Raw genomic sequence first — 72,089 nt, 5'->3', positions numbered from 1 at the left:
ATTCAAATTTGGTGAAACCGGTAGATTCTACGAGTTGCTACTGGCGCCTCTTCTTCATAGCAGTGAGCGAGTAACTGCATCGTTTGAAGTCAGCAATAAAGGAATCTTTCAACAAGGACCAGCAGTATATTCTGAAACAGAGATCGGTGTAAGTTTCAAGCCCTTAACTGGCAGCATCAACAACTGTTTATTTACTGGCGACTGGCGTAGAAGGAAAGAGGCAGGTTAAAGGCGTTTACCAGAAAACACATTTACCAGCCCTATATTTTTTGGCAGCGATTCTCTCTTTAACTTGCAATAATTCACCCTTACAATTATGCAACAACAAAATTTCAAATTGATTGCGATAAACAGTTCTTATACTGACTAGCACACCTTATGAATAATTTATTGCTAGTCAGCTATAGGCTTCCATCACTGGCGTTTCTAATAGTATCTTAACTTAGGCATGTAGTAACCTTCCTAGTCTTACGTGGAAAAACTGCATTACGTTATCGATTAATTATTAATCATGGGCTAGCCCTGTTCGCCTTTCAGCTCTTAACTAGCAGTTGCCCTTAGTCTAGAACTACGACGTGACAGAACCGACACAAACAAGAAAGGAGGGAAGTTGCGATCACCAGCAGCAGGAAACCAAAAATGATCTGTACATTAAACCTTCAGCTTATTACAATGCTTTATTTCTAAAAAGAAAAGAAATATGATTTAACTTGAGGTGCTGCTTGTGCCTCCTACACGCAATTACTGTTCACTATTGCTACTTGCGGCAACTGGAGCAGCGCGCGGTAATGCCAGCCATGTAGATGCTCCGCCGCCAACGGACCATCGCGGGGCTGGGAGCCGTACGTTGCGAGGAAGAGCAGCCGCGTTTGCTCCTGTATGTGGGAGGCACGGATTTTCTTCACCTGTGGCTTGAGCGTATGCACAGATCGTTAAGCTTCTCCATTCGACTGAGGATGAAACGGAACACTGGTAACGTGAGAAATATATTGGCCGCATAAAACTATTGTAAGACCCGAACCGTAATCTGGGTTCGTAACCATCACTTCAAGCAAACCTTCCAGGAAAAAAGTAGATGACAAAGCCAGTATGGTACCAAGTGACGTAGTCAAGTTCATGGGCACTGAAAATTGATATTTGCTAAAAAAAATCCAGAGCAATAAACCAACGAGAGTTTCAAAAGGAACCAGCAAATTAATATGCACGCGTTGCCATGGCGATTAAGACTTTGGCTAAGCGCCAAAAGTGTGCAGTGGGGCCGGTAGATTCTCAGCGCAAGCGGGACACTGACGTCATCTACGCAACGTGGGCGTCCATGCCTGGCCAAGTACAGTGCCGATGTGCCAACTATTTTGTGTGCACCGTTCTCCGATGTCCTTGGTGGAGCAATCGCAACACATTTTTTGCAACACTTTAGGAATAAGCACACGCGATTGTCCAGAGTCATTGCCATGAATCACACTATACTGGACGGTAAGGCTATGCTGACAAGCAAAATAACGGCGCACAAATGTGGCCAAGCAGTACAGACACAGTGCAACGAGAGTTTCAAATCAGGGTCTGCCTCTGTGACCTGACCAATTTTCCTATAGTTCAGTGGAAAAATTTGTAGAAGTATAGTGTCCAGCACATCGATCTGACAACAAGGTACAGCAGTGACACTGAATCGAGAATCAGGACCAATAGCAAGACGACAAATGGAGTCAACGTTTGCATGCTTCGTGTGGGCCGGTACAGTATTTTGGACTGACACTGTGACAATAACAAAGCCCAACGTTGCAGCTTCTGAGCCGTACGTGGCGGAACAGGTTCGGACAGATGAAACAAAAAAAATGTGTGTGAAATCTTATGGGACTTAAGATCATCAGTCCCTAAGATTACACACTACTTAGCCTAAATTATCCTAAGGACAAACACACACACCCATGCCCGAGGGAGAACTCGAACATCCGCCGGGGTCAGCCGCACAGTCCATGATTGCAGCGCATGAGGCCGCTCGGCTAATCCCGCGCGGCACTGATGAAACAAAGTCTGAAGTGGCTTATGATCCGTCACTAGGTAAAACTTCCGACCAGGCAGATAATGATGAAACTTCGTCAAGCCATAGAGAATAGTGAGCGCTTTCTTCTCGGTTTGGGAATACTTACATAGGGTCTTGGTCAATAACATGGAAGTGAAAGCAATCGACCTATACTGTGAACCAGATCTGTGCGAGAGCATAGCTCCGATTCAACACGAAGAAGCGTCCACTGCCAAAACCACAGGCTTAGCGGGGTTGAAATGAACAAGGCATCTGTCACTCAAAAGGACATTTTTTAGTTTCTGGAATGCATATTGACTGTCTTTGGTTCAAACAAAAGGCACATCCTTCCGGTGCAAACGATTCAACGGAGCCGCGATCTGGGCTGCGTTGGATATAAACTGGATACAATATGCTAACTTCCCAACAACTGACTGCAATTCAGTCGCGTTCCACGGGGCGGTGAGGTCCCGGATGACCAGCGAATGTGAGTGAAGGGGATGAACACCACCTTGGCTATTAAGAACATTGCCTAAGTACTGAATTTCAGTCTGAAGAAAAGGCACATTTGTCCAGGCGACACTTCAAACCTGCAGCTGAAAGCACTTGAAAAAGCATACGACGGTTATTGATATGTTCCTCCGGTGTCCATCCTGAAGGCACAGTATCATCCAAGTAATTTGAACAGGATGGAAGTTTTGCAGGAAGCTGTTCTAAGTAGAAGGCGCTGCCAAAGAGGCGCAAAAATTTGGAGAACCGTAAATGTGTGATGACCACAAACACTTTCTGAGATTCGTGTGACATCACCGTGGAAATCTTTGAGACTTTTGAGGTAACTTCCATTTGCAGTGTAATGCAAAGTAACAAAGAGGCACAGGCCAGGAGTTGACTATTGTGTGCAAACAGGGCACCGCACTGCGGCCAGAGTAAACAAGAGTCACCATATTTGTCTGCTGTGAAACCATGTCCCCGCTGCTTTTCCACGCATAAGAGCCACCATTACCCTAGGTAGAACGCGACTTGCTTGTGGGAAGCCAGGTCATGTACAGTCTGTCTGCTTTCAACACAAAATGAATCGCATCTCATAGCCAGATGTGGTGTCGGCTACTGTGGGAGTCAGAACCGACACAAACAAGGAAGGAGAGAAGTTGCGATGACTTGCGGCAGAAATCCAGAAATGATCTGTACTTTCAAATTATTGTAATACTTTATTTTTAAAAGGCAAACTGCCTTGCCGCAGTGGATACATCGGTTCCCATGAGATCACCGAAGCACTGTCGTGCGTGACCATCCAACCGCCATGCGCTGTTGCCATTTTTCGGGGTGCACTCAGCCTCGTGATGCCAATTGAAGAGCTACTAGACCGAATAGTGGCGGCTCCGGTCAAAGAAACCCATTGCAACGACCGGGAGAGTGCTGTGCTGACCACACGCTCCTCCTATCCGCATCCTCAACCGAGGATGACACGGCGGTCGGATGGTCCCGATTACCCACTTGTGGCGTGAAGACGGAGTGCTTATTTTTAAAAGGAAAACAAATACAATTTGAGATGCCTCCTACAAGTAATTACTACTCACCATTACTACTCACAGAACGTAGGTTAAGTAACGCTTCCTATACTGATGCTCTAAAAGACTTTAAGACCGAACTGGGCTCACCAGCGATGGGCAGCTGGTTAAATCAGCGTTGACGGGGGGCGCTGAACTTTATCTTCCAGGAGGTGTGGCACTGCCCGCTCTTTCCATTGATATGTGAGTCAGCACCTTCTTGATGCCATTTTGTGGCACTGCGCTGGTCGGTGGGCAGTCGATGCTTTGGGACTGTGCATAATCAATTCAACATCCGTAAGTGCGACTACTAACTCGTTTGCAATAGCCAGCACTGAAAACACAAACCAAAATAAATGTTCGAATGTGTGTGAAATCTTATGGGACTTAACTGCTAAGGTCATCAGTCCCTAAGCTTACACACTACTTAACCTAAATTATCCTAAAGACAAACACACACACACCCAAGCCCGAGGGAGGACTCGAACCTCCGCCGGGACCAGCCGCACAGTCCATGACTGCAGCGCCTGAGACCGCTCGGCTAATCCCGCGCGGAAAACACGAACCAACGTTCGGGTATAGCCACGGGGTTGCCTCTCCACAATAACAGCCAGCACAATGTTCAGCCCCCAGATATCTTAAAAGATTTCAACCATGTGTTCAGTATTCCAATTCACCTTCCCCATTTAGATTAGAAGCACAAATTATGGTTTATGACAATGTGGAGAAAGATAATGCTGATTCTCCATATTAGTTTGAACTTAATTTGTGTCCTGAAAAGGGTTGAGTATAATTTCAAAGTATTTCCTCTTGACATTAATATATATTTCACAAAGCTTATCCCCACTGTAATTCTTCAGGCTTCTTCGACGATATGTTGACTGTTGAGTAATCGAATCTTCTGCAGGTTGTTCGTGTCGTTCTCGTACCATATTCCTACGGCATGACTCGGTGTCTTCTTCAGGTGCTGCCTGAGACTGGTCGTTAGGTGGATAGGTTCCAGTATTCCAGGCATAAATAACGAATTTGTTACCATTTCTTTACTGCTTAGTCAAACTCCCGCTAGACGATGTGGCGTCCTACCTTGCGTTTGTTATATAACACCACGAGAGTAACGAACGCAGTTTGGTCTGTGCTCTTCTGGTCATTTTCTGCTGAGGTCAATCGCGGTCGCACACCAGAGCGTCAAGGTTGCTGTCTTCCTGAAAATTTGGAAATTTGTGGTAAGGTCTTATGGGACCAAACTGCTGAGGTCATCGGCCCCTAAGCTTACGCACTACTTAAGCTAACTTAAACTAACTTACGCTAAGGACAACCACACACCCATGCCCGAGGGTGCCGCGTGGACCATGACAAGACAACAGATCGCGCGGTTACCCCGCGCGGCTGTCTTGGCTTAAAATGGCTCTGAACACTATGGGACTCAACATCTTAGGTCATCAGTCCCCTAGAACTTAGAACTACTTAATCCTAACTAACCTAAGGACATCATACACACCGATGCTCGAGGCAGGATTCGAACCTGCGAACGTAGCAGTCCCGCGGTTCCGGACTGCAGCGCCAGGACCGCGGCTGTCTTCCTGACCGAGTAAGTGTTGAAATGTTTACACTTCCCGGTTGGCGCCACGATACTTCCATGTGATTCAGTAACGCCAGCTGTCCGAACTTAGAAAATTTTTGTCGTCCCATTTCGTTACTAATTTGTTGTGTAACTCTTTATACACTAACTTCGGCAATCACGGTACGACTTACACGGAATATAATTGTTTTATCGACAAACACGTTCATTTGAATCACACTGGGCCGCGCTACAAAGTCTACATCTCGCACCAGACTCACGTGTATGTCTGTGGTACTCCGATGTGAGGCTCTTTTTGGTTTACTTGGGCAGTGCAGGCTGCGGTATCGCATGGGGATAGGTTTCTGGTTGTTGCCGTTGAACGAGGTCGCTGGTGGTCTGTTTTGGGTACGAGGCGCTCAATACCAACGGATTGTGGAGCTCGCTGAGGGAGTATGGAGAAACAGTGTAAACGCGCCAAGGACGTTCCAGCACTGGGGAGAGGGCGCGGCCTTTGGCAAATTGTATTTTCCAGATCTCGCAGTTAGTGCTGTTTTGTCTGGAGTCCGAAACCTTGCTGCTCCTGGACTTTTAAAGATTTGGTGAGCGCCGTGATTGGTGGTTTTTCTCAGATCTGGGCAGTGGAGTGTTTAGCACAGTTCTTGAAATATTATTCGGCAGCTTGCTCGTTTGTGCTGTTGTGGTACATCACTTCCTTCTTTACTTCGCCACCAGTCCCTATTGCTTATGTAGTGCGCTGTTGGTGCTTTCATGTCGATCTAGCAACGCCATGCTCAGCGTCCCTCTTTGATGCGATTGTTTTCGATTTTGGCCTCTTTTGCGAAGCGTTTCTGTTTTATTGCGTTCACTTATTGCTCGTGGTCTAGTGTCGCCGGCGCGGCAGCTCAGCGTGTTCGGTCAGAGAGCTGACTGGTCTCTGTAATAAAAAAATTGAGTGAAGGTTGGCTCTGAACACTATGGGACTTAACATCTATGGTCATCAGTCCCCTAGAACTTAGAACTACTTAAACCTAACTAATCTAAGGACATCACACAACACCCAGTCATCACGAAGCATTGAGTGAAGGGATCAACAACGAACTTCACCTGCTGTCTTCTGACGCCTGCGACGACCAAATACAACGAACAATAACGAACAAAATGAAAAATATGTGGCTAGCGTTGCTGCGTCTGAATCATGTGGTCCCAGGTTCAATATGTATACTGCTCGCCGTTATTTCCCTCAAAATTTCGAACATCTTGCACCATTTTATACTGTCAAACGCTTTTTTCCATGTCGACAAATTCTATGAATGTGTTTTGATTCTTCCTTAGTCTTTCTGCCATTATCATAACGTCAGAACTGCCTCTCTACTGCTTTAGCTTTTTCTAAAGACAAATTAATCGTCAGGTAACGGATCCTCAATTTTCTTTTCCATTCTTCTTTATATTATTCTTGTCAGAAACAGGATGCAAGATATTTTAGCTGATTGTGCTATAGTTCTCACACTTGTCGGTCCTTGTAATCTTCGTAATTGTGAGAATGATGTTTTACCAAAAGTCTGATGATTTATCTCCAGTCTCACACATTCTACACACCACTTCCCCCAATGATTTTGGAAATTCCGATGGAATTTTGTCTATCCCTTTTGCCTTATTTGATGTAGTTAACTCCTCCAAAGGTCTTTCAAAACCTACCCCTGTGCCCGAGCGGTTCTAGGCGCTTCAGTCCGAAACCGCGCTGCTGCGACGGTCGCAGGTTCGAATCCTGCCTGGGGCATGGATGTGTGTGATGTCCTTAGGTTAGCTAGATTTAAGTAGTTCTAAGTCTAGGGGCCTGATGACCTCAGATGTTAAGTCCCATAGTGTTTGGAGCCATTTGTACCATTTGAAGCTCCTTCAAATTCTGACTCCAATACTGGCTTCCCTATCTCATCCCTGTCGGCTCCTTTTTCTTCTATTACGTCCTCAGACAAGCCCTCCCCCTCACTGAAGAGTTCAGCGTACTCTTTCCACCAATCCGCTCTCTCCTATGCACTTAATAGAGAATTCCCTTTGCCCTTTTTATAACGCCGTCCTTGCATTTAATTTCATTAAAGGTTGTTTCGACTTATTGTCAGAAGGACTGATTCCTTTAAGATTTCTTGACGTTTTTTATGTAGGTATTTCGTCTTAGCTTTCCTGCACTTCCTTTTTATTTCTTTCCTAAGTGACATGTTTTCTGTAATCCTCATTTTCCCTGAACACTTTTTTCCTTCTTGTCGATTAACCGAAGTATTTCTTCCATTAGCCATGGTTTCTTCGCAGTTACCTCCCATACCCCATGTGTTATTTTTTTTTTTTTGCAACTTCTATGATTGCCCTTTTTAGAGATGTTCATTCCTCTTCATCTGAACTGAGTACCAAGCTATTAGTTATTACGGTATACTTAGCTTCAGAGAGCTTCAAGTGCATCTCTTCATTTCATAGTAATGCTCAGTTATTCTTCCTGACGAGTCTCTTAAACTTCAGCCTACTCTTCATGATTACTAAATAGTGATCTACTCTATATCTGCTCCAGGGTACGCCTTACTATCCAATATTTGATTCCGGAATCTCTGCCTGACCATTATACAATCGAACTTAAATCTTCCCATAGCCCCCGGCCTTTTCCAAGAATACGTCTTCCTCTTGTGATTCTTGAACAGGGTGTTCGCTATTACTAGCTGAAAATTATTGCAGAACTCTTCTTTCTCTTCTCTCATTCCTTCTACCAAGCCCATATTCTTCCGGAACTCTTTCTTTTAGTCCTTCCTCTACAACCGATTCCAATCCCCCATAACTGTCAGGTTTTCATCTCCCTTTACCTACTGTCGGCTTAGTGTAGCGGTTTAGCCAGACCTCGGAGCCCTAACACGTTAACTTGTATAACGGGGAGAACACACTCATCGCAGTATGTGAATTTGCCTACCACTGAGAAAATTCCAACTAAAGCGAAACTCAAGCAAGGGAATGGGTGGGCAGGGGCGGGGTCGCCAGTTGGTGTATTCAAAGTTTTGCAGATAAGGCCACCAACACCTACTGTAGAAGATTGTTAACATATCCGACACAGCTAATCGTGTGATTTTACGGAAAGGAGTGGAAAGCAGGTGATTGTTCAAGGAGAGGGGCAGGGGGTAAGCATCGGGAGAAGAGAGCGGCGGTTTTACGGGTGACGGAGAGCTGCAGCTGCCGTGTGTGTACGCAGATGGTGAGAGAATGGGTGGATAAATGGTAAAAGAGTGCAGGTTAGGGTAGCCAACAGGCTAAAGCATCCGTCCGACATGAAACATTTCATTTATATCATGCGAGTCTAAATGAGAAAAATGTAGAGTCTTTTAAGAGTATGGAAGAATTTGTTAATAATGAACTGAATAACAAAGTTTTCGATCACAGGCTGTAGAGGAAATCACTACAACGAACGAGTGCGTGCTGAGATGTAATGCCTCCGAACGTTTTGTGTAAAACCTCTTAAAGCTTTTAAACTAAAATAAATGTTATTAACATTTTAAATTTTTATTCTTCGTCTCTACCTATTTTCAGCCCTCTGCAGCTAGAGAGCTCCGAATTGTAGAGTGTAAAGTAACTACTCGTACATCGGTGCGGCGGAAACAACGTGATGTAATCGAGTTTGTAACAGAGTGAAACTTCGTCCACACTTGGAGCACGCTCTCCTTCAGCATGACGATGCCGCACCTGGCACTGTCATCGATCGTCCCCCACACAATCTCGACTTGGCGCCATCCAATTTTCATTTGTTTACAAAACTTAAAAATCATCTTTGAGGATTTCACTTTGACAGTGATGAAATGACGCAAGTCGAGGGATGATTGTGGCTCCATCAGTAAAGTCATACATTCTACAGCGATGGTATTAACAAACTGTTCTCTCACTTGGAGAAATGTGTTCGTCACCATGGTGACTGCGTTGAGAAGCAAATGAAGAATAAAGATGTAGAATTTTAAATAGTCTGGTATATTTGAAAATCTTCAACAGTTTTCACATAGATTCGTAAGCTCAGTTTTCATCGTGCACTCGTAATTGGTTCACGAAGAAGTGATATGAAATATTCGTTTGACCGATCTTTAATTATTGTTCATCAGTCTGGGAGACCAAACAGGAGTAATAAAAAGAGAAAAAGAAGGTCCAGGATGCGCGGCGCGTTTCATCATGGGACCGTTTTCTCGGTTCGAGAGTGTTACCGAGATTCCCAACAAACTCATGTGGCAGACACTACAAGAGAGGCTTCGCTCATCGCGGAGACGAGTACGTTTGAAATTTGCGAGCGTACGTTCCAAAAAGAGTCGAGCAATATATTATTTCCTGCCACATACGTCTCGTGAAATGATCACGGCGTGAAATATCAGGGGAACTGGTGCTCATACGAAGCTTTATCTAGTCTTCCCGAGCGCCATGTGCTGTTGGAAAGGGAAGGGAGCAAATGACAGTGACACACAATGTACCCTCCACCACAAACCATAAGGTGGCTTGCGGAGTATACTTTAAGTAAACAAATGTTATTTTGTAGCTCTGTTTCTATTTATACGTTTCCATCGCTATAGTCACTCTATCCTTTTGGTTGGGTTGTTTGGACGAGGTCATCGGTCTCATCGGCTTAGGGAAGGACGGGGAAGGAAGTCGGTCGTGCCCTTTCATAGGAACCATCCCAGCATTTGCTTGGAGCGATTTAGGGAAATCACGGAAAACCTAAATCAGACTGGCCGGACGCGGGATTGAACCGTTGCCCTCCCGAATGTATCCTTTTGGTTCCCCTAAGTGTTTTATACGTTTTATCGTGGCCCAAGTTGTCCAATTGATGTTGTCCCTGCAGTTCATCTGTCCAACAAATGAACTGCTGCACTTCGAGATTGAACTAGTCAGAGTGCCTAAAAATGTCTAGTAAATTGATAGGTCTTGTCTCACAGGCTTTTGAAGATAAAGTGAGTGTGACGACTGAATCGTAAGTGACTCAACAGAACACCATCTCATTCGGAGTTTGATATTTCAGTGTGCTGATAAGTATATGTATAATATACCACAAGTACATCTTAACATATTATTGTCTCTGTATTTTGTTACGCAGTAGCTACACCCCTAAGAAGGCTCTTGACGTTAGTTAACGATTTTAAATTTGGCAGTTAGTTGTCAGATGCATATTATTATAAAATGCATATGAGGACCTTGGCCAGCATACATATTTGATTCGGGCCGCATGAGGTCACCGGGCCGCAATTTGACGAGAACTGCTCTCCGTCTTCGCGTCAAGTAGTGCTTCTTTTTGGATTTCCAAGTTTCATGTTTCAAGGTCTCCTCCATTTGGCCGCTGAATAGTTTGAATGGTAAGTAGAGTGTATCTCAGCTTCTTTTGTGCCCATAAAACGTTTTTCTGTAAAATGAAAGGTAATTAAGGCCTTTATTCTGCAAGATCTGCACAAGATTGGAGGGTCAGCTAAAGCTAAAAGCCCATTCCACGCAATTCCGCTGCATATAATTGACATTTTGAATTTAAAGATTCTGCTGAAAGACTGTTGACAGAGCAGGCAACTCCATATTCATTATGATCGAAGTGACCTATACTTATTTACCTCAAGAAGCTATTAAAGTTCTTACTCTGAAACAGAAAAGCGTATTCAGAAGAGAAAAACCACGCCTGAGGACCTGTTCTACAGTAAACTTTGCAACATCTGATCCTAAGAATGAAGTTATGTAAGAAACAGAAGTCAATACTGGGAGATTTTTCTTTCCTTGAATTTAATTTTGTTATTCTCTAGAAAAATTTTAAATTTACGAGAAATGATTTTTGCTGAGTACAGTTCTACTAGTCAAAATGCTACTGCTGTATTTCTGTACTTGTAGTGACACAAACAAAAGGTACAGCTCAATATTAACGACACTCGAAAACTATCTTTCTTATTGGCACACGCAACTAGCTACTTCCCTATTATGATACATAGAACATTCGTAAGCCTATTTATTTTCTAATTTATCTCACTATTTTTTGCAGTGATAAACGGAGCAGCATAATTCTGTGGCATCAAGATACCGTCTCAGTTCTGACTAAGAATAAGTTAGTCCCAACGTACGAAAAGATACTGCTGTGGCACTCTAGACATCAGACACCGACGGCACCATGCACAACTTATTCGTCATGTGGGTTTCAATGAAATCAGCCCCTACAGTGTAGAAGATATGGAACTGCGTAAACCGGGAACTCTGCAGCCAGACCAGCGGGGGCCGTCATCCAGGCAGTGTACACGGCGATGGTAGAGGTCACTGGTAAGCCACAAGTCTTCATGCATCTGCCAAAAATAGGCTATCACACATCTGTCCACAAGGCGGCTGTTTATACTGGCACACAAGCTTCAGACAGCAGTTCCGTCGCACCCAGCAGCCTGATGTTCTTCATTATGCTGTACCAGGGACAGGGTCACTGACTTCTGGACTGCACGCTGCCTCCTCAACTGGGACTCTAATTGATCAGCGATATGCTCTTCGAGACTTGATACATTTACTGTTGTTCTTGTAGCCCAGAAGATTCAGACAGGAATTTTTTATGCATTTTTTTCATTACTGTTGGCTCTCAATACTTTTTCAGCGGAGAACCTGAAGTGGAAAACTCTTTTCTCTGTTTTATTCTGAACACTCTGCTCATTAAAGGGCGTGTGACCACAGAAAACTTAATTCGCCGTTTTTACGAGGATGAGTCAAATGAAAACCTTAAATTTGTAATAACAAATCGAAATTTCGCGCCGTTGTCCTGTAAGTTGGTAAGCGTGCTACAAACAGCGTGCAGAATGGCCTGTAGGTGGCAGCATAGTGCAGAAGCACACATACCGTCGCAGTATCAGTAAAAAGATGGCCGCCCCACTTGCTACTTGCACCAGGGAAGAACAGCGTTCTGTTATTCGGTTTTTGCGTAGTAAAGGTGTGAACCCTATTGAAATTCATCGACGAATGAAGGTTCAGTACGGTGATGCATGTCTGTCACAACAGCAAGTCTACAAATGGAGTAGGAAGTTCGCAAATGGTGTGACATTAGTGGAAGATGCTCCTCGTCCAGGTCAGGCACAACGAGTTGTGACTCCACAGAACATTGCAGCAGTTGAAGCCATAGTGAAGGAAACCCGCCGAGTGGCGCTGAATGACATTGCAACATGTTTACAGATTAGTCATGGGTCAGCACACCACATTGTGCATGATGTGCTCCAGTTACACAAAGTGTCTGCAAGATGGGTGCCACGGCAGCTGACTCCTGAAATGAGAGAACGACGTGTTGACGCTTGTGAAGAACTTCTTCGGCGCTTTGAGCGGGAAGGTGATGGCATCCTTGCAAGAATCGTTACTGGGGACGAAACTTGATTACACTTCCACCAACCGGAAACGGAGAGAGCGAGCAAGGAATGGTGCCATTCATCATCACCAGAACCAAAGAACCGTACAACAGTTGGAACAATCACATACCTGCATTTTGAGTGTCTTCCTCATCAACCATACTCACCAGACCTTGGCTCAAGTGATTTCCATATGTTTGGACCACTCAAAGACGCAATGGGAGGAAGGAAGTTCCGTTATGATGAAGAGGTACGCCGCGCGGTGCGTGAGTGGTTGCGCGGACTAACAAAGGAATTTTTTCTAAAGGAATTTATGCATTTTGTAAGCGCTGGAGGACTTGCATTGAGCGTGGGGGAGATTATATTGAAAATTGATACATCTTTGTACCACTTCTTCACAATAAATAACATTTTAAAAAATTTAAGGTTTTCATTTGACTCACCCTCGTAATATAAAGCTCTTAAGACTTTAAGATTGTGTTCACTGAGTCGGGTGTAACTTTTTCAAGTGTCACTGAACTTATTTATTTACATTGAGATTCTAGAAGTCCAAGTGGTTCTGTTATTTACGAACCATCATTTATATTGTTTGACTTACTGAAGGACTAGCATCCATTTTGTTTCACTTATTGGAGATCCAACATTTCTTTTGTTTTCTTGTGGAGAATATTTTTTGCTAAAATTGTGTTCAATGTTCGCCGTACGTGGGCTGCTTTCTTGTTCCCGCCAGTTCTGAACACATCAGATACGGTATTGTTTTAATCTCGTGACGAATGTGAGATTTGGTACTTAGAACATTAGACAACTCTACTAAAAAATGGTTCAAATGGCTCTGAGCACTATGGGACTTAACATCTGTGGTCATCAGTCCCCTAGAACTTAGAACTACTTAAACCTAACTAACCTAAGGACATCACACACATCCATGCCCGATGCAGGATTCGAACCTGCGACCGTAGCGGTCACGCGGTTCCAGACTGAAGCGCCTAGAACCGCACGGCCACACGGGCCGGCTAACAACTCTACTCTTCAGTTGTTCAATTTAATGCAATGTAGACCCAGAAATCCAAGAGGTGCAGGTTTCGATTCACAATTACAGCGAAAACTATCATCTTGGCATATGTACTAGATGTGAAGCTTCTGGTGGATTCAAATGTTCCAATGTGTGTGAAATCATATGGGACTTAACTACTAAGGTAATCAGTCCCTAAGCTTACACCCTACTTAACCTAAATTATCCTAAGGACAGACACACACACCCATGCCTGAGGGAGGACTCGAACTTCCGCCGGGACCAGCCTTACAGTCCATGACTGCAGCGGCTGAGACTGCTCAGCTAATCCCGGGCGGCTCTGGTGGATTATTAGTTAACATTCAGTAATGGGAGATACATCATACCACCCTGTCTACGAGATATGAAATAGCTAAAATCAGTAGAATGATTTGTTAGTTTAAGGGGGTAATGAATTGTGTCTCAAGGGATGATGGAATTGCTCCGAAAGAATACGACGATTAAAAGGAAAGGACACATTAAAAATGTGCCTCATTCTTGTCATCAAACGTGTTAAAAACGATATAGTCCCCACCAAAAAATAATCTTCCGTGTGGAACCTATCGCCCCTCTGAGTGTTACAGTAATTTCCTGAAACACCTCGTAGAATTAAACGTAAAATCCGCATGAACCCTAACGCCTCTGCCGGGTACGTGCACAGAAATTGCATAGATCCACGTCACTGCATATAGGAAACATAGTCACAGTAGATGTGTGTTCAGCGAGCTGAAAGTCAAACACGCCTCGGATGAAATGTTCTTCTGCGCTAAAGAAGTGCAGTCTGCGTTATAATTGTAACAGAGAGGAAACGTATTAGAAACTCATATAGCTGTCGGGTTGTTTGCTCACTAAGTGGAACAGGGCGTTGTTGACTGTGGAATATGCACACTGCTCTAGTGGATTCGTAATTCAGTCTTCACAGACTATAGTGGGTTTTTCTCCTGGCTTGTAGCAACAACGTCATGAGCAGAGTAAACAGACATTTATGACGATCTTCGTCTGGTGACTCTGTAACAAACAAGAAATCCAAAGCGTTTCAGCCATTATGCTGCAGAGCCACGGCTAAATCACTGAGGAGATATCTGAGAACACTAGCAAACGCTATACTAGCTATGAACAGTAATGGGAATTTCTTTTTCTTGTGGGGTTCTTTTAAAGTTTAAGGAGATCCTAAAAAGAAGCATTCAGTGAAGTGTAAACAGTCATCTAGCAGATATATTTACAGACTAATTTTATGCCGTGGTACGTCCGTAAAACTGCACAAGGAAATCTGGACCGATGGCAGCTGGACAGACACAATATTCACAGAAGTTCTCTGCTGGCTTCAAGCCTTTGGATGAGAGTACACGTATGTGGTGTGCAAATGGGTAACTGTGGACTGTTATAATAATTACTTGCCCAGTTTAAGGCTAAGCCTGCGCTTTTACGGATGATGTGAGAATCCCGAAATTTAAAAAAAAAATTATATACAAGCTTTATGTTTTGCAGTCAATTAAACTTGTTGATACCAAAAAATAATTCTTAGTCATCAAAAACATAAATTTAACAGTTGTTTTCCAGTCTCAAGTTAACAACGTTTACAAAAAGCGGTCGATATTGTGAAACTGCGATGACTGGTAGAACATTATTCGCAAACAAAGTGATATCTGTTCTGAAGCGAAAACCGAATAACAAACTAAAGTATACAGTAACAACGGTAGTCCAACTCCAATCCATGGTAATATCACAATACTGGTGTGGTCTGCTGTTAAAATTCCATGAGCCTACGTAGAAGAGTAAGTCAATATATTGCTTCTTTTTCTTTTGCCTTTATCCCGTGGCTACACCGGATCGATGTGGCTGCTATTGGGTTTAGTATTGTTAATGTTTGAGGCTTGTCGGACGCCCTTCCTGTCGCCACTCTGTTAGTCCCCACGACGGAATTTGTGTAGTCAGCAGTCCGCATGTAGAGTTAGTTACCCACGTGAAAGTACGTGAACGCTTCGTAATGTTTGCGGCTCGGGTAACTGAAGTCGGACGTGAGTACCAGCCCAGTATTCACATAGTAGTATGTGGAAAACCGCCTAAAATACACAGCCAGGTTGGCTGGCACACTGGCCCTCACCGGTAACCCACAGGGCGGATTCGATCTGGGGTCGGCGCACCTGCCAGAATAAGGAAACTGGTATGCTAACACAGGCAAATACCCAGACAGGTTGGGTCTAAGCACTATGGGACTTAACATCTGTCATTAGTCCCCTAGACTTAGAACTACTTATACCTAACTAACCTAAGGACATCACACACATTCATGCGGCATTCAAAACTGAAACTGTTGGCTCTTCTCTGACCAAAATAAACGGTTTTACCAGACCTCTAACTAGGAAACGAACGAAGAAGAAATAAAGGTATCCTGCAACAATTTTGAATTAAAAAATATTTGCCTTCTCCAAACCAAAAGAAGCTCCAGTACGAACTGTTGTCTTGACAAAAAAAATAAAGCCTTAGAACGATAAAGTCCCATGCAAATCAAGGAAAACTACTTTGCGAAACAGGAAACACTGATCTTCAGAGCACTAGAAATGGGTCGCTCTTAGCGTAACTCCAGGGCAACAAAACAAAATCTACTGGATTTCATTCTTGAAAGCAGATTCTAGGATCAGGTGCGAAGAGCCTTCTCGTAACAAAGATAAAGGGAAAGCGACCAAAATGCTGGCAAAGACTTTTCGATGTTTGTCATTTTTCTTTAATTTTCAGGTACTGTTCCCAAATAAGAAGCCGCATCACCTACTTGAACGTCTATGACGGAACAGACCGTTTGGCCGAGGAGTCGAACCTCGCCTTTGGAAAGGGTGTAAAATCCGGCAGGATAACACTGCTAACGGTCACATTTGCAGGAGCGGTCCTCTTGACAAATGTCACCACTGTTTGGGGTAGTTCCCACACTGTTTTGACAGAGCGACGCTGGAACTGATGTTCCCTTGTGTCAGGGTCGCTACACGTTCCACAAGCAGCTAATGCGCGTCCACTGATGTCCATGAGTCGCTGGGTCGTTGATAATGTACTATTCACTGCTTTGTACCACAGTACGCGAGCATCTGATGGCAGCACTGCGTGGATCATATTCTTTAAAACCTGTTCCCAGTCAATTGAATGCAACCGAACTTTCAGCTAGCAGACTTGTGGTTGTCCGAACATGTCAGATTAAAGGATACCAGTGCGTGACCGTCCGTAAATTGTAACTCTTGGCGAGGAAGTAGTCACGTACAAAAGGCATATGGTTTACGATGCACGCCACCACCACCAGAGTCCGTTAGGACTGCGTCCCGTAAATCGTCAATCCGTCTGGGCTGCTGGCCTACCAGGTGGCTGTGCGGTGGACCAGCACCGCCACGCTCCTATATTTCATCTCTGTTGGTCCATCATGGCCAGGGGACATCGGCTGGTCAAGTAATTGGCAATGTCAATAAAGTTTACCAGCAGCCATGGACTTCAAGATATTGTTTTATTTTATTCTCGACATTTCATCATTCCATACTCAGACCCCTGCAAAATAGAAGAGTGTGCATGTAGTACATAAAGGTGAAACTTCCTGGCAGATTAAAACTGTATGCCGGACCGAGACTCGAACTCGGGACCTTTGCCTTTCGCAGGCAAGTGCCCTACCATTGTTTTTATTATTATTTTTACAACTGCGCGGTTATAGCGCCCGTATAAATTCCCAATCGTTACACAGTGCTATCTTGTCACTTTCAAGAATTATGATAAAATGATGAAGACAACACAAATACCCAGTCCCATGGAGAAGAAAATTACGACGCTGGTTATTTGTTGTTAGGTGGCATCGCGTCAGTGATATGAAGGTCAACTTCGGTGTTTTTTTTAATGGGATGCTACAGTTTGGTATTTTCTGATAGCAGTTATCAAGACGAATCCAATTATGTGTAACAGTAAGACCTTTGAAGGTCAACTCAGGTCACAAAAGTGGCATGAACGTCCATTTACAGAAAGTGTATCAATGCAGTGCTGTAATCTTCTTATCGTGGTGTTCCTTATCACTTCGACACTTATTGAAGCACACGCTCTGACAATTCTCTCTCGTATATCGTGCAAATCGTAAATATTCACCGAATACGTGCCATTGACATGTAAACAAAAAAAATGGTTCAAATGGCTCTAAGCACTATGGGACAACATCTGCGGTCATCAGTCCCCTAGACTTAGAACTACTTAAACCTAACTAGCCTAAGGACATCACACACATCCATGCCCCAGGCAGGATTCGAAAAATGGCTCTGAGCACTATGGGATTTAAATTCTGAGGTCATCAGTCCCCTAGAACTTAGAACTACTTAAACCGAACTAACCTAAAGACATCACACACATCCATGCTCGAGGCAGGATTCGAACCTGCGACCGTATCAGTCGCGCGGTTCCGGACTGAAGTGCTTAGAACTCGGCCACCTCGGCCGGCTGACATGTAAACACAATGCAAACACAATTCGATAGTTTCGCTATGCTAGTAAGAAAGGTAAGACTAGTATCGTCGATCAAGCTAATGTGAATAATGTATTCCTTCTTATACATGGAGAATGGCAACGAAATTCAGTGAGAGCTAGAGTATTACACGCTGAAAGATATCCTCAACGTACTCACCCTACACGTCGTACATTTAAATATGTGTATGATAAACTGGATCTTTAATGCATCGGAAAGATATCCGGCAAATGAAAATTGCTAACGAGGCAACGGAAACTGGTACTCTTACCACTGTGGTTCGAAATTCTTGTTTTGGTTCGAGTCAAATGGGGAATCTGGCATGAGCCAAAGTAGTGTTGTTCGTGTTCTACATCGCCATAAATATCATTCTTACCAAAAGTCTCCACCAAGAATTAACAGGTACGGAATCTATGTGTCGCACTGAATTCTGCCGATGGGCTCAGCTTCAGATTCAGAGGGATGACACATTTATTAATTTGATTTTATTTACTGAGGAGGCTACATTCACGAATCATAGAAATGTTAATTTGCATAATATGCATTATTGAGCAACTGAAAAGCCATATTGGCTGCGGCAAGGGGCACACCAAAAAACGTGGTTGGTGAATGTATGGTGTGGCATTCTGGAGGACAGAATTATAGGCCCCTATTTCATCGAAGGAAATCTTAATGGTAGGTCTGTTATTGGAAGAAATACCTTTAGTAACAAGGAACAGAATGTGGTATCAACACGATGGGTGTCCGACACATTTTTTGCTGATGGCTAGAAATGAGTTGCAGAGACAATTCCCAAATCGTTGGATTGGACGCGGAGGAGATGTGTCGTGGCCGGCTCGTTCGCTAGACTTGACGCCTCTGGATTTTTTCTTGTAAGGATTCGTAAAAGACATTGTTTATAAAGATGTTCCAACTACACCCGAAGGTATGCAAGAGAGAATTGTCATAGCATGTGCTCCGATAAGTGCCTAAGTGATAAGGAATACCACTCAATCCCCGATAATAAGATTGCAGCACTGCGTTGATACCAATGGTCATCACTTCCAACACTTTCTGCAAATGGGTGATCTTGTGGCCTTCGTTGATCTTCAAAGACCTTACAGTTACACATCATTGGATTCGTCTCGATAGCCGCTATCAGAAAAAAAATACCAAACTATAGCATCCCATTTAAAAAAACCAAGTTGACCTTCATATCTCTGAAGTGACCTCACCTAGCAACAAGAAACTAACGTCATTTTATGGGCACCGTTGTCCCATACAACATTTGTCCCGCAAACTCTTCAGCTCCTATCGTACTTTCGGAATTATTCTTGATGGCAATAGTTAGTGACTCACCCTGCATATGAGAACCAATCAAAGTAAAATGTCCCACAGTAAGTTATGAAGTACAATAGTACACATATTTACACTATCACGGAAGGCGATACAATACTTGTCTCAGCATCAGAAAACAATAAAATACAACTTGACGCAAAACTCAACAGCAGTCGAAATATTAAGAGAAAATAGCATGTAAAGCGAAGTCGACCAGCCCCAGGTCACCTAGTGACATGTCCAGGGCGCTTTACAAATCCCGTGTCTTCAAAGCAGCCAATGTTCGACTTGAGAGACTGACCTTCCGAGAAGCTCTGATAAGCTTAAAACTTGAGCAACGTACCAGGCCTTGGAGACAATTAGTGTCCCTTTTTAATGCAGGTTAACCCTCCTACTTGTATCGATTTTGCAAAGATCCTTTATAGCAACAAGTATTCGTCGCCAGGTTCGTGCCTCCATTTTTTGCACGCTGTAAAATGGCTATTTTTTGATGATGTTATTGGATGTATTAATATTTGTAAAGGAAAATGATATATTTGAAGAATTGTGGCCAGAGAAACAGTTGTTAGGCAACAGTATCTGTGGAGAGGTAAAATCTTTGATAGTCAGTAGTGGATAGCAGCGGTGTGCAGCAGGGGGAGGAGGAGGTGGGGTGGGGGGGGGGCGTTTCGTTGAGTGTTCAGCGTAATGGATGGACGCGCTTTTGGAACTATGCGAGTTGCAGATTTATTACGAGGAGGTATGATGACTCAGAACAATGGTTCGATAGCATACGGACATAAAACTTTTGAAATGAAGAACAAGATGTTATTGGATGAGGTAAAAGGTTTATCTTTATTTTTGTAGACTTGTATTGTTGGTCCACTTCACTCTTGTCACAGTCAAGTTTTTGATAATTATTCAATCGATTGATCTTTTGAGTTAATTTACTGTACCATTGAAGTTATTAGATTAATTGAATTTTCATATTTAAGTGTATAATTGTTTTTTTTGGTAAGTTCCTTTCTAACTGAAATTTCGGTACTTAAAGATTTAGTCATGTGTTCCATTGGCGTTGCGGAGTCTTGCTGTGTTGCTGTTTCTGCCAGTACTTCATTTTGCAGGTGAGATTGATAATACGTGATTGTTTCGTTTCCTTTGCGCAATATAGGTTTTGTCAGTTTCTTTATTTTACCAGGTCCATATGTCAGTGCAGAAATTTCAGTGTGTTTCAGGTTACGTTCTTATACAAGTCGACATCACATTTTGGTTTGTTTTTTTATACAGTTACGTTTTTACAAACAGTTCGCACTGACCAAGTCTAATGAGGGTGAAATTAATCGTTTGCTTATTTATTTTCGTATGAATGAGATCGGTTTTCACACACACAACATTCTTTTTAATTTCGTGTAAGTGATATGGATTTGAGCTCAGTAGCACATTTCGGCTGTCAGTTCACATTCCCAGGTTTGTATTTACGATAACACACACGCAAGTAAAGACTACTCACTTACAACCCATGATGTAACATTAAGCCCCAATTTCGAGAGCTCTTCCACGACAGGGTACCAAGGTCGCAGGTCGTCAATTCTGTGCTGGCCAATTGTGAGGACGGCTGTTTTACGCCGTTCCCCATCCGAGGCGCGTTTATACTGACTGAGTAACTGACGAATCAGATCAGTGGCATTAGTTTGTTCTACGGAGATGCCGACATCAGCAGAGGCTGCGCCCTCAAGGGAAGACGCCAGCCGTGCATCTTATGGCTTGTAGCAGAGAGTTAATCGTAATCACAAAGAAAAATATAGAAAACAGGTAGCCCTGCCGAACAGACTGTGAGTGGCAACTCGCTTCGTTCTCCGACCATTAATGACCACCACAGACCTCGCTCCTGTGGAGAAGTTCTTGGTGATCTACAGGAGATGTTGACCAAAGCCTAGTTTAACCATGACACACTATAAATAGCTGTTACTGATGCGGTAGAAGACACTGGCGAAGTCAATTAATAGAATTCCTCTCGGAAAGCCCAATGAGTGCTGTGTACGAGACCGCATTACAACGACTGGCTCCACATTACTGGTATGAGCAGATGACAGGCTTCATTTTCGCCACGTTGAATCTTGCTGCAAGTTTATAATCAGCGTTCAGGAGTGTTTGGGGCCGTAGATTTACAATACGACAACTGTTCCTTTGGTATCAGCTCGGTTCGGTCTTGTAAAAATTTTCTAATGAACGCTGTACCTCAAAAAATGCCATTCACCACGTCCATGAATGTTTCTTCAATGATATCCCAGAAGACGTGATAAAATTCTGTAGGAAGACCATCCGGGCCTTCTTTCAAGACCACTTCTATGTCGTGCTTTATCACTTCCTCGCCAGAGTCAGAGCCAACACTGTGTATTCCTTCCAACAGCTCTGTCTTCGTTGGCGGCGTGAAAGAGGTTGGTAAAGTAGACCGTGGCATGAGTTACAATAGCGGTCTTCTCAGCGAGGCAGACACAAGCATCCGTTACTGCGGTGTTTCAGGCGCCAGGTGATGGATTGACAGTACCTCATGGTCGAAGTCACACCGGGAGGATGATGGGGGGGGGGGGGGGGGCTGCGGACCAGTATCCTTTCCGGCTGTTGACGATGGATTCGAAGGACACAGTTTTTGATTTTACTGAAATGCGCTTACATCATGACCTACAGGGGCGTCGAGTGAATCTTGGAAACCTTGTTGATAAAATGAAAATGAGTACACTTTCCAGCAGGATACTTCACGACTGTAGCCCTGTGCAGCAATCCTCAACCGTGGCTCTGCAAGGTCAGTCCACCGCTGGAGAGTGGAGTTGTAGCTGGCCCATTTTCGTATGAAGTGCTGCCCACAAGATGTACTTCCGTGCGGAGACAAGCTTCAGCAAGACGTATTAAATTTCCAAAAACGCAAAGAGATCGCGTAACTACTATCTTCCAATTTTATTTCACAAGCAAAACCACAGTGGTCACTGAAAGCCACAGGACGCACTGCACAACTTGTTTGAGGCACTTTGAGACACTGATCCTGATTATCATAAGCACAATACCACTCAACCCCTTTCCTCTAACGCTTACTTTATGCCTTCCAAGCAACCTCGAAACCTACAATCCAGTCAATCGAACTCTCAGAACTCGTTATTATTCTCTGGTAGCTATGAGATTCACGTTCAACTTTCTACAACTCCATACCAGATCAGCCAAGATCCCACCGTCACAAATGTCTTAACATAATGTTAACATCCATGAAGTTAAAAAAGGAAATCGTGCAGAGAAAGAGAAAACAGAAATGAACAGTTATTACTTTTGAAAGAAATAGTCGTCCTGTGCCCGCTTAGGCAACGCAAACCAGTCGTAGTTTCAAACAAAGTGAAAAGTGCTACTGATGTGGACCATTCCTCAAAATTATTACCACAGTTGCGAAATCGTCACTAGGATGTTTCGTATACTGTGCAAGATAATCATTAGTTTGGCAACAGTTATTTTGTTAGTTTGTAAACATATAAGAAAAGAGACACCAAGGGAACATATATCTCCACCAGAAATCACATATGTTTCTCGTGATAAAAAAATTGAAGTTGGTACTAGATCGGCTATGGGTTTCTACAGCAGTTACCTTACGAAAAATAAAATCAAGAAGACAAAAAGAACGTGAAACGCTCTGCTAAACCCGCAGGACGTGACAATTAGTTGGAATTGTGGAAAGGGGCCAAAATGAGTGGCTGTCAGTTACACTCGAACACATATAACTTTATTTATTTGACCAAACATTACAGTACAAATTCTTGAACTTAGTTATCGGCTGAATACGCCACACTATCTTACGCCTTAAGGGCACACCACTGTAATCTAAAAAAAAAAAAAAAAAAAAAAAAAAAAAAAAAAAAAAAAAAAAAAAAAAAAAAAAAAAAAAAAAAAAACGCTGAAAGCCATTAACTCAGAATTCAGACGCCAAATAGAATATTTAAAAGAAAGATGGTCCAACGTTTAGTAAGTTTTATAATTTGGCTGAAGGCCCAAAATTATAATACTTGAAAAGCAACAACCTTAATTTAAAGGCGGCTGAAGGGCCATGATTTAAGACTCAAGGTAGAACCAAATAAAAGAAACACAAGGCAGAAGGGCTTATCTTTAATTAGGCTCAAGGCCCCAAACAATCTGATGCTCGAAATACAAAGATCCTTAATTTAAAAACGGCTGAAGGCCCCATGACTTAAAACTCAAGGTAAAATAAATTTAAACAACAAAGCCTTTTCTTAAATCAGGCTGAAGGTCCAAACAATCTAACACGTGAAAAGCAAGGAACTTTAATTTTAAAGCGGCTGAAGGCCCATGACTTAAAACACCACTAAAAACAATGCAACTTTAATTCAGAACCACTGGCTATGATCCATACAAATACACCCAACAGAAAATAAGAAAAGGCAGTGCAGCTAACAGCGCTCAGAAGTTTCGGGGGTCGGCGAGCACTTGAAATACTAACGTTCACTTAGGTGAGACAGGCAGTCAGCCCAACCATTCTCGACCCGACGACAACCCAGCCAAAGTCAATGGACCCACCTACAAGGTAACTTGCGCTCCACTCGACAAGCACACAACCAGCAGTTCAACCCAAGCTTAAAAGGCATGGACGCCCACAACCAAGCATACATTAAGCTGCCGAACTACACACCGTGCTGGACAGCGACAACACGGTGAGGAAAGGACACTGCCTAAATTTACGTCAATGGCCAGGGCAGGTAACCGGAACGTTAACGGCCACAAGGCAGAAAATTCCGCTGGTGCACTTCAATTGCAAATAACCAAATACACTTAGGCTCCACCGGACGGTGGCTAAGCCTTCGCCAACTCGAACACACACTTTGTTGCTCGCAGGAATGTCTCTACAGCCAACAACGAGAACCAAACGGCACAATGTGAACAGTCTTGACTTGCTCGTAAATTAAATCCAAACTCAACTTTCGTGTCGAGGGTCGGTGAGCCACTGACCTCGTAGCAATGGGAACAGCAGCACACACAATCGGTCATTGCGTACAGACCGCCAGCGGGCTCGGCCAAACTACGCCCCGTGATTTCCTCGCTGCTCCACGCCAACCGACCGACTGCTCGCACACCAACACGCAGACAGCACTAAAATAACTGAGCAGTCGACATCACAAGCTACACACCATTTCACAAACACTAGGACGAAGAACGCAACCAATGCTAAAAGCAGTAACCGACCAATGACACGACCGAACCACGAGTTGAGACACACACCGCCAACCCATAAGCGACCGGCGAGCAAATACACGTCGTCCGGTAAGACGACCAACCGACGATCAACCAAGTCCGTCCCCAGTTCAAGTCATGTGTGCCGGTGACGGTCGGGCGACTCTTGGCTATCCAAGCCTCACTACTGCTCCAACCCGACCGACTTCCGCCGCGTCCCAACACCACGACTGCCAGGTCCGAACTGCACTGCAGGCGCGTTCCAACTCGCTGCAGATACGAATTGACTCCCAACACACGAGAACTGGGAAGCAATAGCAGTCAGCAAAGAAAATACGCCAAGGCTTATGTAGATAAGCGCCGCTGCTGCCGCTCACGGGCAGACAAGCCGGCAACTCAGTGACACTAGTAATTGAAATTAACATAACGAGGTGGTAGTACAGTGAAACACACGATGTCAAATGAGGTATGGCATGAACACGAGCCACGCATGGCTCAGAACGTAATGTGAAATGTACCGTTGTTTTACAAGTGATAGTGCGACCTCAAACTTAACACCAGATGAGAGGAAATGCTTTTTTCGCCACAGAACATGAGTAAGTTTAAGCAGTAGATTATTAACGTAACTATTTTCTAATAAATATAATGAGAGACGAGGGCTAGTAGAAACGCTTGGGTAACAGAAGAAATATTGAATTTAATTGACGAAAGGAGAAAATATAAAAATGCAGTAAATGAAGCAGACAAAAAGAAATACAAACGTCTCAAAAATGATATAGACCGGAAGTGCAAATGGCTAAGCAGGGATGGCTAGAGGACAAATGTAAGGATGTAGAGGCTTATCTCACTAGGGGTAAGATAGATACTGCCTACAGTAAAACTAAAGAGACCTTTGGAGAAAGGAGAACCACTTGCATGAATATCAAGAGCTTTGATGGAAACCCAGTTCTAAGCAAACAAGGGAAAGCAGAAAGGTGGAAGGAGTATATAGAGGGTCTATAAAAGGGCGATGTACTTGAGGACAATATTATGGAAATGGAAGAGGATGTAGATGAAGATGAAATGGGAGATATGATACTGCGTGAAGAGTTTGACATAGCACTGAAAGACCTGAGTCGAAACAAGGCCCCCGGAGTAGACAACATTCCGTTAGAACTACTGACAACCTTGGGAGAGCCACTCCTGACAAAACTCTAACATCTGGTGGGCAAGATGTATGAGACACGCGAAATACCCTCAGACTTCAAGAAGAAAATAATAATTCCAATCCCAAGGAAAGCAGGTGTTGACAGATGTGAAAATTACCGAACTATCAGTTTAATAAGTCACAGCTGCAAAATACTAACGCGAATTCTTTACAGACGAATGGAAAAACTGACTGAAGCCGACCTCGGGGATGATCAGTTTGGGTTCCGTTTGGAACACGTGAGGCAATACTGACCCCACGACTTATCTTAGAAGAAAGATTAAGGAAAGGCAAACCTACGTTTCTAGCATTTGCAGACTTAGAGAAAGCTTTTGACAATGTCGATTGGAGTACTCTCTTTCAAATTCTGAAGGTGGCAGGGGTGAAATACAGGGAGCGAAAGGCTATTTACAATTTGTACAGAAAGCAGATGGCAGTTATAAGAGACGAGGGACATGAAAGGGAAGCAGTGGTTGGGAAGGGAGTGAGACAGGGTTGTTGCCTCTCCCCGATGTTATTCAATCTCTATATTGAGCAAGCAGTGAAGGAAACAAAAGAAAAATTCGGAGTACGTATTAAATTCCATGGAGAAGAAATGGAAGAGTAATTGAACGGAATGGATAGTATCTTGAAAGGAGGGTATACGATGAACATCAACAAAATCAAAACGAGGATAATGGAATGTAGTCGAATTAAGTCGGGTGATGCTGAGGGAATTAGATTAGCAAATGAGACACTTAAAGTAGTAAAGGGGTTTTGCTATTTGGGGAGAAAAATAACTGATGATGGTCGAAGTAGAGAGGATAGAAAATGTAGACTGGCAATGGGAAGGAAAGCGTTTCTGAAGAAGAAAAATTTGTTAACATCGAGTATAGATTTAAATGTCAGGAAGTCGTTTCTGAAAGTATTTGTATGGAGTGTAGCCATGTATGGAAGTGAAACGTGGACGATAAATAGTTTAGACAAGAAGAGAATAGAAGCTTTCGAAATGTGGGGCTACAGAAGAATGCTGAAGAGAGATGGGTAGATCACATAACTAATGAGGAGGTATTGAATGGAATTGGGGAGAAGAGGAGCTTGTAGCACAACTTGACTAGAAGAAGGGATAGGTTGGTAGGACATATTCTGAGACATCTAGGGATCACCAATTTAGTATTGTAGGGCAGTGTGGAGGGTAAAAATCGTAGAGGGAGACCAAGAGATGAATACACTAAGCAGATTTAGAAGGATGTAGGCTGCAGTAGGTACTTGGAGATGAAGAAGCTTGCACAGGATAGAGTGGCATGGAGGGCTGCATCAAACCAGTCTCAGGGCTGAAGACCACAACAACAACATTTTCTAATCTATAGGTACTGCATTACAAACAAGACTGCATTATTCCAAGTTAAATCCACTGAAGATCCCTTACTCTTAAAGTCTAAACGCTACTGGAAATTAAAAAAGGTCTTTGAATTTATGAAACAAATCACTACTTGAACGAACACTCTTTCTTCCTATTCCTTCGAGTTCTTTATTCAGATACATTCTGAGGCTTGGCTATGGCACAACTGACAATTGACCGTTGTGAACAGTAAGCAAATTCACGATATTGCAAATTTAAATTAGTTCGCCCCGTAGGCATGGATCTTCGTTACCACGGCGTACTTCAAATGAACTGATGAATAATTTCCACCTTCTAGTGCACTCCAATTATGCAGGATTCAAACAACGAGACGAGGTCACTGCGAGCTCCAGGAAAAGTCGGTTGTTACATACGTGCGCTGCGGTCCTTTGATAGAGCAGACTGCAAACACTTTCATAATAGAAAGGATTTGCGCCAAAGCGTGGCTCAAACTCTGTTGTTGAACTTGGTGTGCATAACACATTAGTGTGTGTACTTTACAATGAACGCGAAGCAATAGCAGCAATGTTGAGAAACAATGTGACAGGCACTCTGAGTGGACTTTGGATAAGTAAGCTTAGTTACTTAATGGACACCCACCTACACACGGTCGTGGAGCAGCAGTGCTCTCCAAATATGAAGAAACTAATGAAATTTTCTTAAAGCTTAAAGGTGAACTTCACGATAGGGCCGACTGGGCCACGCATGCTGCCGACTGAATCTGTTATGTTAAAAATGATTAGTTGGGTAAGTGTAAGTACTTGTGCGCGCGCGCGCGCGCGCGTGTGTGTGTGTGTGTTTGTTTGTGTGTGTTTGTGTTTGTGAGGTGTGTGTCTCCTAGCTTAGCTCTGGAATGGACATCTGGTGCAATATCGTCAGAGCTATGTGATACTCTCTCTCCTAAGAGTCGTCAGACCCGTTTTCTCTGGTTGTGCGGCAGGTACCGGTACTTTCGCAAATAACATCTGGAGTCAACCCAACAAATGATGTTCATCATGTCTGATTTTCATGTGGCGCCCATCTCGACGGAAAACTTGATTTTGTATACCTTACTTTTGAGTACCCATTGACAGAGCGCTCCAAAATTAGTCTAGTGCGATACACTTTTCATGAACAGGGACAATAAAACAAGAAGAATAACCAGCGGTGACAGACCCGCCCTCCATGATGCTGTCTGCTACAGCCGTGCGGCAGTGTTGCTCAGCTCCTGCTCTGAGAAGCTCATCTGCAGAAACCACCACGGTTCTAGGAAACAGCGGTCATGCGAGACACAGCTGGCCCTCTTTGTGCGTGATACACAATAGGCTCTAGATACCGGCTCCCAGGTTGATGCCATATTTCTCGACTTTCGAAAGGCTTTCGACTCAGTTCCGCACTGTCGCTTTCTCCAAAAAGTGCGCGCTTACGGTCTATCCGATGACATATGCGGTTGGATAAAAAGTTTTTTAACAGACAGGTCGTCCTGAATTGGGTAACTTCAATAGAAATAAGCGTAACTTCAGGTGTGCTCCAGGGCAATGTAATAGGCCCATTGCTTTTTACGATTTACATAAACGATCTGGTTGATGGTATTGGCAGCGGCATTAGACTGTTTGCTGATGATGCTGTAGTCTACAGGAAAGTAATATCACACGGAAGTTGTCAATGAATCAATGAGGCTTTGCAGAAAATAAATGCGTGGTGTAATGACTGGCAGTTATCTCTCAATATTAGTAAGTGTAACCTACTGCGTATAACAAGACGAAAATCCCCTTTAATGTACGAGTACAAAATAAATGCCCAGTCTTTGGAGACGGTAACATCCGTCAAGTATCTGGGTGTGACTATTCGAAATGATTTGAAATGGAATGATCAGATTACACAAGTAACGGGCAAGGAGAACTCTAGATTGCGGTTTATTGGTAGAATCCTGAAGCGATGCAGTCCTTCAACAAAGGAAATTGGTTACAATACGTTAGTCCGTCCACTATTCGAGTATTGTTCGTCTGTATGGGACCCTTATCAGTTGGGTCTGATTCAAGAGATTGAGAAGGTCCAAAGCAGAGCGGCAAGATTCGTGACTGGTACATTTAGCCATAGCGAGAGCGTTCCGAATCACATAGAAAGTTTGAAGTGGGACACACTTGCAGATAGACTACGCGCTAAACGGAAGAGGCTGCTCACTAAATTCCGAAATCCGATCTTCGCCGAGGATGTAGAGCAGGGCCGCACAAGGTGCATGCACCGGTGCATCGCACAGTGCAGAGTGCAGAAGACGACTGCGCTATGTTGACGACGGTGCAGACCCCCCACTCCTCGGCTTTGCGCAAAAGCGCTGCCTCTCACTTCCTTAGCTTGTGTCGCTCGCGCCGCCTGTCTCCACCTGTTTCAATGCTTTTACCCGGTTGTCTTCGTCATTGCCAAATACTAATGTACACTAGGTGGAGAGCTTAGTTTGGTGTACCGGTACAAAAGAGATTTATGCAATAACTGTAATGGTAACAAGTTTAAATTTGGTTTCAACACAAATGTATCTTCCTATGTGCTCTTTATTTTATTTGCAATTATGCTACTAAGATCTGGAACAAGAGATTGGCTGACAGCAATTCTGAGAGAATTTTTTAAATTACAATTAGAAATACTCGCACGCAATCTAGTTTTTGTACAAGACAAAACAGAAAAAAACCTTTCACATACACAAGTGGAACTAAACATAGAAATAATCTTCGCTGCTTCTCTGTGTAACGTGGGAAATTCTTCCTTCGGCAAATTCTCGTAGAATTGGAGCAAACCTTTTGTATTGTAAAACACATCCTTTCGGTGAACATCGCTTTGCAAATCAATTAGTTCGAAATGTAAATCTGAAGGCGCACTTTCAATATCCATCGAAAAAGGTTTCACAAAAACATCGAGAATTGGCTGCAGGTAGGTAATTTCCTGAAACAATAACAAAGCCAATGTTAATAAATGAAAGTAATGTAAGCCGTTGTTTCGAAGTACTAAAATGCGATAGATTTTAGTGAACATGTAATGTGTACTATTGGTTTTAATGTAATGTTACACTTGCATATGTAACGCTATCTCCTTTATTTAGCTGTATGTCATATATCGGCACATTACCTGGAATCGGTCGTTAAACGCATTTTCAAGGGATTGTAGCAACTCGACGTATTTTTCAAAGCGCGCTCCTTCCTGCACAGATGCTGTCCAACAAAAACACAGTACCGTTTTGATAAAGCGGTTATAAAAATCAGGCTGTTTTAATAAAGGTACAATTTATATCTCGCTTACCTAGTTCGGGAAAGTGTTGCGTATTTTTCTCTGAAAGGTTGTTTTTGAGGAGCTTCAGTTTATACTGGAAAGCGTTTATTTTGCTGATCATATCGTTGATGAGATTGTTTCCTTTTTGGAGTTTCAGACTTAAATCATTTAGGAGAGCCATAATGTCTGCTAAAAATCCTAAATCAGCTACCAATTCAGCGTCATAAAAAGTGGCTCCGGACGTCCTTTGCTCTCCAAAAACGGAGCCACAGTGTGGCGTAGTCGAAAAATTCGGGAAATCACTTTCCCTTTGCTCAGCCAGCGCACCTCAGCGTGGTAGGGAATATCTGGATACTCCTCTTCAAAGGAAATCAAAAATTCTTTGAATTGACGATGAGTGAGTCCATGAGAACGAACGTAGCTCACGATACGCACCACTACCTTTATCACATCTTGAAGACCGATAACTTTCGCACAAAGAGCCTCTTGGTGTGCAAAACAATGAACGGAAGGTAAATTCGGCATGTTAAGTTTTTTTCGCAGTAGGCCAGTCAACCCTTTTGCTTTACCGCACATTGTTGGTGCGCCGTCAGTGGTTACGGAAAACAGCGTTTCCCAAAGGAGTCCTATTCCTTCAGCTGCCATTTCAACAGCTGCTAAAATATCCAGCCCTGCAACAGTGTCCTTCAACGAAATCATATCCAGGAGCTCTTCCGTTACATGTAGGTCGTCGTCCACGCCACGCAAAAATATTGCTAACTGAGCCGTGTCGTTAATATCCGTGGACTCATCAAGTGCGATGGAGTACGCTAGGAAGTTTTCAATTTTGGCTGCCAGCTGTTCATGTAAATTCTCAGCAATGTCGTTGATTCTCCGATGTATTGTCATTCTGGAAAGTGGTATTCTGCTGTACGCGGGAGCTAATGTGGGATTCATTGTCTCTACTACGTCCAACATAACGTTTTTTATTAATGGCCCGTCCATAAATGTCCTCCCAGCTCTTGCTAAACGTAGAGCAACTTTGTAACTAGCTGTGAGAGTCCTTTCGCAACACCCCTCATCTCCTTCACCCTAAAGTAGAGGAAAAAGATATGTTAGAAATAATTTATGCGAAAACGAAAACTAAGGAATCCAAACAAATGTTATTTCGTTTCGCATGACCTTTAACCAAAATATACAAGCTAAAGTACTTGCAACAAACCTCGTTTGTTGATACAGAATTCTCTTCTGCAAGAGTTTGCATCTTCCGTAATTCTCCTCTCTGGCATCCCCTGTTATATCATTATACTTGAATGCAATTTGCTGTAGTGCCTTTCAATAGACGATTTTCTGACACACGTAATTAGTGTACCGCAGATTAGACATTTGGATTTATCGTCACAACGCACAAAAAAGTAGGAGAGATCCCATTCCGGTTTAAATTGACTTTCGCCCGCATCTCGTGGTCGTGCGGTAGCGTTCTCGCTTCCCACGCCCGGGTTCCCGGGTTCGATTCCCGGCGGGGTCAGGGATTTTCTCTGCGTCGTGATGGCTGGGTGTTGTGTGCTGTCCTTAGGTTAGTTAGGTTTAAGTAGTTCTAAGTTCTAGGGGACTTATGACCACAGCAGTTGAGTCCCATAGTGCTCAGAGCCATTTGAACCAAATTGACTTTCTGCAATTTTCCCTTCTTTTTGGAGCAGATGGTTCCATTATTCCGGTAATTGTCTTGCGCTTACTTATTCCAATGTTGACTAAGCCGTCTGGCAGGGCATTCGGCAGCGCACAGGGTCAGCCTCACCTAGCAAGCCGAGTTGAGGCGAAGTATGCCGAGTTGAACCGATGCACTGTGGAGGCACTCGCTGCACTTCGCTTTGCACGCGTGCGGTTTTCCGTGTTTGTGCGGCCCTGATGAAGAGCATATATTATTACCACTAACTTTCAAATCGCGCAATGATCGCCATTCAAAGATAAGGGAAATTAGTGCTCGTACTGAGGCGTTCAGACAATCGTTTTTCCCTCGAGCGATCCGCGAGTGGGACAGAGGGGGGAGGGGGGGGGGGGGAATATGACTTTGGCGCGAATAGTGCCCTCCGTCACACACCGTTTGGTGGCTAGCGTAGTATATATGTAGATTTAGAAGTAGATTCTTGGTTATTTTCGTGTTTTGCAGCCCCTGTTAATGTATATCGCTAAGATTAGTATCGCACTAGACAATTTTGGCACCGCTCTGTCGAAATGTAAAATTCCGCTTTTAAAATCGTTTGTACCGAGAAAGAAAACGACGTTTTGCGCCGACACTGGGCGTTGTATGAAAGACGTGACGTGCGGCACAGTATTTGTTTTGTGATCTTCATTTACACATTGCAAAATCTAAATAACAAATGTACACCGAATCACCAGAGAAAATGCTTGTTACGACTCTTAGGAGGGACATCATATGTACATAGGGTGTTTAACAGTTTCTATTACTGGCTTGTAAGAGTGTAGAAGGAACTTAGTAGATACAGGTTTGGTAAGTATCCCATCTCCGAAAATGTACTGTTTGGATATAAATGAATTTGAAGATCGGATCACTTTCTGATGTTCTGCTTCATAGTATACACACAAACTGAGAAGAGAATGCCGCCGCCAGCCCCTGTTGTAGTTATGACACCACATGCCGATATCGCCCGATACCTGCAACGGCTACGAGAGATTGGTACAATCGCACCTAGTAGGACTGGCTGTAGTGCTCCAAGGACACGTCACACTCTCGACTTTGAAGAAGATACTCTTCGTCACGTAGAAGAGAAACTGACGTCGAGTAGGGGAAGTACCCTATTATCGGATACCACTTTTAAATTTAGAATTACCAATGAATTAGCAGCTACACTCTTACTACGGAACACTTAAATAGTATCCCTGCAAATATCTTCCGAATATTTTCTCACTCTGTAATGGCAGGACAAATTATTAAAGTGGGTAATTTTTCCCTCCGGAAAATATGGTTCGTAGCTCCGGGTTTTCGGGATTCTTTATTACGGGTTGAAAATAAACTCTAAAATTCATGAATTAGTAACATGGCCTGCATTCGCACCAAGAATTTCTTTGAAAAGTAAATAGTATTGCACAAATATTGTTTACTCTGCAGACGTTTCAGTCATTACAAGAAAAAAGTTTTCTTTGTGTTTTTTGATACAGAAGTCATATTTGAAATCTTTCCCGGTTTCATCGTCGAGTCTTGAACAAAGCTCTTAATATCAGCAGAAGCAACCGACGCATTTAATCCAGGTCTCTTTAGAGGTACCGGTTGGCCATAGCTGATCACAGTAAATGCACTCCTCGTCGTCTTCATATTCAGATGATGGGTCTTTCAACACGATCACAGTCTTCCTTACTATGGTCCTACCGTTTCGTGGCTCTCTGGTACTTTCTTATGAACTGGGTCTTTTTGATTGACTCAGATGTTGAACGTCCTCTCAGATGCGTCAAATAAAGCTCCTGGTGTAGGTTTTGTTGAAGGTGGCGTCTCTCCTATAGTATTGGGGCTTCAGAGCCTTTTTCAAGGGAGGTGACGCTAACACTGCTGTTTTACCTGCTATTGATGCTGGGTTTGATGGTGGAATTAGAGGTGGCGAGTTGATTTCAAAAGTAGCAACAGCTGTTTCTCCCATTCCAGTAACTGTAGTCGACAATATGGCGGTGCTGTAGCTTCTGAGGCCTTATCAGCATTTTCTGTAGATTGCTCAAGACGAAAATCCCTAGACAAAAAAACCAGGGCGTCACGAGGATAGATCGTACATTTTTTGAAATCATTTTCAGCCATTACTGTTGTTGCAGCTGTGCAGTATGCCCTGACCATTGATGGACCACGTTTTTTGTCACTCGAACCCTGTAAAGATGGCATCTCGAATAAAATTCAGGATATCTATTTGTATAAACTGACGTCGTATTTCGGGTTCCCTAAACAGCACAGCCTGTTACTACCCGCTATTAGGGACCATCCCTTACTTCTGTTTAACACAACCTAACCACTGAGTTAACGGTGGACGACAAGAAAAAGCATGCTTCAAACTATTGTCTCCTTTGAAGTACTTTGAAAGAACATATTACCTGCTTGAGGAAAGACTTACAACTGAACTCAGCATAAAATATTTATCCTGACCAAAGTGCAAAAATAAATTTAGAAAAAGAAAAGTTAATAGCACCAGCACCGAACTCACAATGGCTTAACGACCCTCAGTACTGGTTGTCGGAGTGAGCTACACACTGCACCACCAAGAATGGGAAATATTCAGCTACCCAGAATTATGCACCCACCTGAAATTTAGTCAATGCCATGGGCTCGTATAAAGCTCAAAGGTCAGAGCTCATTGACTCCACTTTCAAAGTCATCCATCCTATAACTTCTTCCAAAACGGTACAGTTCTGGATAAGGTTTTCAAATAAAAATTGTGTCTACTAATTCTCCTCTATAAACTCTACAAGCCTGTAACAGAAACTATGAATTATCCGTAATATTGGTTCACGTTTTCTGCAATGTGAATGACTGAGCCCACGCCATGCTACGTAAGACGCCCCAAGAGCACCACACAACCACTTCCACATCGATGGTTCAACCCCTCATTGGGCCTTCAGTGCTTTCGACACCTTGCAACATTCCAAAAGCGGCGAAATCTCGGCTCTTTGGACCACACTACACTCTTTCAGTAAGACACTGTCTATTATTTGTGTTATTGGTGAAGGTTTCTCTCTTGAATAAATTATCCAATTTTTCTGAAAATGTAATCATTTGTTTACTCCACACGTACGTCACATAAACCGATTTCCGCCGCATTTTAAGAGTGTTTTTAAACTTGCAATTCTCTGTGAAACAACGACCAACCGAGTATATTCGTGTTTTTCGTGTTTAGTGCTGTTACAATACAAGAGGAGTAAACAGTGCCAGATATTGAGTGACGATCACTGGGAAGGACACGGAGGTGCCATGCACTCACATGAGACAGCTCTATCAGCACCTAACAGAGTCTGCATGGAGCCTCGTTAAGGGTCTCGATTAGGCTAGCTGGTCGAATTGTGAAACATCCATATTTGTGGAGCATTCCGACGTGTGCCTGACGTCGGATTGTGTGGGAACGTGGATGCAGGCCTGGTCGTCGTCAAAGTTCCGATCGACAATGCCTGAGCGCCACAAGAGAGGATGGCCCCATTGTATCTCAAGAACTGTGTAACCACTTGTCCGTTGGCCACGTGAGAACAATGAATGGACTCCCTGCAATATTCTGTTTCATCCTGCACCATTGGATGGAGGTTTGATTTGGTTTGTGGCGCGCTCTATTGCACGGTTATCAGCGTTGGATGGATGCCACTAGCAGCTGCACAAGGGTTCAAATGGTTCAAATGGCTCTGAGCACTATGGGACTTAACATCTGAGGTCATCAGTCCCCTAGACTTAGAACTACGTAACCCGAACTAACCTAAGGACATCACACACATCCATGCCCGAGGCAAGATTCGAACCTGCGACCACAGCAGCAGCGCGGCTCCGGACTGAAGCGCCTAGAAGCGCTCGGCCACAGCGACCGGCAGCTGCACTAGGGAAATACCATCCCATTCGTAGGTTCTCGTTAATACCGCGTATTCTTTTAGAGAGGTAGCGTGACTGAGGAGAATGGAATACTGAGGAATGGCGCCGTGTAGTGTTCAGAGATGAGTGGCAGTTCTCCACTAACCCGGATGACCATCGTCGGTGAGTATGGTGGTGGTGGAAGCCCGGGGAGAAGTCATTCTTCCAATGTTTTGGAGACACACAGGGGTTTTCCTCCTGGAGTCGTGATGTGGGAAGATATCGGGCTGACCTCAGATTACAGCTGGTAGTGATTGAGGGAATTTTGATGGCACAGCGGCACCTCACGTGTACCCTGTGTTCTCATGCGACATTGTTGTTGTGCCATTTTTCAATAGAACAATGCCCTTTGGCACTTGACATGTTTCTCTATGAAGTGTCTGTGTACTATCGAAGTACTCCTGTGGGCGTATCCGTCCTCAGTAGAACATGTGTGGGGCCAGCTCGAGCGTCAGCTCTGTCTCAGGCCAGTATCCAGGACGCGATAGAACAGTTATGGACCACTTTTCCTCAGAAAACAATACGATAGCTTTATGACACCCTTCCCAACTGAATCTGTGCATGCACTCTGGACAGAGGGTGTGCAACGTCACACTGGTTGGTTGGTTCGGGTCATCAGCCCCCGTCATAATGGTAAGGGGGTTCATATTACCAAGCTATTTATAAGTTCGACTCGATTCCGTAACCACTGAAATAACATCTAACCACTGAAATAACATCTCGTTTAGTAAACTTATTCTGTGTTTCACTTTGGAAGGTAAATTAGGTAATAATGTTCCTTTGACGACCTCGTCGTTAGAGAAGGAGCACAAGCTCGAACAAGGATGGGTAAGGAAATAGCCGTAATTGATCGAAAAAAACTGCAGGAAACCTGTATCTGGATGGTCGGACGGCGATTTGAAGCTCGTTATGCGAGTGCAGTGGCTTGGGCATTACGCGATCCCGCTCGATCCGAGTAGCGGGGTGGGAGCAAAGCTGGCGTTGATGCGATAAGGCGTCCCCGGGGGCGGAAGTTAGCGCGCCGCTAACTCCATCAGCACGTGCCGCCTGCCACGCGACGCGGAGGCGCCCCTGCAGACGGCTGAGCCCCGCTGGAGCGGGGGCGCCGGAGTGGACACGTGGGCACGTGCGAACGGCACAGGCGACGGCTGAAGCTAACACCACACACACACTAACTGATAATAAGTACATCGTATGTAATGCGGAACTGACCACTAGATGTCACTAGAGGCGGATCCGCCTGCATGAAAAGTTGTCAGTAGAGAACAGGTAGCATAAGAATGGGCCGATCGGGAGAGATCAGTGAGATCGAACGTGGACTAGTCATTCTGCATCTACATCTACATCGATACTCTGCAAATCACAATTAAGTGTCTGGCAGATGGTTCATCGAACCATCTTCACAATTCCCTATTATTCCAATCTCGTATAGCACGCGGAAAGTACGAACACCTATATCTTTCCGTACGAGATCCTATTTCCCTTATTTTATCGTGGTGATCGTTTCTCCCTATCTAGGCCAGTGTGACCAAAATATTTTCGCATTCGGAGGAGAAAGTTGCTGATTGGAATTTCGAGAGAACATTCCGTCGCAACGAAAAACGCCTTTCTTTTAATGACGTCCAGCCCAACTCCTGTATCATTTCTGTGACACTCTCTCCCATATTTCGCGATAATACAAAACGTGCTTCCCTTCTTTGAACTTTTTCGATGTACTCCGTCAGTCCTATCTGGTAAGGATCCCACACTGCGACGTAGTAGTCTATAAGAGGACGGACAAGCGTAGCGTAGGCAGTCTCCTTAGTAGATCTGTTGCATTTTCTAAGTGTCCTGACAATGAAACGCACTTTGGATAGCCTTCACCACAACATTTTGTATTTGTTCCTTCCAATTCAAGTTGTTTTTAATTGTATTTCCCAGTTATGTAGTTGAATTTGCGTCCTTTAGAAAAAAATGCTTGAAATGGCTCTGAGCACTATGGGACTCAACTGCTGAGGTCATTAGTCCCCTAGAACTTAGAACTAGTTAAACCTAACTAACCTAAGGACATCATAAACATCCATGCCCGAGGCAGGATTCGAACCTGCGACCGTAGCGGCCTTGCGGTTCCAGACTGCAGCGCCTTTAACCGCACGGCCACTTCGGCCGGCCGTCCTTTAGATTTGATGGACTTATTGTGTAATCGAAGTGTAACGAATTCCTTTTAGCACTCATGTGGATGATCTCACTCTTTTCGTTATTTAGTGTCAATTGCCAATTTTCGGACCATTCAGATATCTTTTCTAAATCGTTTTGCAATTTGTTTTGATCTTCTAATGAATTTACTAGTCGATAAACGACAGCGTCATCTGCAAACAACCTAAGACGGCCGCTCAGATTGTCTCCCAAATCGTTTATATAAATAAGGAACAGCAAAGGGCCTGTAACACTACCTTGGGGAACGCCAGAAATCACATCTGTTTTACTCGATGACTTTCCGTCAGTTCCTACGAACTGTGACCTCTCTGAAAGGAAATTAGAAATCCAGTCACATAACTGAGACGATATTCCATAAGCACGCAATTTCACTACAAGCTGCTTGTGTGGTACAGTGTCAACAGCCTTCCGGGAATCCAGAAATACAGAATCGATCTGAAATCCCTTGTCAATAGCACTCAACACTTCATACGAATAAAGAGCTAGTTGTGTTTCACAAGAACGATGTTTTCTAAATCCATGTTGACTGTGTGTCAATAGATCCTTTTCTTCGAGAAAATTCATGATGTTCTAACACAGTATATGTTCCAAAATCCTGATGCACATCAACGTGAATGATATGGGCCTGTAATTTAGTGGATTACTCCTACTACCTTCCTTGAATATTGGTGTGACCTGTGCAACTTTCAAGTCTTAAGTTGCTTCACTACTCCGAGGATATTTACTCCTACGTTACTCACGTTGGCAGCTGTTCTTGATTCGAATTCTGGAATATTTACTTCGTCCTCTCTTGTGAAGGCATTTCGTAAGGCTGTGTTTAGTAACTCTGCTTTGGCAACACTGTCTTCGATAGTATCTCCATTGCTACCGAACAGAGAAGGCGTTGATTATTTCATTGTAACATGCTTCACATACAACCAGAATCTCTTTGGATTTTCAGATTTTCTGTTAGGTTTCGAGACAAAGTTTCGTTGTGGAATCTATTACAAGAATCTCGCCCTGAAGCCCGGGCTAAATTTCGAACTTCTGTAAAAGATCGCCAATTTTGGGGATTTTGCGTCTGTTTAAATTTGATATGTTAGTTTCGTTGTTTCTGCAACAGTGTTCTGATCCGTTTTTGACCCATTTTGTGTACCAAGGAGAATCAGCTCCGTCTTTTGTTAACTTATTTCGTACAGATCTCTCAACTGGTGCCGTCGCTATTTCTTTGAATTCAAGCCACATCTGGTCTACACTTATATTATTAATTTGGAAGCAGTGGAGATTGTCTCTCAGGAAGGCTGCTTTTTTTAATAGGTATATTTTTTGTTTATTTTTGGAGTATTTGGGGGTTACAATATTCAACCTCGCTACGACAACCCTGTGTTCACTAAACCGTGTAGTTGTTTTGATGCTTGTTATTAACTCAGGATTGTTTGTTGCAAAGAGGTCAACTGTGTTTTCACAACCGTTTACTATTCGCGTGGGCTCATGAACTAACTGCTCGAAATAATTTTCAGAGAAAGCGTTTAGCACAATTTCGGATGATGTTTAATGCATACTTCCTGAATGAAACATTTATTTTCGCCAACAATCGAGGGTAAGTCACCACCAACTATAATCGTGTGAGTCGGGTACGTGTTAGAAATCAAGTTTTCTTTCAACCTTTCAGCAACTGTATCATCTATAAAAGGATGCAATTATTATTTTATTCCGGTTTCCAACAATGACCTCTGCCCATACTAACACACAGGAACTGTCAACTTCAATTTCGCGATAAGATAAACTACTTCTAACAGCAACAAACACGCCACCGCCAGCCATGTTTAACATATCCTTTCGGAACAACGTTAGGTTCTTCGCAAACATTTCGGCTGAGCTTATTTCAGGCTTTACTCAGTTTTCAGTGCCTATAACGATTTGCGCATCAGTGCTTTCTGTCAGCGCTTGGAGCTCTTAGACTTTCCCAACACAGCTACAACAATTTACAACTGCTCCATCGATTGTTCCTGTATCTACGTTATTCCTGTGCTCTTCAGGGCATCTGGGAGGATCCGTTCCACATTTGGAATGACTCCACCTGGTATGTACACAGAGTGCACAGTGGTTTTCTTTCCTTTCTTGGCAGCCATGTCTCTAAGGGGCCCCATAACGCGCGTAACGTTGGAGCTCCCAACTATCAATAATCCCACCCTCTGTGACCGGATCTTGCAGGCTGAGAGGTTTCCTCTAAAACATAAATGTCGACAATAACTGGGTCAGCGACAGTTTCAGCCACAGTCAGTACCTGGAACCTGTTTGTCAGATAAACGGTGAAGGCTTTATGTGCGGCCACATGGGAAGTCTTTCGCCGCCTGCTGCGCCCCGGGGCGACCTCCCACTCGACCACAGGTGAGGGGTCAATCTCAGTGCGAGCAGTAACTGGGCTGGCCACCGGTGAGGACCGACTGGAGGACTCGGACGTGCTGGACGTCCGTTGAATCTTCACAGCTGGCTCACAACAGTGGTGCCCATCCACTGCAGCCTCAAGCTGTGTAACCGAAGTCATCACGGCCTGGAGCTGAGAGCGAAGTGCCACCAACTCAACTCGCATCCGCACCCATCAATCGTAGTCCCTGTCCATACTAAAGACCATGGGAAACTAAACTACGCAGATAAACGGGCTATCGGCACGTGCTGCGCAACTCTGCTGTAGAAACTGACGAAATCGGAAAAGCTGTGTCTAATAAATTAGATTAATACGCCAAGATTCTAAAACCTAGCTATCAAAGCACTCAGGTGAAACTAAATAATTCGCCCCTGATTAGGAACTTGTAATGTGTCACAAAATCAGTTTACTTCCCGACGCAAATGAAAACTCGAGAACTGTGGCTATTATATATTAAATTAACACGCAGAAACTCAAGAAACTAAACTATTAAAGCACCCAGATGATATTATAAATTTCGCTCCTGGTTAGGAACTCGTAAAAGTCACAAAATCGATTACTTCCCTATTGCTGCTTGTGTCTCTGCCGGCTGCTGCTGGGTGACTGTATGTCACCTGACTATCACCTGACTACCAAATCTATCAGTGATATTCCAGCCATTGTAAAGCTACCCAAGTCTACTGTTGGTGACGTGACTATAAAGTGGAAACGCGAAGGAACAATCACAGCTAAGCTAAGACTATTCAGACCACATGTAGGTCTATTGATGGACAGGAAGTGTCGAGCATTTTGGAGGTTGGTTGTAAACAAATCGCATCAAATCAGCAGTAGGAGTCACTCGTGAGTTTCAAAAGTGCTACCACCCACCCGTCTAGTACAGTTACTGTGCTTAGGGATTTAAAAACAATGTAAAGAGCAATTCGGCTGGACAGTCGATGACTGGAAACGAGTAATCTGAAGTGATGAATTGTGCTGTATCCTGTGGCGATATGATGCAATGGTTTCGGTTTGACGAATCCCTGCAGAACGTTATCTTCCATCATGTGTAGTGCCAACAATGAAGTACAGAGGAGCTGATGTTACGGTATCGGTGTGTTTTTCTTGGTTAAGATGTGCTCCTCTTATTGCACCTAATAAAACGCCAAATTCGAAAGGAAAGGAACATTTTTTACAGCTGTGTATACTGCGGACAGTAGAGGAACAATTCAGAGACAATGGTTGTTTGTATCAACATGATTACGCATCACCAGCCGTTGTGACCGAGCGGTTCTAGGCGCTTCAGTCCGGAACCACGCGGCTGCTACGGTCACAGGTTGGAATCCTGCCTCGGGCATGGATGTGTGTGATGTCCTTAGGTTAGTTAGGTTTACTAGTTCTAAGTCTACAGGACTGATGACCTCAGACGTTAAGTCCCATAGTACTTAGAGCCATTTGAACCATTTTTTTGACTACGCATCCTGTCATAAAGCAGCATCTCTGAGGAATTATTTGTAGAAATAACATTCCTGAAATGTCATGGACTGCCAAAGTCCCGGCCTCAACCCAATGGAACACCTTTAAGTGAGAACGTCGATTACGCTACAGGCGCCGCGTCCAGCATCTCTAGTCACTAGTTGTGGCTCCAGAGGAAGAATGTGCTGCCATTTTTCCACAGACATTCAGATACTGGGATGAAAGTGTCCCCACCATAGTTCAAGCTGTCGAAAGACGAGTGTGGGCACAGCCAATATTTACGTCCAGTTGTAGCTGTTCGGATACTTTTGATCATTTAGGGAACATACAGACCGCACACTCCTCTGTCTCCGCCGTGTTCAGGTATGAAACCAACAATTTTCTCACCTATAGTGAAGACTGTTGTAGTCACGGGCACTACGCGCAGTACAAAGAGAAGTTGACTGTTATAATTTTTCTCATTATTAGATGAAACCAAGTATTATTGTAGCAGTTGTGTGGCCCGCGGTATAACTGATGCATGAGTACCACTAAAATTAACGTAGAGTTGCATTCAAAACGAGAGGAGCCAGAGACTGTAAAATGAAAACTGTTGAAATAGTCGTAATGTCGTTGCCTGCGGATGAAGGCTGTAGTGTTTACGATAAATTGAGGTAAACACTGTTATGTTAGGCCGAGCGACGCCAGGTAAGTGAAATAGGTGTTATAATTTTGTATCATAGATGTTACATGAATTGTTGTACTAAAAAATAATGTGTTTGTTCTTTATTGCATGCTCTACTATCGAGTCCAGGCACGATGTTCCAGTGCAATTCTGGCGACGCAGCAACAGGTATACCGGCGCTGTTGGAGTCCAACCGACGGCTAGAGGGCGGTAGAGGGCGCTAGACGATTTGGAAGATGTTTTCAAGACTCATTTTGATTACTAAAATGTCTTGCTAAATAAATGAAACGATAAAGTCGTAACAGTTATGTGTTACCAGATATGTTTCTGCTGGTGATTCAGTATAGGTAAGAATTCTTTCTTATTTCTTAGGTAGGGACACAGCATCTCCGAGGTAGCGATAAAGTGGGGATTCTCCCGTACAACCATTTCACTAGTGTACCGTGAATATCAGGAATCCAGTAAAACATCGAATCTCCGACATCGCTGCAGCCGAAATAAAATCCTGCAAGAATGGGACCAAAGACGACTGAAGAGAATCGTTGAACGTGACAGAAGTGCAACTATTTCGAAAATTACTGCAGATTTCAATGCTGGGCCTCAACAACTGTCAACGTGCGAACCGTTCAAATAAACATCATCGATATGGGCTTTCGGAGCCGAAGGCCCACTCGTGTACCCTTGATGACTGCACGACCATAGACATTGAACTGTTGATGACTGGAAACATGTTGTCTGGTCGAAGAAGTCTCGTTTCAACTTGTATCAAGCGGATGGACGTGTACGCTTATGGAGACAATCTCAAGAATCCATGGACCCTGCATGTCAGCAGGAGACTGTTTAAACTCGTGGTGACTCTATAATGGTGTGGGGCGTGTGCAGTTGGAATGATATGAGACCCCTGATACGTCTAGATCCGACTCTGACAGGTGGCACTTATGTACGCATCCTGTTTGATCACATGCATCCATTCATGTCCATTGACCATTCCGACGGACTTGGGCAATTTAAGTGGGACAGTGCAGCACCCCACACATCCAGAATAGCTACACAGTGGCTCCAGTAACACTCTTCCGAGTTTAAACACTTCCGCTGGCCACCAAACTTCCCCGACTTGATCATTATTGCCATATCTAGTTCAACTGGTGCGGTCTATTGCCCGTAACAGTTCTGAAGCTAATGTCATGAAATGCTTCCATCAATTTAGGAACCAAGCTGAAGTCACAAGGGCTTAAGTCCAGTTAGTGCGATGGGTGGTACAGGACTTCCCAGGCCGACCGATCGAACGAATCAGTCACAATCTGCGCCTTATGCGCAAAACATTGACCCACAGAAAGTGTCGCCGCTTCTTTCTCTAAGCTGTTCTCAGCTTGTGACTGATTTCTTCGATCGGTGGGGCTGGGAAACGTTTTACCACCCACCACACTCCCCGGACTTAAGATCTTGTGATTTCGATTCCTAAAATTATGGAAGCACTTCATGGCATTCGCTTCGAAACTGTTATAAGGATTAGTCGGGCAATACATCCCTCGACACAAATGGCGCTGCTAAGAGTATCCTACGACCTCCACATCGATGGCAATGGGTTATACAGAGGGCTGGTCACTACTCTGAGGAAAAATATAATTTTAAAACATGTATTTATTTTGTCTAAATACTAAAAAAATAATTACCACTATTAACCCTTCAACCTTCTTATTTTATTATAGTTAATTCGCAATAGGCAATATTCTCGTATGTGATTATTGCTTCAAACTATTTTTTTAACCAACTGCACACATAACTGCTTGTAATTGATATGTTTACCTGCCGTAAATTGGTGGCTGGGTAGCTAGTTGACCTTTCCCCGTGCACATCAACAACCGCTTGAAAATGCTCATACTAATAATCTAGAAGTTCAGCTGAATTCGGCAGTGAGAGAAATTAATGGATGTGTTCGGAGTACAAAAGCTCCATGGCTCCATAGTCTCAGAAATATCCGACCTTTAAGAATATCAGAACTCCCCTAAAGGTCAGAAGAATCCTCATCTACCCATTCGTCGGGATATTGCATAACCAGCACACCAACGCTTGAAATCAAGGCGATCGTCGCGGTGCATCTTTTTGGGTTCTGTTTCACTGTCAACCATTCGTGTAAAATCCAATGGGAACAGCCATCAGCAGTCAGTCAACATCTAGTTGAGAACCCTTCCTCTGGAGTACAATGGTTCGATCTTCCAAGCGTCAGTGGAGGATCACGAATCGGATTCGAACTGGAGAATGCAGCTCCATGGCTGCACAAATGAGGCTGCGCTGGCTCCGCAAACTGTATCTATGATGCTTCGTTACCGTCATTTCCGCCATATCGTTGCTGATTGTCCTCTTCAAGCGTACAAAGGAACAATAATGGACATTCACCACGCGCCTGGTGAAGCGATTGAATGAATCAGGTAGACCTGGGAATGTAAACCTGTACGAGGGCATTGCATTGACGGAGCTATCAGTACACTCAGGTGATTCGTGTGAAAAGTTTTCCGACGTGATTATGGCAGCACAACGGGAATTACCAGACTTTGAACGCGTCATGGTAGATTTAGTTAGACACGTGGTACATTCCATTTAGGAAATACGATACTAGGGAATACGATATTCCAAGCTCCACAGTGTCAAAAGTGAGCTGAGAATACCAAATTTCGGGCATTACCTCTCTCCACGGGCAACTCATCGGCCGACGGCCTTCACTTAACGACCGAGAGCAGTGGCGTTTGTAAAGTATTGTCAGAGCCAATAGACAAGCTACACTGTATGAAATGACCGTAAAAATCGATGTGGGACGTGCGACGAACGTATCCATCATAACAGTAAGGCAAAATTTGTCGTTAGTGGGCTATGACAGCAGACGACAGACGCGAGTGTCTTTGCTATGGCACGACATCGCCTGCACCGCCTCTCCTGGGCTCGTGACCATATCCGTCGGACACTAAACAATTCGGAAACCGTGGCCTGGTCAGATGAGCCCTAGTTTCAGTTGTTAAGAGCTGATGGTAAGATTCGAGTGTGGCGCAGACTCAAGTTGTCAACAAGGCACTTTGTGGTGGCACCATAATGGTGGAAAGGACTAGGTCCTCTGATCCAACTGAACCGATCATTGACTGGAAATGGTTATGTACGGCCACTTGGAGACCATTTGCAGCCATTCGTGGACTTCGCATTCACAAACAACAATGGAGTTTTTATGGATGACAATGCGCTTTGTCTCCAGGCTACAATAATTGTTTGCGATTGGTTTTAAGAACACACTGGACAATTCGCGAGAATTATTTGGTCACCCAAATCGCCCGACATGAATCCCGCCGAGCACTTGTGAGACATGATCGAGAGGTCAGTTCTTGCACAAAATCTTGCAATGGAAACACTTTCCAAATTAATTATGGACGGCTATGGAGGCAACATGGCTCAGTATTTCTGTAGGGGACTTTTCCACAAACTTGTTGAGTGCATGACTCGTCGAGTTTCTGCACTACGCCAGACAAAAGGATGTCCGGCACTATACTAGGAAACGTAAACATCGTCCGCAGTAGGCTGTAGTGTGATTTTTATTTAATCGTGCGATTAGCGAATTTCGACTACTTGTCATTAGCTAATCTTATGATTTGTCACTTTCGTCACTTTTGTCACCAGAGTGTACATCAAAAATGTAAGTACTAATGTCTAGACATCCGGCTATACGAATTAGAGATGATTGTGTTGTGCATGTAAAGGCACCCTGTAGAATGATTGCCAGGTGCCGGGCCCATATGACGATGGCAAACGAAATCTGACAACGTTGTTTATCCTCGTGATGCTGTACACGTAACGTGAAATCCTCTCAAAAAGACTATGTGATTTCACTCATGTCGTTGGGTTTACCACTCTCTATCTCTCTGCTGTCGCGTCAAGGGCAGCCGCAGCAACGCTCCCCATGTTAATAGTCGGTTTACTTACATATTGTCGCACTGTCCATGTGGAGACTCTTCTTGCTACAAACAAGCCCATTCCCTCACTCAAACCGAGCGTTGTGGCGCAGTGGTTAGCACACTGGACTCACATTCGGGAGGACGACAGTTCAATCCCGCGTCCGGCCGTCCTGATTTAGGTTTTCCGTGATTGCCCTAAATCGCTTCAGGCAAATACCAGGATGGTTCCTTTGAAAGGACACGGCCGACGTCCTACCCGTCCTTCCCTAATCCAATCATCCCTATGACCTCACGGTTTGGTCTCTTCCTCCAAATCAACCCCACCCACCCACCCTCATTGAAGCTACGTGACGTGGCTGTGCAGAGCCTTGGGGACAATATGTCTTTCCTCTCGGTCGCTAGTCGCTTTGTGTCACTGAGATATTGAATGATGTTGAATCTGACAGCCATGGAATAACGACCATGCTAACAGCAGTATCACAGATGTACCCCAAACTTCATAAAACACGATTGTGCAGCTGTCAGATTTCGACACGACTTGGTACATGTTTCTCCTTTTTACGTGTGGCATAGCGGATCTTCATACAAACAAACAATACTCAGATGTGATATCTTTATGATAAACTCGATGCATAATGTTCCCCTATTCAGGGTTTCTACACATGTTGCGACAAACTTAGAGGAATTGTAGAGGGTATCTTGAGGAACAAATCGAGGATAGGAACCTGTGTCCATAAATGTCGTCCAACGATACTACAGAGCGTCGAAGCTATAGTTGGCAGCTTCTGCCATTAGGCCACCCGTTTGGCAGTAAATGTGACCTTGTATGCTGACAGACCATAGGTGGAAGGTTTCGCAATGTTGTTCATTATTCATTGATTGCGACTCAGTGCCACGATCATCAGTGGAGAAGATGGAGCTAGCTGCTACGTAGAAGTTCTTTTCTCCTATGAATACGATGCTCTATTGCCTCAGTAGATGACGCTTTCAGACACGGGTTTCCCTCTGCAATTTATTTTTCCCCTACATACCGAAAAACTTCGCAGATTTTAGAGGATTCCCGGAGAAAAATAAACTGCGGATGGAAACCCGTGTCCGAAACCACCAAGGTAACAGAGCATCACATTCTACAAAGCAGTTAACTAAATCTTCTTCACTGGCGATCGTGGCAATCAGCTGCTTTCACCGAATAACAAACAACATTGCGTGACCACCCGCATATGATCCCTCAGCGTACGAAGTCAGTTTCGCTGCTGAAGGAATCGCCTAGTGGCAGCCGCTGGTGCTTATAACTTCGACGCTCTGTAGCGTCGTTGGATGAAGTTTCTGAACGGGTGTTCGTATTCTCGATTTGTTTCTCAAGACACCCTCCACTACTACAAGTTTGTTGCAACTTTTCTGGGACACAATGTATATAAAATCTAGATGTCGTTGCTTCTCCATACACTGTTGTACAAAACTGCAAGGCACGCAATCGAACGCTCCGCAGTGGCACGGCGACTGGACCTGCGAGGAGGGACATAGCATGCTCTTCTCGGGTGTTGGCAGACTGAGTCTGAATATCGATTCCGCACCTTCTCTCATAAGGCGCGAGCCAGGAACACGTAATGCACCCAGAAACACGATCGTTTTGATGATCCATATTGCATTGTGGGGAAGCGTACTGTTCCATGAGCATAGTGATCTCCAGACCATTGAACAAGGCAGTCACCAGTCATCGTTCATGTGACATAGAACACCTTCCACACGTGGGTCTGCTTAGGGGTGCATTCGGCCCTGACTTCATTTTTGTGGGCGCCAATGAGCGACCTCATCCAACACAGCAGGTTGAAGAGTTCTAGGAAGAGAGGATACTCGGCGAATGAAGTGACCTGCTCTTGCATCCCACTGAGGACGTATGGGATGCGTTGGGGAGACGTATTGTAGCAAGTCAACGTGTATCAATGACCATTCATGATCTGGAGGGATGGAACAACCCATCGCAAGTACTCTATACCAACCTTGTGGCCAGCATGAAGCGACGTTGCACAGCATCCATTACCGTTTTCATAAGATCTATTACCATTAATACAAAACTAGTTCCGACCGTGTCCGCGGCTCGTGATCTTGCGGTAGCGTTCTCGCTTGCCACGCACGGGGTCCAGGGTTCGATTCCCGGCGGGGTCAGGGATTTTCTCTGCCTCGAGATGACCGGGTGTTGTGTGTCTTTCATCATCATTTCATCCTCATTCACTCGCAAGTCGCCGTATTGGCGTTAAAGAACTTGTGGAGCGGCGGCCGAACCACCCCGCGAGGGGTCTCCCGGCCACCAATGCCATACGCTCATTATTATTATTAGTTCCCACCGTATCTTAGTTAAAAGTTACGATACAATGGGCAGGACATTTTTTTTAATTAAATTGATCTTTACCTTCACTAAAGGCCTAAGTTCAATGACTGTAACGGATATTCCTTCTTTTAGATGAAATAATTTGTATTTCAGTGAGGCTTTCATTCAGCTTTTATGGAATTAAAAAATATCAGCTAGACTCATAAGTTTCATAGAGTCGATCCGTTTAATGATTGCACAGCCGCGTAATTTTTAAACGGCATTCATGAAAATCTCATTGAGTGTAAAATGATAGTGTATAAGCTAGAGCCAAATGGCACTCAAAATTATCCGGCGAAGATTCCGTTTTAAAGACGGCCACATTATTTCTATTATAATTTTTTAAAATCGTAATTTTGAATAATTTTTCTTGAAATAGATTATTATTAATTTAAGAGAGCACTACATATAGCTCATGTTTGGTCTAGGCAACATAAAACATGAAACAATAAGATACAATAACACAGACATTAAACATTTTATCTACCCAAAAACACAAAGTTGCACTTCCTTTATCACGAGCTACAAAATTATTGTTCTTAGACCTCTCTGAAACTTTTATTGTCTTGCTTTTACTTTTCTTTGTAGCTCGACGACAGAATGAAACCGAGACGTGTTATGGTATTTGGGGTTTCCAATGAAAAATTAAGAGAAACGTCACACCGTTCGTTGTGATCACACATTCTATTAAGAACAATGTCTCGTCTTTTGTAATGTCCAGTGGAACTTCATAGAGCGCGGTGACTTCCGTGTAATTACTATCTTTCAAATAAAGTGTCATTTCTGTTCGTCTGATTACATGTTTCTTTCAGTTACTTTCTGTCCCATACTGTGGTAGTTCTTTCTAGGCATGGTCAGGTATCATCGAACTGTGTTACTTAAAAGTGGCACACCATGCCAGAGTTACTTTCGTCCTTAAGTTTTCCGACCACGATGTTTTGTGCGGTTGCGTTGAAATGCCAGACCCATTATGTAGTTCACATTACGACAGTTTGACGTTTGTTACATGCCGCCTTCGTGGTGTTGCTATTTTTATGACCACTTAAACATTAATTAATTTACTTTCAAATTGACTATTATACATACGTTTCAGAAATGTCTTCAGAAAATTTACTGAGAGATGATATCTCTGCCAAATACATAAATTCAGTTAGCTCTGCAGATGTTTATAAGTCTTGCTCTCCTGAAATCGCTGACTTCAATTCTCTTACCAAAAAAATTGTATAATATCTTGGTAAACAGGTGTTTTACGCGAAACAAAAATTACCCATAGGTCTCGGTACGAGTTCCATTCTGATATGCGGTCACAATGAAGTTTTGCCTGCCTTTCCTCTATGCTTGTGCTGTTGGTCAGGAACCTTTGTTTGACGCGAGTACCGTAGATAATTCGGGATGTGTTCCTTCTCTTTCCTAACAGACCAATGCGAAACCTCACAAATTTGGTGCGCCATTAATCACGTTGTCCTAGCGGTGCTCCTCTGAGAGTCATTTTAAAGGAGAGATAATGTGTTGTGCCATTTATTTCTGTCATCAGTTTTTCCTTCCATTCTAATGGACCGTTTGAAATACGTTTCACCCAATACTGCTACGACTTTTACTGCGCTGGTCGATCTTACATCTACTTTCTGATGATTTTACTTTGTTCACTACGCTGGTCCCCGCTAAGTTTAATGTGATACACCTACATTTATTACTCGCACGTTTTACGAACCTTTCATCGCACCTTAAGTACTGCAGTCTCATCGAATGACTGTCAACATTATTTCAGCTATTGCACAATAATTTCAAACTTTCATGCTTATAACACGACGTGCGGATTAATACATAAGAAAAAAACTCGAAAAGTCACAGGAAAAATATCACTATGGCATCGAAAAATGTTGTAGTGTCCGAGAAGTGGTTTTAATTTACGCTTGGTATTCTTTATTTCATCATTTATTTAATTTCACTTTGGACTTGTGAAGACTCTGATAATTCTGACTAGTATTATCCTTTCTCTTCTATTCACTTTTGGTATCATTGCAATACGGGAACTTTATACATACCGTTGCTGATTCACATGCTTTGTTCTTCAAAATAAAGTATAATTATGCATTACTTTTATTGTGTTGCTAGCTGAGCGCCCGGCGTTGCCCAGGTATTTAATTATTCCAGATCCCTATTAGCCCATTTCCTCCTTCTCCCTCTCTCTTGTTCGTCTCCTCCTTCTGCCCCCGCTTGGTCCATCTCCTCCATCCTCCCCTCCTCCCCCTTCATCCATATCCACCACCCTTTCTGTCCAATTCCTCCACTCTCTACTCGCTCCATCTAGTATTGTCCTTCACTTCGTCTATCTCGTCATGAACCTCTATCTCCTCTTCCCCTCTCCATTCTGTCCATCTGTCCATCTCCTCCCCCAATCTAATTTCATTCTACCCTTCACTTTCTTTGTCCATCTCTCCTTCCCTGTCTGTCCACCTCCCCTTCTCCCTGTCCATCTCCTCTTCCCCCCTCTTACTGCTTGCCACTTTCACCCTCCTCTCTCTGTCCATCTCCTCCTCTTTCCTTTCACTGATCATTTCCTCCCTTCTCTCTGTCCTCCTCCTCTTTCCTTTCTCTCTTCACTTCTTCCTCTCCCGCCTCTCTACTTCCACCTCTTCTCTCATTGCCCACCTCCTCTTCCAACCCCTATCTGTGTCCATCTCCCCCTTATCCCTCTTTATCTGACCATTCTCCTCTTCCCCTTTTTCTCTCCACGTTATCATCCCCACCCCAAAAGGATGCCGATGACTCTCACTCCACCTTATTTTTTTCCAGATCATAATTATTATGTCTACATAATTTGGATGACGTCGTTCCAGGGGTTTAGGATCAGCTTTCTACCCATGACTTTGCCCACATACACAGATGTCAAATACACACACGTTCAGAAAAAAACAGAGCACCTTCGAACGAATAGAGATAGGAAGTTCATAAGCACAGAACATGTACATTACTACGTTCTGCAGAAATGATAAGCATGTCTTATGTCATCATGTTCGATCGTCGACAAGTCTAGTGATCTTGCGAGCCAGGGCAAAATGCTGTCGACCTGTGACACCAAGAAGGCACGTGTTCATCTGGTCCTGCAGTGTATTGCTGAAAAATGGTGTCTATGGGGGTTGTGCAGAAAGGGTATTGCTACAGGTCACAAGATTCACTCACGCAGGTCACACTGGTCACAGTGCCCTGAACAGTCACCAGCTCTGACTTGTGGCTATACCCAATAGTACACCACACCGTAAGGCCTTGATCTGGCGCAGAAAGTCTTGTGCGAATGCAATTAGTGATGCCGCTCCCCTGCGTGCAAAAATGGTTCAAATGGCTCTGAACACTATGGGACTTAACATCTGTGGTCATCAGTCCCCTAGAACTTAGAACTACTTAAACCTAACTAACCTAAGGACATCACACACATCCATGCCCGAGGCATGATTCGAACCTGCGACCGTACCCTGCGTGCAGCGAACCAAAATGCGGCCATGATTATCAAACAAGCAGGACGTGGATTCGTCCTAAAACACCATTTGATGCCATTCCTGACCCCAATGAAGTCGTCCCATACACCATTGCCGTCTAGAATATTTCTGCACATTCGTCAAACGTACGCGGAGAAGTGCACGATGCGCAAGTAACTCCTGCCGCAATAAATGGCGACGGACTGTCACCTCTGGTGGTGTACGATGTGTTACACTGTTCCACTGTTCGCAAGAGCCGAGGAGGACGCAGATCTGTCCTGCAATGCCATTCGGATGAAGTGTCGATCAGCTGGCCGCTCAGCCGGCCGCTGTGGCCGAGCAATTCTAGGCGCTTCAGTCCGGAACCGTGCTGCTGCCACGGTCGCAGGTTCGAATCCTGTGTGTGATGTCAAATGGTTCAAATGGCTCTGAGCACTATGGGACTCAACTGCTGAGGTCATTAGTCCCCTAGAACTTAGAACTAGTTAAACCTAACTAACCTAAGGACATCACAAACATCCATGCCCGAGGCAGGATTCGAACCTGCGACCGTAGCGGTCTTGCGGTTCCAGACTGCAGCGCCTTTAACCGCACGGCCACTTCGGCCGGCGTGTGTGATGTCCCTAGGTTAGTTAGGTTTAAGTAGTTCTACGTCCGGGGGACTGATGATCTCAGATGTTAGGTCCCATAGTGCTTCGAGCCATTTGAACCATTTGAGGATTCGATCTTCTCAGGGGGTGGTCTAGGGGGTGTAATCTGACCCATTTCGTCGTGTTCTGAGAACCATTCTGCAAACACACGGTGCACTTCCGAAGCACTTCTTCCCAAACGAGCTGCAATTTCCCGGATGGATGCCTCACATTCTCTCATTCCAGTAATATGCGCTCTTACAAACTCACTCATTTGACGGTACGGTCTGCGCATGGATCTGCGGGGCATCCTGCACAAGTCACACTGATCCAGTACGTTCGGTTTATAGCGACAACGAGAGCCGCAGACACATTTTACCGGCAGGTGTTGTTGCGTCGCAATATCGATGTTGACCTTGAAGCCGCGGGCCGAAATGGTTCAAATGCTAATCATTTCTGCAGAAGATACTAATGTACATGTCCTTTGAATATGAACTCACGATATGATCATACAAAACGTCAACAGATTTCGTTACTACCGTGTTCTGCACGGAAGATGGCATTCCAATAAACGGACAACCACGCCAGCAATGACATCAGGGCATCTATCAAGCGGGTAGTGTTTGAGGATAGTCCCACAACCACAATCGATGTATACACAATTGCAGATGGTGCAGTATGGCACAGAGAAGACGTCTACAGACCCTGTGCTGTGGAGGGCCATAGGAAGAAAGGAAGCAGGTGAGTCGCAAACTGATGTGCCCCGAGGGCTCAGTGTGAATCTTTCTGTTTTTCGGATGAGGCGACTGTTTACTGAGACCGAAAACGTATCCTGGTGATCAGAACAGGTCCGACTACGTGTGACATCAGAAAGAGTGGACCATTATTTGGCTGTAAGGGCACAATGGTACCGCCTTAGTACTGCACTGCAACTGACTTCGTAGCGTCCCCTAAACGTATTATATCGAGGTAAACTGTATACAGAAGGCTTCGGCAGAGTGACCTTTATTGTTGGAAACCTGCTGTGTGTTTACCTCTGGCGTGCCTTCACAGAAGAGAAGGTCTAGAGTGGAGCCATCAACTTGCCACCTAGACGGTCGAACAATGGGCCAGGATGAGATGAGACCCGAGTTGTTCTGGAGAGTGATTCTTGACGGATTCGCATCTGGAGGGCACATGGAACACGATTTCGGGATCCAACCGTTGTGGAAAGAGACCGATATCGGAGAGGACCCTTAATGATGTGGACAGGTATTATGTTGAGCACTCGAAGACCTCATCATGAAATTATGTGGGTGAATCAGCGACATTCAACTGCTGTCAGGTACCTTGAGGAGATCTTGGAATCTCATGCGAGGTTGTTGCAAGGTGCTGTGGGCCCAGACTTCGTGCTGATGGAGAATGGGTGGTTGATGTTTTTTTTCTTTTTTTTTGGAAACGGAGATATTGCATGCATGGCGTGGCCTGCTCGCTCTCCCGATTTGAATCCCATATAGCATCGTCATCACCCGTGGTCTAGGGGTAGCGCCTTTATTTCATAATCAAAACGTCTTCGGTCCCGGGTTCGATCCCCGCCACTGCCTAAATTTTGATAAATAATCAGCATTGGCGGCCGAAGACTTGCGGCATAAGAAGTCAGCCTCATTCTGCCAACGGCCTTGTCAAAGAGGGCGGAGGAGCGGATAGAGGTTCAGGGCACTCTCTTGTCCTAGGGGTGGGAAATTGCCCCTAAAGGCGGAAGAATCAACAATGATCAACGACATGAGGATGCAGAAGGCAATGGAAACCACTGCATTAAAGACACGTAACGTGTATCCACAGGACATGTGGCCTGTAATTGAAGAAGTGTCATGATGATCTCTCCATTGGCAAAAGATTCCGGAATAGTCCCCCATTCGGATCTCCGGGAGGGGACTGCCAAGGGGGAGGTTACCATGAGAAAAAGATTGAATAATCAACGAAAGGATAACGTTCTACGAGTCGGGGCGTGGAATGTCAGAAGCTTGAACGTGCTAGGGAAACTAGAAAATCTGAAAAGGGAAATGCAAAGGCTCAATCTAGATATAGTAGGGGTCAGTGAAGTGGAAGGAAGACAAGGATTTCTGGTCAGATGAGTATCGGGTAATATCAACAGCAGCAGAAAATGGTATAACAGGTGTAGGATTCGTTATGAATAGGAAGGTAGGGCAGAGGGTGTGTTACTGTGAACAGTTCAGTGACCGGGTTGTTCTAATCAGAATCGACAGCAGACCAACACAGACAACGATAGTTCAGGTATACATGCCGACGTCGCAAGCTGAAGATGAACAGATGGAGAAAGTGTATGAGGATATTGAAAGGGTAATGCAGTATGTAAAGGTGGACGAAAATCTAATAGTCATGGGCGACTGGAATGCAGTTGTAGGGGAAGGAGTAGAAGGAAAGGTTACAGGAGAATATGGGCTTGGGACAAGGAATTAAAGAGGAGAAAGACTAATTGAGTTCTGTAACAAGTTTCAGCTAGTAATAGCGAATACCAAAAATGGTTCAAATGGCTCTGAGCACTATGGGACTCAACTGCTGAGGTCATTAGTCCCCTAGAACTTAGAACTAGTTAAACCTAACTAACCTAAGGACATCACAAACATCCATGCCCGAGGCAGGATTCGAACCTGCGACCGTAGCGGTCTTGCGGTTCCAGACTGCAGCGCCTTTAACCGCACGGCCACTTCGGCCGGCTAGCGAATACCCTGTTCTAGAATCACAAGAGGAGGAGGTATACTTGGAAAAGGCCGGGAGATACGGGAAGATTTCAATTAGATTACATCATGGTCAGACAGAGATTCCGAAATCAGATACTGGATTGTAAGGCGTACGCAGGAGCAGATATAGATTCAGATCACAATATAGTAGTGATGAAGAGTAGGCCGAAGTTCAAGACATTAGTCACGAAGAATCAATACGCAAAGAAGTGGGAATCGGAAGTACTAAGGAATGACGAGATACGTTTGAAGTTCTCTAACGCTATAGATACAGCAATAAGGAATAGCGCAGTAGGCAGTACTGTTGAAGAGGAATGGACATCTCTAAAAAGGGCCATCACAGAAGTTGGGAAGGAAAACATAGGTACAAAGAAGGTAGCTGCGAAGAAACCATGGGTAACAGAAGAAATACTTCAGTTGAGTGATGAAACGATGGTTCAAATGGCTCTGAGCACTATGGGACTAAACATCTGTGGTCATCAGTCCCCTAGAACTTAGAACTACTTAAACCTAACTAACCTAAGGACATCACACACATCCATGCCCGAGGCAAGATTCGAACCTGCGACCGTAGCAGTCGCGCGGTTCCGGACTGAGCGCCTAGAACCGCTAGACCACCGCGGCCGGCTTTGATGAAAGAAGGAAGTACAAACATGATCCGGGAAAATCAGGAATGAAATAAATAGGAAGTGCAGGGAAGCTAAGACGAAATGGCTGCAGGAAAAATGTGAAGACATCGAAAAAGATATGATTGTCGGAAGGGCAGACTCAGCATACAGGAAAATCAAAACAACCTTTGGTGACATTAAAAGCAACGGTGGTAACATTAAGAGTGCAACGGGAATTCCACTGTTAAATGCAGAGGAGAGAGCAGATAGGTGGAAAGAATACATTGAAAGCCTCTATGAGGGGGAAGATTTGTCTGATGTGATAGAAGAAGAAACAGGAGTCGTTATAGAAGAGATAGGGGATCCAGTATTAGAATCGGAATTTAAAAGAGCTTTGGAGGACTTACGGTCAAATAAGGCAGAAGGGATAGATAACATTCCATCAGAATTTCTAAACTCATTGGGGGAAGTGGCAACAAAACGACTATTCACGTTGGTGTGTAGAATATATGAGTCTGACGATATACCATCTGACTTTCGGAAAAGCATCATCCACACAATTCCGAAGACGGCAAGAGCTGACAAGTGCGAGAATTATCGCACAATCAGCTTAACAGCTCATTCATCTGAGCTGCTTACAAGAATAATATACAGAAGAATGGAAAAGAAAATTGAGAATGCGCTAGGTGACGATCAGTTTAGCTTTAGGAAAAGTAAAGGGACGAGAGAGGCAATTCTGACGTTACGGCTAATAATGGAAGCAAGGCTAAAGAAAAATCAAGACACTTTCATACGATTTGTCGACCTGGAAAAAGCGTTCGACAATATAAAATGGTCCAAGCTGTTCGAGATCCTGAAAAAAGTAGGGGTAAGCTATAGGGAGAGACGGGTCATATACAATATGTACAACAACCAACAGGGAATAATAAGAGTGGACGATCAAGAACGAAGTGCTCGTATTAAGAAGGGTGTGAGACAAGGCTGTAGCCTTTCGCCCCTACTCTTCAATCTGTACATCGAGGAAGCAATGATGGAAATAAAAGAAAGGTTCAGGAGCGGAATTAAAATACAAGGTGAAAGGATATCAATGATCCGATTCGCTGATGACATTGCTATCCTGAGTGAAAGTGAAGAAGAATTAAATGATCTGCTGAACGGAATGAACAGTCTAATGAGTACACAGTATGGTTTGAGAGTAAATCGGAGAAAGACGAAGGTAATGAGAAGTAGTAGAAATGAGAACAGCGAGAAACTTAACATCAGGATTGATGGTCACGAAGTCAATGACGTTAAGGAATTCTGCTACCTAGGCAGTAAAATAACCAATGACGGACGGAGCAAGGAGGACATCAAAAGCAGACTCGCTATGACAAAAAAGGCATTTGTGGCCGAGAGAAGTCTACTAATATCAAATACCGGCCTTAATTTGAGGACGAAATTTCTGAGGATGTACGTCTGGAGTAGAGCATTGTATGGTAGTGAAACATGGACTGTGGGAAAACCGGAACAGAAGAGAATCTAAGCATTTGAGATGTGGTGCTATAGACGAATGTTGAAAATTAGGTGGACTGATAAGGTAAGGAATGAGGAGGTTCTATGCAGAATCTGAGAGGAAAGGAATATGTGGAAAACACTGATAAGGAGAAGGGACAGGATGATAGGACATCTGCTAAGACACGAGGGAATGACTTCCATGGTACTAGAGGGAGCTGTAGAGGGCAAAAAATGTAGAGGAAGACAGAGATTGGAATACGTCAAGCAAATAATTGAGGACGTAGGTTGCAAGTGCTACTCTGAGATTAAGAGGTTAGCACAGGAAAGGAATTCGTGGCGGGCCGCATCAAACCAGTCAGTAGACTGATGACCAAAAAAAAAAAGGGCATATCTGGGATGCATTAGGGAGACGGGTTTCATCACGTCAGCATCCACCAACCACTCTCCAGGACTTGCCAGCAGGAAGACTGGGCGTTATTGGTTCTGCATGAGATTAATAACGTCATTCACAGCATTTCCCGTCGCCGTCAGGCCTGTACTGGTGGTAGAGGTGGTCACGCCCCATACTGACCACACCAACCAGTTGTCAGAATGTGTGTACAAATGAGTTAAGCTGGAAAATAATGAACATTTTTGTCTACCGTTATACATGTTGCAGTTCTTTACGTTCTATATTATTTACATTGTTTCTACCTTATTATCACCAGTTTACACTGTTTTGTGTCAAAATAAACGCAATTTTGCAAAATTTCTCTTTGTTGCTTTAATTTTTGGCACCAGTGTATGCCATGCATATCTGTACATATCTCTAGCGAATTTCGCCCTGCATTTTATTTCCATGCAGCTTACTGTTTATGACGTAGTACCACCTGAACTATGTACGTGCGATAATGTAATTTTGCGGGTGCACCTAATGGTATAGGTGGCTACTGTCTGCGAAGTATGTTGTGAATAGTGTTAATGGTAAGGAAGCAATAAATTAAAAGGTCATACATGATACCACAATTTTTCACGCATTTTAGTGTTCGACATCATATCTCCTGAACTATGTATCTTACAATGATATATTTCAGCAAAAAATGGTTCAAATGGCTCTGAGTACTATGGGACTTAACTTCTGAGGTCATCAGTCCCCTAGACTTAGAATTACTTAGACCTAACTAACCTAAGGACATCACACATATCCATGCCCGAGGCAGGATTCGAACTTGCAACCGCAGCAGCCGCGTGGTACCGGACTGAAGCCCCTAGAACCACTCGATCACAGCGGCCGGCTATATTTTTGCTAGTATATTCAATGGCATACCTGGTTACTGTATGTGAAATGTGTTGTGAATAGCGTCAGTTTGCAAAGAAGTCATAAATTTAAATGTCATGCGTGATGCAGGAGTTACTCGGTCGTCTGAGAGTTTATGACGTCATATTTCCTGAACTATGTGTCGTGCAGTGATATAATTTTGTTGGTTCACTCAGTGGTAAGTCTGAATACCGTCTCCGAAATGTGTGGCGTATGCGGTTAGTAGTAAAGAATCAATCAATTAAAACGTCATGCTTCGTGTGGCAGTTTTACTGCATGGACAGTACAAAAGTATTAAACAATGAACTTTGTTCCTTCCATTATTTTATGGGGATTGTCAGCGGAATTTTTTCGTAAAGCTTTGAAATTGTGTGTAGAGAGTTTTGCAAGTTTCCAAGTGCTATTATTCACAAATACTGGATGAATAAAGTACAAATATTCGCGCGTCTTGGACTGTACTGCTTCTCCGCTCCCATCCCCACATCTGTGATAGACAGCTCGTTCTTACTCCCGTAGCGATTTTTTCCAAATAGTGATATGTGTACCAAGTCTAGTTGAATTCGATCCATTGGTTTAGGAGATGTTGAACTAAAACACAATTTGTGACGCATATATGTATCGAATTTATTTTGAAAGTAGTATATACATATAAGACATAAATAATCATGACGGAATTACGTAGTGTCTTTCATAACACGAGCAACAAATTGAGACGTCTGCATTTCCTGGCTAGAAGTTGGTATAAAAGCACCCACTACCTTTTTGTGTTATTGCATTTGTTCAACCTTCTTTTCTCCTTAATCACCTCAAAAGTTCTCTTGGGCACTTATTTTGTAGGGTTTGTAGTTCTCGTAGTGACATTTCATCCATTCTTCTCGTATCGCTCTCGTCAGCTCATATACGGCCTCAAATTATCCTCCATTGCCATAAACACGCCTTCCAAGTATTCCCTAATGGATTTCCTAGTGATTCAAACCCAGGCTACGTGCAGGCATGGGCAAAACATCGATATATTTATCTTCAAACCACTCTTCCGTTGTACGGAAACCTGGACAGGTCCAGTACCTTGTTGAAACATTAAACTGTCGTCTTGGCCCTCATACATTCTAGCCCGGTCTGTCTAAATCATCTCAGTGCACATTTCAGAGTTCATTCTAGTGTTTACCCAAGCAACACATGATGTACAGTAGGGCTTAAAAGTATCCGAACGACCTGAATAGCATTTCGCCTGATTCGCATGTAACCCTCATAACGTCGCTGCCTAGCAGGTCCTCTAATCGCTCCTCGGTACAGTCGTTTGACAATTGAAAATGGTTCCAACAAATCACCACCAGAAAACACTGCTCTGTATCACAACAATTCAAGATGTAAAGTAATAGCACGATACTACAAACATCAGGGAACATCTTATCACAAACAAGATTGTCCTTAAGGCTTGTAAGCTCACATTTATTACAATAAATGACATAACTGAAATGTTACCACCCTCATTAATACGTCAGATAGGTAATGCACGTAGTAAGTTCGTCGTATTCATGATTTCCTCTACAAAGTATCCTACCGTACTTATTATTTAACACAAAATGACACTAAAAATTTAAGTTATTCGCGAGCTGCTAGTTGAGAATATGTATGAACTTCAAATGACACGACGAACCGCCTCGTTCTGCAAATGGATTCAAACCCAGGTCATGCAGACTAAGCAAAGATTTCGTGACTGACGGAAAATAACAGTCATTCCTGACTAGGCACACAGAGAGTGATATACTTCGATTTTAGACAGTATATGTTAGGAAACATCAACTTTAAATTATATAACGTAAACATTTTTAACGGACGTGAATTCCTTCCCAACATCTATTGTCCCTGTTAACAAACAACGACAGATGTTAGATATTGCTTCTTTACAAGTAACTTACTTGAGATGCCGTGAGGTAAAGCTTTGTGTTGGACAGCGATTCGAATCCAGAACCTAATCGCATTGTTATCGAAGCACAATCAACTGTGACATATCGGATTTTCTCGGCAGTAGCAAGATGTTTTAACTGAAATGACGAGACGAAACATTAATTTTTCCCTTCCCAGGAATCCAACCCAGCACCTGTCGCTGTTATATTCTAGAGAAAACTAAATATGGGTTTGTCACCCCAGCAGCGACATGTAAGCATGTTTGAACTACACTCCTGGAAATTGAAATAAGAACACCGTGAATTCATTGTCCCAGGAAGGGGAAACTTTATTGACACATTCCTGGGGTCAGATACATCACATGATCACACTGACAGAACCACAGGCACATAGACACAGGCAACAGAGCATGCACAATGTCGGCACTAGTACAGTGTATATCCACCTTTCGCAGCAATGCAGGCTGCTATTCTCCCATGGAGACGATCGTAGAGATGCTGGATGTAGTCCTGTGGAACGGCTTGCCATGCCATTTCCACCTGGCGCCTCAGTTGGACCAGCGTTCGTGCTGGACGTGCAGACCGCGTGAGACGACGCTTCATCCAGTCCCAAACATGCTCAATGGGGGACAGATCCGGAGATCTTGCTGGCCAGGATAGTTGACTTACACCTTCTAGAGCACGTTGGGTGGCACGGGATACATGCGGACGTGCATTGTCCTGTTGGAACAGCAAGTTCCCTTGCCGGTCTAGGAATGGTAGAACGATGGGTTCGATGACGGTTTGGATGTACCGTGCACTATTCAGTGTCCCCTCGACGATCACCAGTGGTGTACGGCCAGTGTAGGAGATCGCTCCCCACACCATGATGCCGGTTGTTGGCCCTGTGTGCCTCGGTCGTATGCAGTCCTGATTGTGGCGCTCACCTGCACGGCGCCAAACACGCATACGACCATCATTGGCACCAAGGCAGAAGCGACTCTCATCGCTGAGGACGACACGTCTCCATTCGTCCCTCCATTCACGCCTGTCGCGACACCACTGGAGGCGGGCTGCACGATGTTGGGGCGTGAGCGGAAGATGGCCTAACGGTGTGCGGGACCGTAGCCCAGCTTCATGGAGACGGTTGCGAATGGTCCTTGCCGATACCCCAGGAGCAACAGTGTCCCTAATTTGGTGGGAAGTGGCGGTGCGGTCCCCTACGGCACTGCGTAGGATCCTACGGTCTTGGCGTGCATCCGTGCGTCGCTGCGGTTCGGTCCCAGGTCGACGGGCACGTGCACCTTCCGCCGACCACTGGCGACAACATCGATGTACTGTGGAGACCTCACGCCCCACGTGTTGAGCAATTCGGCGGTACGTCCACCCGGCCTCCCGCATGCCCACTATACGCCCTCGCTCAAAGTCCGTCAACTGCACATACGGTTCACGTCCACGCTGCCGCAGCATGCTACCAGTGTTAAAGTCTGCGATGGAGCTCCGTATGCCACGGCAAACTGGCTGACACTGACGGCGGCGGTGCACAAATGCTGCGCAGCTAGCGCCATTCGACCGCCAACACCGCGGTTCCTGGTGTGTCCGCTGTGCCGTGCGTGTGATCATTGCTTGTACAGCCCTCTCGCAGTGTCCGGAGCAAGTATGGTGGGTCTGACACACCGGTGTCAATGTGTTCTTTTTTCCATTTCCAGGAGTGTATAAATAATATTACGAAGAGTTCAGTGCTGACTGGTAATCAAACACCACACATATCGTTGTTGACTACACACAAAGAGACGTCAGCTACCGAATTTTTCTCCACTAGTAGCTCGGAATAACATCCTTGAACTTATAGTGATCTCGCAAATAGTTCAGTGTCTCACTAGGAGTCAAAAACGTCAGATATCGTCAGTGTTGACAACGAATGAAGATACATTAAAAATCAAAATTATTTCCACCGGCAGATAGGTGTTCTCATGCTAGAGCTTGATAATACATAATGAAAACTTTAGTGCCAGGCCAGGATTCGAACCCATTCACACGCAATATGTGGAGATGTTGAGGAATCTGCAGTTTTGAACAAACAACAAATTGTAGTCGAGCTGTATTGTCATAAGGGATCAAATTCCACGTTAAGGGCAGTCTGAATTGCATTCCCAGTTCAGAACCCATTTTATCGACATACAGAAGCTCAAATGAAAGATGGAATAAGCGTCCTGTGACCCTACACAGGGTTTGTTTCGTCACTAGAAATAAATAACTAGTATAAGAAAGGTTACTGGTGATAGAGTTTCTACATGTCGCCACTCCTGACTTTATTGTGGTTCAACCTAACGTCTACTTGGTAGAGAAGGCTTATCATGTTTAATGTGAATTTCAGACCAGAATGCCATTATACCTTCTTCACTTGGCGTAGCCAGAAGAGAATAGAATCTGTCTCTCCCTATCAAAAATCATCGGCAGAAGTTGGAATCGAACCCAGACCAGGAGTATACGAATCTATCAGCAATCCAGCTGACCACCATCTCCTCTCCTCTCGGACTCATTTTACTATCACAACATCGGTGCGCCACCCTGGATGATAATTCTGACACACAAGCTCTCTGTACCGGTTTTCAGCATTTTCAGTACATTCATTTACTTGGCTGACCGAATCGCCATGAACTAGCTGCCTTGGGTACCCAGTGCATACATTCGACTCTATTTTGTAATCACCGAAATAAAATCATGTAACTGCCACCTACACAGAACTGCCAACAGTGTAGGATGCAGAAATTTAAGTAGGAAGTGTTCCTTTCCACTTGAGCTACTCTATTGCGCTATCTGTTTGTTGAAAACGTTGTGCAGTGCAAAAGAAAAGCTGTAACTGTCTGTCTCTCAGAAGTCTTCATCCGGCCATATGCACTATTCACAACACTGTGGAATGCGTAAGTTCTGGAGGAATTGTTGTTGACTTCTGCAGCTGCAGTAGGTGTGGTTCAGCTAGTAGTGTAACGGTAAGTGTAGTGCGCTGTAGACAAAACTTCACGAGTTCGTTATACATTCATTGCCACGTCTTTTAAAACGCAATTCTGCTGTCTGCTGAAGTTATCAACCTAATGGAACTTTGAACATAATTCCCTCCATTTCTCAACCCAAAATAGTTGCATGTGGAAGAAGGGCCAACTACTGCAACGTTTTGTTCTTTTCAGTTTTAATAGACGACCAGGTGCCAGATGCATCTCGAAACTTTTGTATTGTGTATGGGGAGAGCGCATCGTGCCAAAATACGTCAGAAAAGTATTTTCTACATTAGCTGTCGTGTGGTAGTGGCATTTTATTCTTCTTCAAACCTTGTTTGACAGCTTTAACTCAGAACTAGTTTTCTACATGTAATCAATAAACTGCATGTGCATTGTCAGACTTATAGATAACATCAGAGAATTCGCATATATCGTTGATGATTAATTTCTCTCTCATGTCTACTATTGTTTAAACAACACTAAAAGAAACCCTAAGAAAATTGTGCACTGTATTATAAGAAATGAAATAATACTACCCATGTTAACCTTACGGCGAAAGTCTGTTTTAATAAAGTTGAGTATCTGTACACAAGTGTGCCTCTGTCGGACCGAATTAGTAACATACTACTCACTTAGATTTCCATTGAGTATGTGTTTAATTGGTATGCTGTGTCATACTCAAGAGGTATGCAAATGTAGCATTTCATAAATAAAGTTATGTATTGCTAGAAACCCAAAATTTGCTCGTCGGCAATGGAAAGAGGCATTACCTGTTGTGCAGCATTGTAAGTTTGTCACCATTGCACTATGAGCCGAAAGTATTTTCTTGCGTTTTCCTTATCGGTTTGATCTGACTGCTTGTAGCTCTTTTGCAGAAGGGAGAAAAACGTTGCAGTCAGCGAGACTGGAATCACGAACCAGAACATACGCTTTTTTAACAGGACAGCAAGTTACCACAAAGCTAGCGCAGAGGTGTGTGATTTGGATTCCTATTACTAGGCCAACAGTGACTAGAACTCGTAAACCGCTATTTAAAGGACAAGATTAGCTGCGATTTCCACGTGCAACGACTTTCCTGGGCTGAAAACCGTAAATTTACAACCTTTGTTACAGCTCAAGCGTTAATAATAACTCAGATTATTCAATCGAAATGACTGGAAAAATCAAGTGAACTTTGAGGCGTAATTCCGTGCACACCAAGAAGTAACTCATCGATCACAGAGTTGCCAAACATACGTTGCCTTGTTGCCTAATCTCAGTTACAGTACCAGCAGGAAGAAGACGCACCGATGTGATCCTACAGCGGGCAGGGAAGTGACCATAGCTGGCATCTCAAAGACGCGGCTGGCACGGCCTGGAATACGTAATGCGTCTGATTCGTATTTCTGTAACTAGGCTAGGGCCTGGAGCGTAGTTACTAATAATACTCAGAACTGACTGTAAACTAAGCATCATAAATCAGTAACTCTCATAGTTGTTTTTATTTTCTTTCCTAAGTGTACTCAAAACTAAGAAACTCATTCATGGACGTTTTCGTGCCTGGCCGATAGTCTAGCACAACAAACAAATAAAAATAAAAAACAAACAATGTTTGTGTGTGTGTGTGTGTGTGTGTGAGAGAGAGAGAGAGAGAGAGAGAGAGAGAGAGAGAGAGAAGAGAGGGAGAGAAAGAGAGATAAATATAAAGAAGAATGAGAGGGCGAATAATTGTTGTAAAAAAATTGCATCATGGTATGTAAAGAAATCTTTCATTAAAATGACACGTTCCACATAATTACGAAATGTCGTATTCATGATCTATGGAACAAATACTAATCGAATTAAATCTAATCTAATCTAATCTAATCATGTTGCTGACTAGCTCTGAAGAGTCATGAATTACCGAAATTTTCACCAATATCAGTAAACAAATCTAAACTTGAAAATAAAAGGTCGAGCGGTTAAAGGCGCTACAGTCTGGAACCGTACAACCGCTACGGTCGCAGGTTCGAATCCTGCCTCGGGCATGGATGTGAGTGATGTCCTTAGGTTAGTTAGGTTTAAGTAGTTCTAAGTTCTAGGGGACTTACGATCACAGCAGTTGAGTCCCATAGTGCTCAGAGCCATCTTGAAAATAAAAGACCACAGTTTTTGTAATAAACCGGGACTCCTATCGAGACCCTTTCGTCTCTGTTAACTATCCACGAAAGACGTCTGATATACCTGCATTCAGAAGTAACAAAGTGTGCACGCATTTAAAGATGAAGCGCATGATGTGAAGTTCTGTGACGGAGATACGAAGTCAACACGTAATCGGATTGTTAACTAAGTAAAATCAAATGTTATGTATCGGTTTTCCTTACCAGCTGCTAGATGTTTGAACCTAAAATAAGGAGACAAATTTTTGTGCCTGAGCGACAATCGAACCGCACACCTACCGTCCTTCTTTATCATCCACGAATATAGCTTAAGTATCAATTGGTTACTCACCAACAGTAAGATGTGTGCGTTTTTGACCAGAAATAACGATTCCTATTGCGAATGTTGGCAACACATGGACAGACATTAAAAATGCATGTTAATTTTCACTAGGAGGCCGGTGTGCACGTGATAGGGCTTGAAATGAAATTATGAATATTTTTGTACTGGACCAGTATTCGGACCCACATACTTAACTTCGGAGGAGAGCTAGAGAAGATTGCAGTCTTGGGAAAAGGAACTAAATGTCTGAACTATACTGTTACGAGAGAGTCAGACCCTCGAAAGAGGAGATACGAATTCAAATCACAGTCCATCACCAAAATTTTCAACGTCGGTAGTTCAATCAAGTACAGGTAAAATAAGAGCCCCCTGTTCCTTTAAATGGCTATCGGCTCATCAAATAAAATAAAATTTTCTAGTGTAAGTAAGTTTACTGACGACAGTATTTCTGTTTACCATGACTTCCGCCTATGTCATTTCCCAACGTAAACCGGCTCTGCCCAGTTGGTAATGAAGGAACGTGATGTTTAATGCGGATTCTGGATTATAATGTCTTTCTCTTGAGATTACCAGAGGTAAAATAAATCTGTTTGTGTCTCTTAAAAGTAAATGCCTGAACCCACGCATTGCACCTGTGATAGTTCGTTCCACCAGACCATTGTGGCCACATTTCACAGCCCCAAGGAGTGTGCTGTAAAGGATCATATGCTTAGCTTACAAAATCAGACACGGTGGAAAAAATGCGAGTCTATTAAATGGCTAAGTAGAAGCAAGCTTCTGACGCGGAGATTATGCTATACTCATGTCTGCAGAATGTGAAGACTCTTATATGAATCATAGCCTCGATATGAAGCCATTTTGAAATTTTCACTAATTCAGCAAATTTCGCAGTTCGAGAAAATCCACTGTGAAATGTGAAGTTACCGGATAATTCGATTATTACCGTCATTATTACTATGATTTTCTTCATACCACTGCTGGAACACATGTGCTTGAACACCATTTAATGCCTTTTGGTCATTATATAGGTATTTGCCCAAGAACAGGTTCTTTCCCTGTCTACGTAATTCTTTTCATGTTAATATCAAACATCAGCAATTACTCGTAGATTACATTAAAACTGAAGTAATTGATGAAGACATCACTTGATAACAAAAACGCGCTGTCTTTCTTCATTTACTTGCGCCTAGAAATGGCTGTCGAATACTGCCAAACCAAAATCCAAGGTATCTTACTGTCTTCCGATATACGTCGTTGTCAGTTCTTCCATATTACACTCCTGGAAATTGAAATAAGAACACCGTGAATTCATTGTCCCAGGAAGGGGAAACTTTATTGACACATTCCTGGGGTCAGATACATCACATGATCACACTGACAGAACCACAGGCACATAGACACAGGCAACAGAGCATGCACAATGTCGGCACTAGTACAGTGTATATCCACCTTTCGCAGCAATGCAGGCTGCTATTCTCCCATGGAGACGATCGTAGAGATGCTGGATGTAGTCCTGTGGAACGGCTTGCCATGCCATTTCCACCTGGCGCCTCAGTTGGACCAGCGTTCGTGCTGGACGTGCAGACCGCGTGAGACGACGCTTCATCCATTCCCAAACATGCTCAATGGGGGACAGATCCGGAGATCTTGCTGGCCAGGGTAGTTGACGTACACCTTCTAGAGCACGTTGGGTGGCACGGGATACATGCGGACGTGCATTGTCCTGTTGGAACAGCAAGTTCCCTTGCCGGTCTAGGAATGGTAGAACGATGGGTTCGATGACGGTTTGGATGTACCGTGCACTATTCAGTGTCCCCTCGACGATCACCAGTGGTGTACGGCCAGTGTAGGAGATCGCTCCCCACACCATGATGCCGGGTGTTGGCCCTGTGTGCCTCGGTCGTATGCAGTCCTGATTGTGGCGCTCACCTGCACGGCGCCAAACACGCATACGACCATCATTGGCACCAAGGCAGAAGCGACTCTCATCGCTGAAGACGACACGTCTCCATTCGTCCCTCCATTCACGCCTGTCGCGACACCACTGGAGGCGGGCTGCACGATGTTGGGGCGTGAGCGGAAGACGGCCTAACGGTGTGCGGGACCGTAGCCCAGCTTCATGGAGACGGTTGCGAATGGTCCTCGCCGATACCCCAGGAGCAACAGTGTCCCTAATTTGCTGGGAAGTGGCGGTGCGGTCCCCTACGGCACTGCGTAGGATCCTACGGTCTTGGCGTGCATCCGTGCGTCGCTGCGGTCCGGTCCCAGGTCCACGGGCACGTGCACCTTCCGCCGAACACTGGCGACAACATCGATGTACTGTGGAGACCTCACGCCCCACGTGTTGAGCAATTCGGCGGTACGTCCACCCGGCCTCCCGCATGCCCACTATACGCCCTCGCTCAAAGTCCGTCAACTGCACATACGGTTCACGTCCACGCTGTCGCGGCATGCTACCAGTGTTAAAGACTGCGATGGAGCTCCGTATGCCACGGCAAACTGGCTGACACTGACGGCGGCGGTGCACAAATGCTGCGCAGCTAGCGCCATTCGACGGCCAACACCGCGGTTCCTGGTGTGTCCGCTGTGCCGTGCGTGTGATCATTGCTTGTACAGCCCTCTCGCAGTGTCCGGAGCAAGTATGGTGGGTCTGACACACCGTTGTCAATGTGTTCTTTTTTCCATTTCCAGGAGTGTATTTGGTCGACGTGACCTGTTTCAAGTTGTGTATGACAGAGAATGTTTTAGAAAATCAGTTGTTTTCCTTTGCAACAAACAAAAAGATTCCCATTTTAAGCTATTCAAGTTCAAAATTTTCGCAATGTTATTTCAAATTTAATATTCGCTTCTGTAATGTGGGAAACTATTTCACAGCTGCAAAACCCGCATCCGAACAATTGGCCTTACGCTTAGTCGCTGAACATAAATTCTAGCTCAGAGTGACACCAGTTTAAGTAACCTAATGTAACGAAGACTGTTTGCCAGTACTCTTTCTCACTGTAAAATTCTCTATTAACTCATTGGGCTCCATAAGTACACTGTAACAGTAATTTCTGTGTGTATGCAATGCATACAGATTGTAGAATTTAGTGGTGCTCCCTCTTCCACTTCTGTATACACTGATAAGGAATGAGGAGGTTCTGCGCAGAATCGGAGAGGAAAGGAAAGAAATTTGTGGAAAACGCTAAGAAGGGACAGGATGATAGAACATCTGTTAAAATATCAGGAAATGAATTCCACGGTACTAGAGATAGCTGTATCGGGCGAAATCTGTAGAGGAAGACAGAGATTGCAACACATCCAGCAAATAATTGAGTACGTAGTTTGCAAATGCTATTTTGAGAAGAAGTGGTTGGCATACGAGAGCAATTCGTGGCGGGCCGCATCAAATCAGTCAGAGGTAGCTCTCTGTTGTGTCACCTGGTACCAGGAATATTTTTTACTGCTATTTTCGTGTATTGTTAAGTCTGCTCCAATAGCTGCACGGGCAGCGCGTTGGAATGCCACGCACGGGGGCCCGGTTTCGATTCCCGGCTGGGGTGGGAGATTTTCTCCGATCAGGGACTGGGTGTTGTGCTGTCATCATTATTTCATCCCCATTGTCGCCCAATGTGGCGTCGTACTCAATAATGTTTGCACTTGGCGGTCGAACTTCCCACCTGAGAACAACCCGGCCACTGACGCCATACGCTCATTTCCATTGATATTGCAAAGCAGAGTAATATTGAAGGAATTAGTGCAGCTAATACCTAAATCTAATACCTTGAATGTGAGATTCAGCTGTTAGCCGCCACACTATGTTGCGCCCGTTAATTTTATTGTGTCTGTAATAACAGTCCTGTGTATCTTTTAGAACCAGTTAATTTAAGCTGTCGCACCGTATTCATGTGGAGTGTCATCAGTCCTACTGACATGCTGGAACCATTTGCAATACCCAAAAGTTGCTCTGAATATTTTCTAAAACTTTTACCTTAAAATTTCTTATTGCAGTTGTTGTATATGCAAATGTTTCACATTCAAATTTCTTATTACAGCAGTTGTACATGTAAAATTTTCACTTTCACATTTCTTATATCGTTGTTGTGTATGTCTTTTCTTAAAGCATTATTTAAGTTGATTTAAATGTCACTGGATGTGTCCAGTTAAGTTTCAGCTGAGTGTCGCTGTGAGTCTGTGTAAATTATCTCACACACTTCTAAAAGCTTTTAAGAGTTGTTTGATTTTATTGAAAGCCTGTACCGCTAAAATTATATAATTTTACACTAAATTTTTGCCTTAAAATGTTCTTAATTTAGAAATTTGTAACTCTATCCTTTGGTTTTGGACACCATCCCTTTACGTTTACTGATTTATGTGAAATTTCGAAAGTCTTATAAATTGTAATGCAAATGTGCGTTAGTGAATGACATTCAGTCCTCATTGTCCTTCCTTACAGAGTGAAGCATCTTCTAATTGGTAGCAGAGCATGGTTCCCTTTGGTGACAGCGTTTGTGACTGAACATATTTCGTTACTTATTTCGTACAATTAGCAATTGTAACAAAATTGCTCTTTTGTCAAAATCTACTCATATTGTGGTTTCCAGGCGCACTTGGAGGCAAGACAGAGTCTCAACCGATGATGGGGGTTGGCTATTTGAAGATAAAACAGGTACATATGAACTGCGCAGTGGGGTTCAGATAGAGGAAGGCGACATAGCAGAATTGGGTGCACGGTCACGTGGGGCAGCCGCCCTTTTGTTTCAGGTGACAGAGAAATGGGTCTGGTTTGATGAGTAGTGCCCTCCAGTGTTCCGCCGCTTGTATGTCCGATATAGAGAAAAATATCGCCGAACAGAAATATCGATTGCAGTATATGATGATTTATTTTTTTTAAACGTGTTGAAGATCTAGGGCGGGTAGCCTCACAGCTGTAAGCAGCGGCTAAGGTTCATGAATTACAAACTGAAGTCTTGAAGTTGCTGAAAAAAATTGAGTGTCTTAGAATGGGGCAGGGAACCATGCAGTAGTATATAGAATAGTATACCATTATTAGAAATTTCTGGAGATTCCTCTAGTGAACGAAGATCAAGTGCAGTTGATTTACGAAATTACCCAGTCCACTAATGTGCACATTCAAAGGTGTGGAATACGTTACTATTGATACAGTGCAGAAACTAGTGCCATTTTTGTGGTGTACGGTAAATGTACAGAGACAGGTTAATGTGTTTAGAGGTCCGAGGGCAGTAGTATGTCCACTGTGTCACGGTTCATTGGCCGACATGGTTAGTGATGTGCTGTCAGATCCGGGGAGTCTGGGGGAGATGTGCAGCAGGATTGTGAGGAAGAAGTTGTCAGGTAGGACCAAGATTGACTTGGTCAATCAACATTTATTTGGTGTTCAATGTGGGTGATGGGGTGCCTCTGACCTTGACGGAGACCGACCTTGCCTTTGACGTTCAGCCGTCATGGTCGAAAGTAGGGGGCATTATCGTGCAGGATATGAAGCCAGTGGACCGTTCTGTGTTCACGGAGAAACCATACACCTATATCAATATAGCTTGTTAGCAGCATAGAAGGAATTACACAT

This window comes from Schistocerca americana, chromosome 8, assembly GCF_021461395.2.
Source record: "Schistocerca americana isolate TAMUIC-IGC-003095 chromosome 8, iqSchAmer2.1, whole genome shotgun sequence".
NCBI lineage: Eukaryota > Metazoa > Arthropoda > Insecta > Orthoptera > Acrididae > Schistocerca > Schistocerca americana.
Note: the sequence above shows the minus strand (reverse complement) of the source record.